The sequence below is a fragment of the Platalea leucorodia genome, assembly GCF_965183815.1.
Source record: "Platalea leucorodia genome assembly, chromosome: 9".
NCBI lineage: Eukaryota > Metazoa > Chordata > Aves > Pelecaniformes > Threskiornithidae > Platalea > Platalea leucorodia.
Window position 1 is genome coordinate 15,380,918 of NC_138831.1, and position 57,543 is coordinate 15,438,460.

General features: G+C 48.6%; 2 protein-coding genes across 2 annotated transcripts; both read right to left on the minus strand.

Moving 5' to 3' along the window:
* Positions 1-1,294: 1,294 nt before the first annotated feature.
* LOC309594840 (protein SSUH2 homolog) lies at positions 1,295-18,067 on the minus strand (the record flags this gene model as incomplete). Its single annotated transcript, XM_082321244.1, has 13 exons — positions 1,295-1,441; positions 3,558-3,665; positions 5,605-5,710; positions 6,832-6,924; positions 8,437-8,522; positions 9,440-9,502; positions 10,151-10,275; positions 10,967-11,027; positions 12,033-12,162; positions 14,468-14,549; positions 15,155-15,250; positions 17,478-17,514; positions 18,008-18,067. The coding sequence occupies 13 exons, from the start codon at positions 18,065-18,067 to the stop codon at positions 1,295-1,297; spliced, it is 1,194 nt and encodes a 397-aa protein (XP_082177370.1).
* Positions 18,068-24,627: 6,560 nt separating this feature from the next.
* LOC309594841 (protein SSUH2 homolog) lies at positions 24,628-33,239 on the minus strand (the record flags this gene model as incomplete). Its single annotated transcript, XM_082321245.1, is given in 12 exon segments — positions 24,628-24,768; positions 25,220-25,321; positions 26,064-26,119; positions 26,122-26,168; positions 27,088-27,180; positions 27,402-27,421; positions 31,104-31,159; positions 31,162-31,218; positions 31,738-31,798; positions 32,355-32,493; positions 33,016-33,076; positions 33,197-33,239. Coding segments are annotated over 12 exon segments (876 nt in total).
* Between the last annotated feature and the right edge of the window lie 24,304 nt (positions 33,240-57,543).

The window sequence follows — 57,543 nt, forward strand, 5'->3', positions numbered from 1 at the left end:
AAAGCAATTTTCAACTCGCTTGTTTAAAATTTGTCGGCTGCTAAATGTTTTTCCCTGGTCATTTTTTCCTTACTCTCAGTCAAGCTGATGTATGGGTCTTTATCTTTTAAAAATTTCCCAGCCCCTCAAGCTGTGTTTCTCCCACGAGGATTCTGCTGTGATAACCTACTAACTGACAGGCAAGAGCGCCAGGCTGCAGGCGAGCACATCCCAATGGATGCAGCAGTCTGTTGGGGGCTGCCAGTACCACCCGAGCAAAACCCCTCCGTTAGGCCCCAAACAGCACCAGAACTATGTCAAAAATCATGGGGGAAGAGAGGAGGGTTGTTTGGTTTGCCTTTAAATATGAGTGCTGGTGTCTTTCTGTTTGCTTGCACATTTCTGAACTTTTAGAGTCTGTTTGCTTCGTCTCCTCAAGCTCTACACTGCAAACACAAGTGTTTGCACTTAAATTAAATTAGCCTTGAACCCAAAGCAACCTGAGGTGCTTCTGCGAGCTTTTCTGAGATAAACGTTGCAAGATTGGTGATAAAAAAGAAAAAGCAAAGGAGGAGCCATGGAGAACTGCCTCCTGCAGGCACTTGAGCCAATACCCCTTGTCTGGACGAGGCCCAGGAGCGGGTGCTGTCCCCAGGGGCAGAGCTCATCCCCCCCAGCCCACAGGCACAGGGGTGACCCCATGTCCTCCCCCCAGCCTCCTGTTCTCCCCATCCCTGCAGCCGCCAAGGGCATCACACGCAGCACATACCACAAAAGCCTTTTATTCTTAGACAATAACTTTCATATTGGTAAAACCACTCCTCAGATGATGTTACCGGCTATTTTAAAATGAAATCCTTTAAAGTTAGATTTGCTAATTGGATAGATTTTGAAATATATCATTATAGATTATGTAGCAACTCAGGAAAACTGACAAATAAAACAGGGAGAGAAAGGCACCAGTCATAAACTGCACAGCTGGACTAAAAATGTCTCTGTCAATATGCATCACTTCAATGATCCAGCCTTGCAACAAGAAAGGAAAACATCCACAGGGGGAAATCTTTACCCAAAGGCCTAACCCTGCGCCCAGCAGGAGGCCTGGGGCTGGCCCCAACTCTGAGATACAAGTGGTTTGGATGAAGGAGTGTCATGGTTTTCTTCCCCTTCTCCATTTTGTTTGCAGTCCTCTGTTGCAGACGCAAGCACGCCTGGTGCGGTGGGAAAGGTCCTGGAGCATCCCCGGGTCCCTGCGGCACAGGGGGCTCACTGGGTAATCGCTGCCATAATTGTGCTTCTCTCCCAGCACTGAGTCTCAGATGATGGTGCAGCCACAGCAGCACTTCTCGGGGTAGTCCAGTGCATACACCTTGTTTTCGAGCCCATAGATGTAGTAGAGGTAAGTCTTCCCTGAATACTGGTAGTGAACTTCTGTGATGGGGATTAGCTCAATTGTTTGACGCTGGGAAAGGAAAAGCTCAAATTAAATATGCAGTTTGGAGCAGAGGCTGTATCGTGCTTTAGACCAACATGTGTAGAGAGGAAAAAGCCCCAACTTTTAGCCACAAGCCTCACAGGTCTGACAGAGCTGCTGCTTTGTGAAGGGGGAAAGAAAATCTGATGGAGACCTACCAGCCCATGACTACAGCCATCAAAAATTCCCCTAGCTGCAGCTAGCATGGAGCTAGCATGTTTTGGCCCCTGCATACTAGACCACTTTTACTGCATTCATAGCTATTTAAGCTAATTCCTTAAATCCTTGAAGCCCTTGCTTCCAGTCCTCTGTGTGTTAGCGTATGCCCCCATCTCATGCATGGTTGAGGTCGGTGTGTGAACGCGGTTCCCTGTCCTTGCCCTGAGAACACAGGGGAGCCACGGGCGTCTGGATGTGCACCAGCAAACGCTGGCGTTGGTGGTGAATCAGCTCCTTTGTGGACACACGTCACCTCTGTCCCTTGGAAGCAGGAAGAGATGTTAGTGATGGGCCGCACTGTGCTGTATTACTGCAGCAGAAATTGCTGCAGATTTAACCCCTGCTGCTCTGCTCCCTTCCCTGTCGGAGGGGGAAGGAAGCTGCTTTCACCTCCACTTATCTGGTAATTGTTACTCATGGCTGAATTACAGGAGATATAGGCTGGTATCAGGGCTGCGGTGGCACCTTATCTCCTCATGGAGGGCCCTGCTTTGCTCCTTCCTTTTCTTTGCAGAACAAGTTTAGCAATTCCTGCCTTTCCCTAACACCAACCAAACCCATGGTTTGGTGAATTTTTCATTTGTGATCAGCCAGGACTGCCACCAGCTCAAACCCAGCAACATACACCAGCCCCTTAGGGCTGCTCAATGGCATGAGAGAGGGAGAGGAGTTGAGCAGTGCCCGGCAGCCGGTCAGGTCTCCTGAGCAGCCGGTGCAGCCCCAGGAGCCACTGAGCAGCAGCAACCCTGTTCGAAGCCGAGGGGCAGGCACCCACCCCGGCTTTCAATTCTGTTGCAATTACATGTGCAAAGTCTCAGTTTTATATAAAGCTCAATAGCCCAGCAAAGTCTGCCAGGCTCCAGCCCCTCTAAACCCAGAGGGTATCTGTGGTCCTGATATTTACCTCCAACACATGGCCAACATCATAAGAAGCCAGAATAGCATCAGCCAAGCAAAGAAGAGATTTCCCCCCCAGCTTTCTCCAAAAGATGCTGATTATTAAGTGGATGAGCTTCAGCCAACGACAAGCGGAGGGGATGAAAATTTCAATGGTGGGGAAAGCGCCAGCAGAAGGCAGCCTGGATCGGCATAAATACCATGTGGTGCCAGGGATTTGGCAGGGCAGGAGGTTTTCAGCACCTGCTTTCCCATACAGCTAGAGGATGCTTTGGATAGTGTGCAGCAATCTAGTGAACAAACTGCCTTTGATGCTGAGAAGTGGAAATTATAGGCTGGAATTAAGTTGGAAGACAGAAATTTGCCAAAGAGCTGGTTTTGACAGACCACATGGAAAATCAAACCGTCTCCCTTTAAGTTTATTTTGGTCTTTCAGTTTACTTGCATTTTTAATGTGAAACCTTTTCTTTCCTGTGAGTGAAAAGACAGTATGTTCTGGCTAAACTTTTGCATTTGCAATCACATTTATAATAGCAGCAACATAGATTACAACACTCTAGCAAGAATCAGATGGAGTGGAATCCTAATGTTTATTCAAAATTAGCTTCTAAGATAAAAATAATGGTAATAAATAATGTTTGCCAGGGCTTTGAAAAGGTAAAAGGAACAATAATAACCACAGTCGCCTGTGGTACGTCTTTCAATACATGTCTGAAAAATTATTTCCCTGGTATTCCCTGGTATTCCCTGGTATTATTTCCCTGGTATTTTGCTTGATAATTAAGAGTTCTTTGATGATTAGACTTTCTTTTTCATTTGCTAAAGATCACCTCTAAATAAAAAATGAAAACGGTTACTATTCTCAGCATCTTATTGTCTCTAGCCAAGCTCACTAATCAGCCATCATTAGCTGATCCCTCGGGCGCAGGGGTGCGCAGCAGACGGGGAGGGGACGCGCAGGCAGCTCCGCTCCAGGCTCCCCGCTTACCTGCCGGAGGATGCGGGAGGACGTGGCAAACGCCGCGCTGTGCTCTGCGATGGCTCGCTGCGAGGCCAGGGAGATCTCAGGTTCCGGAAAGTCGATGATGGGGTACACCTGCAAGAAATGGACCCAGATGCGCAAAAGAGAGACCCTATTTTTCCGGCAGAAACATATTCATTTCAACTGTTACTGGCCCATGCAAGGAAAGACCTGGGTATATAATGGAAATAAACAAAATAAATGCTAAGCTCAAAGTCCCAAAGGCATGTCCATCCCGCCCCAGCAAAATGTAGAAGTGTCCAAAATAGGGACCGTGCCTCTCTAGACAGAGGTTAGGGCTGCCCGTGGAGCAGGACAGCACAGGGAGAGGCTGCTGTTCCCAAGCTGGCAGGTTTGGTTAAAAACCAAACTCGGTTTGGCACCGAGTGTCTCTGTGACTCTATGCCCCAACAGGATTCACTGTCACCTTCTTCCAGCAGTGCAGCACTGTTAAATTTGAAGGGTTTTTTAAAGCCTCTCTCCCCCAGCATGTGGACAATTTACAGAAGAAATACTGGGCTTGTGGGCAAAGCAGAACTAGTCATGAATGCAGCTACTTCTTGCAGAGCCAGGAGTGATAGTCATTTATGTGAGAGGCCCACTGATTTTAATGCTCATAGGACTTCAGATCTAAAGCATTCGTTGGAGAGTGACTCAGATGCTAAAACATCATTCAAATCCCAAAGGGATTCTGCAACACCAGACGCAAAGTCTTCACTACAGATGCATGACACTGAGTAATAGCTCTCTGGGGGAGAGCTGGTCCGTGCTTGGATGTTGCCTATCTCCCCGTCTTGGGACATGACTGAAGTTTCTACAGGTTACTGCAAAACAACTAATAAATAATAAAAAGGCACAGTTAAATCCTTTCTCATTTGCATTTGCATTTAAAAAAAAAATCAAGCTGAGGACTGAGCAGTACAGAAATGGCATTGGCTGTAGGAGAGCACTGTGCTTCAGCCATTTTCGGATTGTTTTGCCCCCGACTTTTGCAGGTATACAGACGCAGATTGCCTCTGGGAGCCCTGTACCACAGAAGCTGGAGGAGAAGAGATGTCCAGCGTTGATGAACATCTTGTTTAAGGGCCCTGCACCTGCAGGTCCCCATGGCAGCCCAGCGAGCAGCCCCAGCCAGCAGCAGCACCTCTGCGCTGGATCCTGGCTCCAAAGCTGGCAGGATCAGCTCCTGCCTGTGGGATGAGCTCCCGGCGGCTCTGCAGGCAGGTGGGTTTGCTGGCTGATGGCAATGCCATGCAGGCGCTCCGGCAAGGGGCCAGAGCCACTGTCCCATGCCCTCACCCTGCAAAGCCTGCAGCTGACAGTGCTGACACTGTGCAGGCAGTGGAAAATGTGCAATATAAAGAACCCCAGGGATGGATGTGCTGCTGGACGCCTCCTGCTATTGCTGGAGAGCCACAGAGAACAACTCTGGGGTGGGATTTCTGCTAGTCTGGCAATGGCCACCAAAAGTAATCTGGATGCTGGCTGCTGCAGCATGGGTTGATCACATTTTGTCAGGCAGAAAACCCAACAACTCTCAATTCCTCAGGGGAAGCCAAGGATGCTCTGCACTACCTAGGGGCAATGGCCCTAAGCCATCTCGTTGCTTTGGTCCTAGTGCCGCACCATCAGACCGCACATGTCACCTGCAGGTAATCCTGCTCCTGCCAAAGCATTTCTGTTCCAGCCTGAGAGCTCCCTGGCCCCAAGGCCCCCGCACGGAGGAGCAAAGTCACCATCTCCCAGTGGCTGCTGATGGAAGAAGACCCACTTTTGCTGGATTTCATAATCCAATTGCTCCCTACATTTCTCCTGACTGTAGAAATGGGAAAAGCTGTGTCCCACAAACAGGAACTCGGCAGCTCCACTGCAGGAGAGGGCACTAGTTATCGCCGTGTCCAGAGCAGCTGCTGGCCACCGCAGCAGAGATGCGCAGCTGGAAGACATTTCACATCCCCCCTTGTTCACAGCCACGCCGGGAGGGATCCCCCCCGGCCCCACGGGTAGCACTCACCACCACATTTTCATCTTTAAATATATTCTCTCCACTGACTTTGCTGAGCAGCTCTCCTGGGATGTTCAGATGATGCTCAGAAACAAATTCAAAGACATTGTTCTTCCTGCAAGAGAGAGAGGAAACAACCGAGTGATCCAAGGCTGGTTGTAGGGCTCTGAGCTATCTCCAGGCTCTTTCTAAATGCCTGAGCAATGCTTGCATGCTCCCCGATTTCTGAGGACAGTAGTCATGCCTGCCTAAACTTTGTGCACTCCCGCATTAGTTTCTTAATAACCTTGTATATGCAACAACCATGGGTGACTCTTGCGTAAATAATCCTGAAATCAGCCGTTCATGGTGATCACCTTGCCCTACGGCTTTCAGAGCATCCCACACCTATTAATTCCTTGCAGCAGGAGAGGTCTTATATTCCCTTTCCAAAGCCACGGCTTTGATTATAGTGAAGCATTGTGCTTTATTACTCATAGGACACGGGCATGGTTAGTGGCTGATGGTGGCCTCCAAAGGAGCTGAAGGTCTCATCTGGCAGAGCTGTGCTGGTCTGGGGTAGTGCAGCCCTGGGGTCCCCGCGCCCCCCAGGAGTCCCACCAGCAACACGCATGGCTGGGGCAATTTCCAGTCTCTCGGGATGGATGGAGATGGTGTTTTGAAAAATGAAGGTCTTCACACAGGGTAATTGAAGGCATTTTGTACAAAAACGGGAAAGTGCTCAGGAAGCACCCAGCAGGGCAGGTAATGGCTTTTAGCTAAACCTCACAAGCTAAGATCTTTTTCAGCCCCATCTGTTGTCTCTGGCACTAGAGTTCCTAAATGGGAAATGCCAGAGCAACACCACAGCCAGCAGCCTTGGGCCATCACTAAAACCCCAGAAAAAGGAGCTCGGCCACTGCCCCCCATTGCTCCTGGCTGGCAGGGACTCTGCGTCTGGGCTGTGCAAGCTCATACCAGGCAGTGGCTCAGCCGCTCCATCTCCATTTCTGACTTTTCGTGTGACCTTGGACAATCTTTTACCTCTGTGAACCCACTTCAGCTCCCACCACACCCCATGGACAAGACTGCCATCATTAAGGACTAAAGCCGCCCCTCTAAGCCCCTGTTTCTGCCTGACCAAAGGCAATAAATACTCTCTCAGTTCCCCCTTAGGGAGCACAGCTGAGCTCCCAAGCCTTGCAGTAAAATAAGGAATAAAAGTAACAGCTCTGAACTTCTACCCATGGTGCTTACCAGGTTATCACCAGCTGCTTGAAATGTTGGAGCTTTTTCTCTCCCTGGCAGGTTGCACAGGTCTTGCTGCCCCGGCCAGAACAGGTATTGCACCTTTGGATGCAGCAGTAAGGATTTTAAACAGGATTTTAAACACTGCCCACTTTCAGAGGCCTGTGGATTTATTTCAGACTGTTTGTGTAGCTCAGCTGGGTCAGCAGTACAGGAGTCAATGATAGCACATGCACCGCACATACATCTTCCCCCAGTCTGTGACTCAAGGGATATAGCATATTTGCTGGGAAAAACAAATGACTAATGCCAGCCTCAAATCTATTTGTAAATGTGGAATTAGTCAAAGAATGTATTTGTACATCTAATTAAGGATAATCACAATTTCCCCATACAACGGTAGGAAGGCAAGTGTCACTTTGAAGATGCTGCCTGTGCTTCTAACAGATGCAGGAGGCATATGCTTATGCATGGAGCATTTTGATTGCATCAATGCAACACAGATTAGCAGCAGTTAACAACTGATTCATTAAGGCTCTTCAAGCCATCATTAGCCCCAGTGGATTCATGCTTTAAAGTGACTGCCATGATTATGCACGATACCATCTCTGTTATTTTAAACTTAATGAAGCCACATAAACAAAACAGTTTTAGAACAGTGCCTTCTTTTTTTGTCACTTAAAGATCATTTTTAGGCCTGTTAAGTTTCATGTTTGGAAAAACCAGAGGGTGGTAATAATTCTCCAGGCTGCACTGGCCGTGAAACCTGCCAAACCCCAACTGGGCGCTGTGGGAACTGGACCTAAGAGCAGCTCTGAAGCTTGCTGCTGCCATCCCGGGCTGGCTCCTTCCAGCCCCATCCCACCACCCGCTCCCTGTGCTCTGAGCCGAGCTGAGCCCACCGAGACCTGGGACGGGAGGTACAGGATGGACCTGGGGAGACTCAAAGCCTCTTTTCTGCTGCAACTCCTGAAGGTCTGAGAAACTCTGCTTTCATTGGAAAACCCACAGTGTTCTCCAGCTTCCCAGAGCTGCTGGGAAATGCAACAGTCTTATAACAGAAAGGTAAAAAATATGGAAGAAAGGAGAGCCAAAAAATTATTATTTGCCAAATGCTTAAGAGCTTATCTCATGAGTTTGGGATAACAGCCTGGTTTTGGAATGCTGAGTGGGCCACACAGAGTGAATAACAGACATTAAAATGAAAGGTCATTTAAAAATCAGGAGCGGAAAAGGCTATTTCTAACCATTTTTCCTGGAGAATAAAGCTACTGCTGTACTGCTTTCTCTGTTAGGTGATCTTCATGGTAGAAAATAAAAAAAGCACACAGGCATGTAGAGCATGCCCCGGCTCTGCACTGTAACCTCTGCCAGCAGCGGGCAAGTGGAGTTCTTTTGGCTCAAACATACTGGGTTAAGGGCTTTTTTTCCCCCTACCAGCTTTCCAGTATTTTCCTCCTACTGGCAGGTCTTCAGCTGATAACCTCCACCAAGCCAGTGGGACTGGGACTGGTTTCCACTAACCATACCGTTGCATGAGTAAACATGGCCTAAGAGAAGCAACACGGTCCGAGCAGAGCCACGCTAACTAACGTGCAGAGGAGCCCATCCTACCTTTTGCGACCTGTACCTGAACAAAGCTGGCATCTCTTTTGCTGCTTTAGCCTCCGTCGGGATCCCTTGCACGTTACACACCTCATCTACAAATATATCAAAGAATTAAAATAGGTGGTGACTGCCAGAATAAAAACATGTCAGGTTTATAAATCAAAAGCTTTTATGTATGTTATCAGAATAATTGCTAACTCAGGCTTGCAGGGAAAGGTATATGCCAAGTACATACATAGCAAATGAAAAGAATGTACAAAATAGCTCATAAATTGTGACTCTGGATTAATTAGATGTTCCAGTCAAACTCACCAGTGATGCAAGCCGGACACACAATCTAGTTTGAAATGTCTTTTCCTCACACATGTTTTTCCACTGTTATTTATTAACGTAGTTAGTAGTAGAATTTTATTTAAGTATTCATATTTAATCAGATTAACGTTAATTAAGTGGCAATTTTAGTGCAGTAACAATATATCTTTTGGCTGTCTTTGGGAATATTTGTGCAAAAGAACAAACAAAGATAGGAGGCCAGATTTGTAGCTGCACTCACACCCCTGGGTTAAGCCTCCTTTTCCCTTTGGAAACCCCGAATACAGAACTGAGCATATCTGAAAGACAGCAACCAGTTTGCTGTATTCCATGCCTAAGATCTGACCTCATCTCAACAGTGCAGAAGCAAATTCTCCTTTTCTTCTCACCATCATAACACGTAGGCTACTGATTGTGGACAGGGTAAGACATCCTTGCTACCTGGGCAGGATTTTGACAACCCCATTCAGCATCTCTGCAGAGGCCCTGGGAACATCAGCTGGGAACTGCACCGAACACGAGTGCGTTTGGGATACAGGGTGGCAAAGGGGGAATAAAACAGAACTTCCGCTCGGACTTCCAACCCTCATATAAAGTGCAGCAGTAAGATAGCACACGACATAATTCACAAATGAAGCCCAAACGTAAAGGAATAGGAACTGCAGGCTGCCTGGCAGAAGGTTTCCCAGCTCCTTACCCGACCTGCCCCATGGCATACCCCACACTTGGACCGGCCGTGACCATGGCATCTGTGACAGTCCTGAAATCAGAAGATTATTCATGCACAGAGCTGCCCAGGGATTACAGATATCCCATATTATGCACATCCACTCTCCCTGCATCAAAATTCAGTGATAAAATTCTGGTCCTAACAGGACAGAATCCAACACCATAAAATTGTGCTGTACAACCATTAAAGGACTCATAAATAATAATTATTTAACAAAGGCAAATGTCTATGTAGTGCTGGCAAAAGAAAGTAATTTTTTTTCTTTATTCATCAGATCACTTAAAAAGTAAAATAAATTGACCAGCTATAGAGCTTGTCAAAAGCTAAATGGGAACTGTCATGCAAACAAATGTTCTGCTAATGTCGAAAAAAAAAGTTAACAAAAGAGGAAAGATTATCCAGTGCTGTTCATTGAAAAGGCTGCAGCAAGGTTTGTCCTCAAACTTCTAGAGGAAGAAAACACCAGGAAGAAGGGATCTCTGACTATTTTCCCTGGCATTTAATGAGGAAAAACCCAAGAAAAGGAGAACCATAGTGAGGTGCCCATCACTGTCCCGAGGAGCTGAGGGTCCCAGGGAAGGGACACTGCCCCAGCTGGGGGCTGCTCCCTGAGCCCCAACGAGCCCATCGGCCGGGGAAGGGGCTCCCAAAAGCAGCTGTCAGTGAGTGAGGACTCACCTTGACCAGTGCTGAGCGGGGCACCCGGCAGCGCCGCGTCTGGCCGTGGAAGAGCGGGGGTGCCCCAACTTCCACATCCCAGGGGTCCAGGGGGGTATCCCCGGGGGGTCTAGCCGCTCCAGGCTCTGCAGGAGGGGATGGCATCTTATCCATCTTGCTGGTGGTGGTGCTCAGATGCTGGCCAGCTCCTGGTGCTGCTGGGGACTGGCCAACATCGCTCCCCATCCCCATGTGGGGGTCGCACCAGGGACCGACCCTATGTGGTCCGTGCCATGGGCACCCTGAGGTGCTGAGCATCCTCCTGCCACCATGGCACAGCCCCTGTCTCCCCCCAGCCCTCCCAGCAGACCCCCCAGGCCAGTGAGGGCACCTGGGATCAGCCATCACCCAAAAACCAGGGGCAGAGGTTCCCCACAGTCCTCAGCAGGTTGGCAAAGAAAGAGCTCCACTGCCTGCAGGTGCCCATCACAAATCAAGCTTTTAGAATACATGGCACTTGGTAGGAAATTACTGCTGCAGAGGAAGGGAAATAAAGACCTCTGCTCCCAGGGCATGCTGCAAAACCTCCCCCAACACAAGCAAAGCAAACTAAGCCTGCAGAGGAAAGCATTTTGCCCCAGCTTCATGGGCCCTGCAGATCCCTGTGACAAACAGCCACAAGGGATCAGATAAACCTAATGCACGTTAAACCAGGCTCAAGTCATCTCCAGGAGCCACGTGAGCCCTGGACAGCGAGCACTGCCACAAACCCCAGCTCCAAAGTGTGGGGCATGTCCCACAAGAGCCATTCCAGCGGGAGACGGGGCAATCACTTACTGGTGAAGGGCTCGAACGCCCACTCGCTTAACCTCGACTCACTGAACGTCTCCAGTCGATACTAAAAGAGAAAAATCACACAGTCACCACAAAGACAACTTGCACAAAGCAGGCATTTAAATTTGAACCGTGACTTGCTAATAACGGGTCTCAGGAGCATTCCCAGACTCTTCCATCTCTGAGTACAACTTGCATAAGAAAAATGAGTTGGCATTTTCACAGCAAAAGTGAGTTTTGCTAGTATTTGGAGAATCCTGTGGCTTATTTTTTAGGAAAGGGCCAGATAATGTTTGTGAGTAATCTGAGTAATCTCAGAAGTAGAACAAACACTAGTGTAAAAGAGTATCTGCCCCACAGTGCCCATCAAAGGGCATTCCCAGCACCCTGCTCCTCAATGCTCCTTCATTATCCCCTCCAAGAAGCCCCAGAAAAGGGAGAGGGGTGGGCAGAGCAGCACTCCCCTGGATGGCTGCCCAGGCAGCACCAGCACCAAACCCTGTCACAGAACCCACCATTTTGGTTTGCTGAGCATCGATTCCCCAAACCTTGACTGACTCAAGATCCAGAGACTAACTGCAGCAAGCACCAAATCCGCAATAACTATCTGCAGTGAGAGGAAAGACAATAGGGAACCAAGTCCACATGTTTTCTGTGGAATTAAACATTACCAGAATAAATTCACACCTGGGAGGATGCGTGGCATTATAGGTCACTCTGTGCTTGCCTGAGCCCAAAATACCAAGCTGCAGAGCAGTTTCCTGCGGTTTAGCTAAGGAAAGGGCTCTTTTGCCACAGCTAGGCTGTAAGAGAAGGCTTCCAGGGGCTTTGCCAAAGTGGTGCTTTACTGTAGAGGAGGATGGACCTTTCAGCTATAAAAAAAAGCCTGTAGTCAGCTCTTAGGTAGACTTCCCTTGGAAAGCACTTGTATGTCTGTGTTTAAAGTAGGATGAAAGCCATTTAATTTAATGAATGAATGGTTCTTGGTGGCCCAATGTCACTATGTAACTGGAAATTATCCCAGCCGCTCAGAAGAGGTGCCCAAGATGCCAGGTCTGGAGGTACTCACTCGGTACGTCCCCCGCTGCCGCAGCCGCTGGATGGCCAGCTCTCCTGCGGCTCTGCTCCCATAGCAGCATCGGGAGGCCACGAAGTGCAGGAGGGCTCGCCTGGCCGCCGCCTCTGACATCGGGGGCACGCTGGGAGGCAACGGGAACAAAACAGGTTTATACTCTTAACTTCTAAAGAATTAGTTGGAAACATTCAGTATATTTAACCTACTGCAAAAAAGTGAAGTAGAGCCCATTTGGGAGCACCCACCTCTTTTACACAATCACTGCTGGCATCCTGCTTAGTACAAAATAAAAAGAGATTTACACTCTAAAAACTATCTTCATGCAATATCCATAAGGTCAGTATTAAAGAGTGGTCTAAAATAAATATGTGCGTGTGTGCAAACCCTCGCCTTCAACAGGCTGGGTAAAGGAGAGCTGGTTCGAAACATTGTTGTGTCTTTGCAAGATACAGATCGACAGCTTCCCTGTCAGCTCACAGGATTAGAAATGGCACTTTTTATTTTTCCAGACCTAGGACCCCTGTTACTCTGAGCTGTTTTCTATTTTCAGTTAATAGAAACAACAGCAGAAAGACTAACTTGTGCATGAAGCAGATCTCGTGCGCCCCTTGGCTCCCTGCAGCAGCTCTGCCCGCGCGTGGCTGGGGCGGCAGGTCCCTGGAGGTGCCACAGGCAGCGCGGGGCACTCCTACCTCCCCTGCCAACGGGGCTAGAGCGGAATGATGAGAATAGGAAAAACTGAGCCTAAAAGCTGGTTCTCAGGGGTGGTTCCTCAAAAATCCTCATCAGTCATCTTTGTAAGTAAGAGAGAAAAACCTACAGTAACTGCCTGAGCCCGAGACGGGTCCATCTGTCCTCACACTGTCCATTACGTATTTTTTCATCTCTCTGATTTGGAAAGCATATTAAAACACCACGAAGTAAATGGTAACAGAGGAGATAATGTCAGCATTTGCTCTGTAGGAATATTCAGCAATTAATCCTTTCCTCAGAGCCCATGACGTCTCCAGCCTCGGTGGCCGAGTGAGCTGGCAAGTGTTTTGTTAGGACCCCAGACAATATTCATTAAGAACCCTCCCTGTCAATACGGTGACAGCTGAGATATTAAGAAAACCCTCTTCAATAAAGAGCAGGAGCCGATCTCACAGCTCGTACAGCTGTTTTGGTCTGGCAGGGATGCTAGCGCAGGGCAGGAGGGGCGGCTTGGCCAGGCAAAAGCCAGCGCTCCCCCGGCTCCATCACCCGGCAGATGCTGCCTGCAGCAGCCCTGACACCACCGCTGCTGGCTGGGCACCCAACTGTTATCCCCGAGCTCACTACTATCCGAAGGAAATTTAACACATGTCTCTTAACAAGTATCCCTGAACCTTCACATTCCCTTTTTCTTTTTTTTTTTTTTAACCAGATGTTTGTTTCTCTAACAAGTGTTCACCAGACATTGATCAAACTCAAAGCTCCCATGTTTATTTACTCACTTTCCTGTCCTAAGACTGTGTTTATGAGATGGTTAGGCAGATCACTGTCCTGCAGTCATCTTTTCCCCTCTCATTAAGGCTGAGAAATGTAATGCCACCAGATATCCAGTCTGAACCCACGTGTAGATGAAGAAAATGAGCAGGAGCAGACTCCCACCATCTTATACTACCTTGGATCAAATGTTGCCTTTTGAGCTGCGCTTCTTTTTTCTTTTTCTATATGTGCAAAGGAAAAAGGTGGGTGGGTGTTTTGTTTTGTTTTATAAATTCAAGGTGAAAATCAGGAGAGAAAAAAGACAATAAGCAATAAAAGCGTAAAAGACAGAATAACTGACCCTGGGAGAAGGACTAGCATAAAACCCATGTGGTACTTACAGTCCCAAGAAAACGTCAAAGTTTGAGCCCCACCTCCAAGGAGTTGCTCTGGTCACACCCAGACAGAGGATATTTTATCAGCCTTGCCGCTGGGGATGCTGGGCTGTGGGGAAGGCAGCCCTGCACCTGGAAATTCAGTTTTTGCCCCTGCCCCGAGGCTCTCCCCCATGCAAGTCAGCACTGCTGCTTCTCGGCACTGCTGGATCCATAAGACACCCGTCCACCTTCTCCCCACCTTCGCTGCCCAGCACAGGGGGACGGGACTGCAGGATGCCTGGTGCAGGGTCGGCGGCAGCAGTTGGCACCGACCTGAGGGCTGGCCACGGTGGCAGGAGGCGGCACAAGGACGATGCCAGAGCTGTCGGTGCCACAGGGGTCTGCGTCTGCCCCCGGGATCAGCCCTGGGCACGCCGCAGGTTGCCGATGCTTGCGGTGAGGGCAGCCTTTCTGCCATCTCGGGGGTCCTGGGACCCCAGCCAGCTCTGGGGGCTGGTGCAAGGGCTCACCTCCCATCCCAGGGCTGCGCTGAGCTGCTTTCAAGAGAAGTGCATAAAACACACTCCCCACAAAGCTGCTTACCTGTGCTGCACGAAGGGAGGCCTGCTCCTCTGCTCCCCAGGCTTGCCTGGTGGGTCCAAAGGTGGTGGCAGGGGCTTTGTTCCTACAGGAAAGGGCAATGGAGGAATTCAAGCCCAATTTAAACCCAAGACAGATTTTGCTCACAACTGCAGGAAGGTTCAGCTGTAGCAGCTAAAGCCACTCCTGGGTCAGCAGTTTGCTTTGCACCAAACACCCCCCACATCCCAGCCAGAAGTTGCTGCCAGTCCGCCTCATCCCAGTGGCATTCCAGCAAAGCACTGGGATGGCTCCCAGGTGAGTCGGGCAGCCATGCCCATGCCTGTGCCCCCAGCACTGACCCTGCTGCTTTGCTCAGGGCAGTGCAGCAGTCCCAGCTCCCCGCTCAGCAGAGTTCTTGATGACTTTCCAAGTAGGGAGAAGCACAGCCAGATGTCAAAGCCAATTGCTTTCCAAAACATATCTGTCTGCAAAAGAAGCAGGCCAGGAACAGCAGCTCAGGAGGTAAAAAGGAGTCTGCGAGCTGGACAGGCACACACCCATTGCAGTAGCTGTAGTGTACAAGAGGGAGGGTTTCATGGGACTGTCCACCCTGCATGGCACCTCCTTGGGTTAGGCAGCTGCTGTTGTTCCCTTACTGTCAGAAGAATAAAGTTACAGTGGTACAGACTGTCAGTGCCATGCACGTACCTCTGCCCTGGACGATCCACTCACAGTCATCCAGCCGTCCTGGGGGTGCAGAAGGCGTCAGGGGATGTCCTGGCTCTGGGTCCAGGTCCAGGTCACCTATAGCCCAGGGAAACAGCAGTGAGTGAGGAAGCCTCGAGGCTGGTCGGTGCACGCACCAAAGGGATGTCACAGGCCAATATGCAGTCAGAGGATCTGCTCTCCTTTCCCACCGTCTTGCTTTCCAGGAGCTCAGTCCCCGTGCTGAAGTGGAACAACACTGACACCCTGTGTAGGTGACAAAGCCCTGCAGGTCCTCAGCTCCCTCCGTGGCCCGGGAGCGCCCTGGAGGCGAGGAGCCCGGCGGGGGAGCCGCAGCCCTGGGCCGGCGGCGCAGGGCAGCGCGGCCCCCGGCTGGGACGGGCGCCCAGCCCGGGCTGGGTTAAGCACACAGGCAGGAGAAAGGCGCCGGGAACTTTCCACAGACACAGAGACATTGCCTGGTAAAGAGGTGAGAAGTTGTAGCTGAAGAGCTCAAAGTTGCACACATTTACATCTTTAAGGGGACATGAATAGAGGTGAAGGTCAGCACCTCTTGGCTGCCTTTGAAATGTCAGTCCTTAGCTTGACCAGCAAAGACTCTGCTCTTTAAGCGACTGCCTTTTTGCCTTTTCTAAAAGTTTCCAACTTATTTTAATTCTGCTTGTGGGACATCAGTTGTTTGCTTCCTTAGGTACCACTCTAAAAATAACCACTGGTAGCAACTGGTCCTCCTGATGCCTAACACAGAAACAATTCTTTTTATTAAGCCATTTATCCAGTGACCTTTCATATCGCAGCAGCTGATTACAAAAATTCAGTCTGTGCGAGAAAAGAGCATGCAGAGGAGCCAGCAGATGCCAGCCTGGCAACAACAGGCAGTCTGACCGGCACAGAGAGGCTGAAGGTAGTCATCCATCAACTTGATTTGCTAGACTTTCCTTCTGAGAGCATCTTCCTTTCTTCCAGGAGGCTAAATTAATCTCTCCATTATTTCTTCCTATGAAAATAAGAAGCTACATGCTTCATTTGAAATGTCACATCGCTCGTGCAGGAGAAGACATGGCTGTCCTTGAGCTGAAGGAGCACAGGTTTCCAAGTAATGGTGAGTGATAAGCCCTACAGAGAAAGGGCTTTTCCTTGTGAAAAATAAATCAGTAAGATGCCTTCAGTGGGATTATCTCGGTCATGTCTAGATCAAACAGAAACATCTTCCTCAAGCAGTAAGTAAAACATCCCAAACAATTTTGGATTCACTGGTCAATTAGTTCACAGACAGTGCCAGTCTGCTGGGGCTTCATAGTAATGACAAAACTCCAGCTTTCTCTTCCGTGCCACGCTGGAGAGGTGCCGTTCCTTCTCCTCTGTTTTAGCATTGCATTCTTGGTTGTTGGTTTTGGTGTTTTGATATGTCTGTGTGCAATTGTATACTCATAAGGAAAAGGAAACACAACTATGACTGAAAATGTTGTGAATTTCCTCATTCAGAAAGTGCAGCTTTTACAAACCTTTAACGACTGAAAGGACTTGCACACCTTTAGCAAGGGCTCCCCTTTCTGCAGCTCACCAAGGCTCGCGCAGCCCCGCTCAGGTGGGCGAGTGCCGTGCTCGGCACGCATGGGAGGAGAAGGGTGGAGGGAGGATGAGTGCCTTCCCTTCGTGTGCTGCAGAGAAATATTCCAGAAACATGAACTCCCAGGTTCTTATTTTAACTCTTACATCACAACAAATCCTTTATTTTCATTCCAATATAATGGATTTCTGTACACATTACCAAGAATGCCTATTTTTAATGTGCAAATGTTAAACAAAAACCTGTTTACAACAAAAGATGGAGATAAGAGTTTAAGTATCAAATTCCAGTCCAATGGAAATGGTTTAAGTGACCAGGTTAAAAATATCCCAAATTTGGAGTAAATAAATCAACTGCACGGTTGTTGCTACGGTGATGTTGGAAATCACAATAGTCTATAAACGTGAACACATAGCTCCATTTTAAAACAACAATAAGTCTGAGATAGACTTTGACCAAAGCCAGGAAATTCAGAGCTTGGGCTGTTACTCATCCGATATTTCAGGTTCTGTTCTGTATCATCAGGATCCAGCTCTAGACACACCAAAATAGCCAGCAAAATTCCCACGGCATGCAGCAGCAGGAGAGCGAGCTCCAGCCTCAGACTCGAAGCTCTGTTTGTCAGACCTGTGCACGACCCATATCACAGCATCCCCTAAAACCCAGCGTGCTGCAAGGTCCTGGGCACCGAGCACACCGCCTGTGTGGCTCCTGCAGCGCAGCCCAGCTTCTCACTGGGTTCATCCGAGCTGGCATCAAAACGTGATTTCACCTTTTGTTGAAAATCAGGTTATAAAATCAGTTTATAAAAGGTTTGGCCCTTTTATGAGCAAATAGGGCAACACTGGATGGTTGTTAAAATATGACCAAACCTCTTGCCCACTGCTGTGTTCCTACCCTTCCTGCACGGGGACACCAACAGCTTTGAGCATCTTCCTCAGAAGGACCCCCTGTCCCCTAACGACTGCCGGGACACTGCCGCCTCTCCCGCTCAGCAGGGCGGGAGAGCGGGGCTGCCGCCGCCTCTTTGTCTGACCAGCTGCAATGTGGGTGTGCGACCACGAGCCGAGTAAAGACCTACATGGGTGGAAACCTCTGTTCGCCTTCCTGAGGTGCCCAAGATCCACGTGGCACATCTGCACTTAACATTTGCGTTCCTCGGATGTCTAAAATGAGGCTTTTATGAATGTACTTAAAACAGCCAGATGTCACCGTCATATGCACTCAGACCCCATTTCTCAACTGGAAAATCCCTCATCTCTCACCCGAGGGTGCTGGGCTGAATGCTCGCAGGCAGTGTCGAGACTCAGTACCACGTGGAGCATGACTGCTGGTTAGCTTTAAAGAACAGCTAAAGGAGGAGAAGTTGGTATGAAGGCACCTCTGTATGGGAAGCAGGGTTGGGTTCCTCCTGCTGGAGCAGTAACCGTATTTTATCTTTTGAGGACATTCCTCTGCAGAGAGTGACAAGTTCGAGGCAGGTATAAACCAAGGCCAAATGCTGCTTTCCCCACACACCCCTCCAGACAGGCCATGGGGACAGCAAATACTGCAGCTGGCAAGAAGTGACTGAGCAAGAGCCCATTGATGTCAGCAGGAAGACCCCCATTTTCAGTGCATTTAGGATTGGAATCCATAGGCAAAAGTTTGGGAGAGTCTCAATCTTGGGCAAACCCTAGCAGTTAACCTGTGGTTCTCGCCCCCATCAGTTACTTCCCCCACTGCTTCACTGTCTGGCTGGTTGAGCTGGATGTCAGCATTCCATGCAGCATCTCCAGGACCACAAACTTTTTTTTTTTCCCCTCTGATTAAACAGAAACTTCCTGTAGCATCATTATTTCTTCTTTAGCTAATCAAAGCTTTTCTCATTCATAAATTAAGGAACGTCAGAACTCAATTACTTTTCAGTAGCATCAGTGACAGTGATATTTCACTGGGGCCCCACACAATTAGAGTTTCTTCAGGCACCATATTAACATCTAATGAAGAAGATATAGTCAAGGGCATAAGATCAAAGCTCCATCATGACGGATATTTTGATTAAGCAGCATTTTGTTAAAAGATAACAAACCCCAGTTTAATCTCTAATCCATGTCAGGCAGTTTATAGTGGGCTCCAAGAATCCCACCTTAAAGACAAAACTAGGAAGCATCCCAGGAGCAGAGATTCAGGGACTAAGTTCACACCTCTAAGGATTAAGTCCCTGTTCCACTGGAATCAGTGGACTTTGCATTGTGCCTAAAGGTACAGCAACACCTTTAGGTCACAGACATGGCACAACCAATGTGCTGACCCTTTCCACTCCTTCCACAAACACCAACTGGACAAGTGCATACGCTGACATTTGGTGGAAGAGAGGTTCAGTTCTGGAAACAGTTATTTTTAATATATTACTTGAAAACACAGTTTATTAATATCTTAATCAAGAAGTACAGCTGCATAAAAATAGTAGACAAACCAGTCAGCATGGCATGCAATGTATTCCTTTTAGTTTTACTTACTGTCTGCTTTCATTTCTTGTTCCATTTTCAAAGGCTAGGAGCAGAGATGTTCCCATCCCAGCAAGCTCCTCTGGAATACCTTGTTTTCTGCAAATTCTGTGCTCACAGCAATGAAACCCAGCCCCCATGAGCCACTCCCCTCTGCCAAACAATGCAGATGTTGGGAATTAATGAATCAATGTCAAAGCTGGACAAAGCAGAAGCTTGCCAGGAAGGAAAGTGCCAGACAGCCCATGCACACCATGCTGGCTTCCCAAAGGAAGCCCCACCGGAGAGGAAGATGGTCAGAAATCATGGAGGATGCACATGGGACCAAATTACAACTAGAGGGATGTAAAGAGACTATAAGATCCTTCAGACCCCTTCACAGTATGGTTGAAATCCTGGAGTGTGAGGCACACTGTCTATTCATCACGTGCTCAGCTGGTGAGCAGGGGCTCAAGGCACCGTTCACTGTGTAGAGAGGCAGTTGCCTGTGTGCATGCATGCAGCCAGGTGCCTCTGGGGCATCACATGAATATTCCACGAATTCAAAGTTCTCGGTGTCAGCTTTTTTCCAGTATCTAGTATAATTATTAAATACCTGCTAACTTAAGTGCAGATACTAGAGAAGACATTAGCAATGCTTCATTCAGTGCCTTTCTTTTGCCATGCTGGGTGTGCATACCCATGCAAGCCCCGTACATCACCGAAGCCGAGTGCCCAGGGAACACAATAGCTGTGCAATGAGCTAGTGACTGCGTGGCAGCCAAGTTACCCTCAGCTTTCCTACCTTCCTCTTGGGTATCTCACATTTGTTCTTTTTCCACTCGCTCTCCCCAAGCCATCGGCAGCCCATGAACATGGAGAGGGAGCAGTGTGATGCTGTGAAGCTGATGAGCTGGTGACTGTGGCCTCAGAAACCAGCTAACAAGAGGCTCTAGCCAGTTAGTCGATGATCATAAATTATGACAAGAGCCTGTTTTTAAAAGCTGTCCCTACTCACCAGACCCTAGGAGCCTCCCATAGCTGTTCTTGTAGTCAAAAGGCTGCTGTCCACTTGAGGAATCAGAAGAGAAGGTTTTCTGCACCAATATACCGAGGTGCCACACAAGTATCTGTGAGAATATAGGTGATTTCCTTAGAGTTTGCTGCATTTTTCATCAAAAGAACCAACTTCTGACCCAACATCATGGTCTGCAAGAGCCTGAGCTTTCAGTCCAAAGTATTTCTGTGCATGGGCTCTAATAGGGGGAGAAGGATTTTCTTCTCTGCAGAGATTTGTCCACCCCAATTGCTGTCCTAATAACTCAGTTAATGCTGCAGGGGTGTGATTGTGTCACTAGCAGCACACCGGGGTCCTGTGAGCTGGGGAGTGGTGCCTTTTTAGTCCAGTATTTAGCTCAAAACATAAACACAACTGAAAGCACTAAGCACTGCAGGGCACTAATGGAAAGCACTGAGTAAATGGTGGAGAGCTCTGTTTTGGCAAGGGCTGAGCTAACAAGGCCAAGCCAAGCACCGCCACGGCCGTCGATTCCTAGAGGCAGCTGTGGCTGCCACGGCCTCACCAGATGCAGCTGTTGATCCAGCATGGCAGCAGCTGGAGGACCTGCCATGCCTTTGGGTCCTTCCAAATCAAATTGTGCAGCTATTGACAATAGCATTTCTTTTTTTTGTTTTTTAGAGCTTAAATAATGGCTTAAGCATCCTAAATACATTCAAGGCTCCAATTACACCATGCTACTTGCAAGCTTAGATCCTTGTTGCAGCCACTGGGGCTTCAGAGCCTGCCGGGGGAGCGAGCAGAGTCCAGAAGTGAAGTTTTGCAGCGTGCCCACTCGCTGCGGCTCCCCCAGCCCCGCCAGCCCCTGTGCTGGCAGGGGCAGCAGAAGGGGCAGGACCTGGCCGTGGTTATTAACACCAGATTATCCTTTCCCCATACAAGTCTAAACCTGTCTCAGTAAATGACTAATTGGATTTCATGTTAATAAAGCCTATTAGCTGCGTGTGTCTGGAGGGGCTCTGCTCTTTCCTGCCGTGTCCGTGCGCTATCACAGGCAGCGTTAATCACGTTAGCAGGGTGCTGCCGAGGGCTGCTGCAGTCCCGCGCTGGAGCCAGGGGCTGGCAGGCGAGCCAGTTTCTTAAAAATACGAAGAAGTGTGATAGGGGCAGGCAGGGAAGAGCTGCCCTCCAGAGCAGCTCCAGAGACCCACACAAAACCACCTCCCCCACGGCACCAGGGCTTCCCAGGGAGTTAACCAGGGGAGTTAACCACCTCAGTCCTCCAAAGGGCAGCTGGACTCTGACAAGAACCTCAATCCCTGAGTGTTGAAGCCTTTTCTAACTACAGCCGGGCAAGATTTGTTTTCATTCTCTGTGGCATGATGCAAACTTGGCCAGAGGAAACGGGCAGCTTCGTTTGGGGATATAATTAATGTAGCTAAGACTACCAACACTGCAAACACAAGCTGGTTTTAATTATGTTCGGGCAGTCTATGCAATGACAGCCTCCAACACAGCTAGTGCTTAGTAGTGTGAACCACACCGGAGAACAGAAATTTCTCATTCAGCTTAACAGGGCTCCAGCTAGGTGAGTCAAGACATGGGTGTTCCCATTCCCCAGATCAGCACCCATCCCATCCATTACCCACAGCACAGCCCCTCAACACAGCTGTCACAGGGTGAACAGCGGGACAGATAGAAAACCAAATTCCCTTTAGCAAGGAAACGTGCACAGCTAATGCTGGTACAGACAGTACTGTCGTCTTCCCTGAGCTGACCGGCATCACTGGGCTCTGCTGCCTTCCAAGAGCTCGACATCCCGGCACGAACTTACAACCACACAGCCCCATCGTACAGTGTATACCACTGCATGTTGGCTATATCACAGCTATGTACATACACAGTGCAGTCCCTATCCAGTCAAATGCCTGGAGAACGTTTGACAAGCATCCTTATAACTGCTGCACTGCCTGTGTAGCTATAAAGCATTATTTAGGGATGTGCTAGGTGCTTACTGTTGGCCTTCATGCTTTGCTGGAGAGACACTTTTGGAAAGTGCTTCTTTTCTATTTTTGCATATTGTATCAGAGACTCTGAAATATGTCAACAGTTAAAAACTACACAGAATAATTCTAAAGAGCTCAAAAACGTAACTGCTTAGGAGTGTTCACACCCTTAAATGCATGTGAATAGTACGACACAAATGAAAACAAAGCTGTACGAAACGTCTGTTGGATCATGATAACATTGTTCCTGAATTGTCCCCTTTAACTGGAAAAAACAAACAAAACAAAAAAAAAAAGGCAAAGGAAAATCTTGATTCTGTGAAATAGGATAACAGGTTATGCTTAACAGCATTAAACAATGGGATTTGGGGATTATCATACGCAATTAGAAATGTGACGTGGCTGTAGCTCTCTATGAACGAGCTGCCGTCTCTCCCAGCAGTTACAACCAAGGATCAGAGCACAGGGTAGGTACCAGTGCTGTTTCTGAAAGGCAGGTGAGCATCGCTTACAGGTTACAGTAAATTTTAAATGAGTTGTTAAAGCTCAGCAGGAACAAATACAGAGAGCCTCCTCAGCCCACCATGCACCAGAAAACCCTTTTATTTGGTTTCCAAACGGGCTGACTTTGACCTGAGCAGCCGTGCTCTCTGCGCTCCAGCAGGTAACCCCAGCTATCTTGCTCTCCTATGCCATTAAGGACCTGATAATGGCACAGTGAGTGACAGGCAGGAGTGACAGGGGTGCAGGCAGCCGTGCCCAGCATCCCTGTTTGCAGCAGACCCCCCGCCACGCAGCCGATACACCTCCCACCCAGGGGGCTGCGGTCTGCCCACAGCCCTGCTGTGAAATGCATTTCCAATGCCCATGGTTGCAAAGGGGGCACAGGGAATCACGGGGGGAATTTTGCCAGTTTTTTAACACCAGGCTGGGGGAGCTGGGGCTGGCGCTGGGTGGGTGGGATCCCAGTCAGAGAAGCAGCAGGATGGGATGGGCTGTGCTGGGTGGATCATGGCCACCCATCACTCCTCAGCACTGCAGGGTGGCTTGGGTTTGTGTCTCCGGTGATAGCAGCAGAACTGATGCTTCCTGAGCCACAGACTGAATTAATTCAGAGTCCCTGCCCGTTTCAAGCAGACAGCTGACAAAAAGCTCATGGGTAGGTGGGAAGGTGCCTTCAGCCCCGAGGGCAGCCCAGAGAGGGTCTTTTCAAGCAGCCTCAGCACCTGGCAACAGTGGCTGGGTCTGTCTGGCAGTTTGCATCCAGGTCCTACAAAGAGAAAACGCACACAACACTATGGTGTCAGAAATCCTTCTTTTTCATCTCAAAGCAAGAGCAGATTTGGGGGTATTACTGCATCAGCCCCGAAGGGATGAAGACCCTGCTCTTCCTGTGCAAGATGCACATCATCATGTGCTGTCCCCAGGATGCCCAGCTCCCCCAAATCTGCCTCATCCCCCACTTGCTTTTGGGGTGATTTCTCACAAGATGGAAGAGGCAGGTCCTGGGAAACATCTGCAAGTGAGTGCATTTGGAAATTATAGGGTACAATCCTCTGCTTCCTCATATCCTGTGAAATTACACGATGAAGCCAACAGTCCCAGCAGTTTAGCCTATGCTTCTCACTTGGGATTTTCAGAACCATTTAGTGAACTAAATACAATATTTCAATGCAAAACCTTAAGGGAGAAATAGAGGGTTTAACGTTTTTATCCATCCTCCAGTGTCAACTCCAAGTAGCTTTGCACTAAGCCATTTCTTCCTTCTCCACAGAATTAATACAAGTAGAGAAGAATGGCCTAAAGAAATGCTTCTCAATTTGCTGTTGCACTGATAAAAGCAGAGCATTTATGCTGTACTGGTAGGTGACAGTTACTGTATGTACTACAGGAAAATTGGGAAAAGAATATGTGGTTAATCTAAAGAGAATGAATAATTATTGATCTGTTACACTGCTCAACAATAAAGTTGAAGATCTGCATAGAAATGAATTTCCCATAATGCCTTTGCTGCTTCTATTAAACAACTAAGAAAGAAAAATCAGTTTAAGTTTCACCAAAAGCAAATTTTTCCAACCAAAAACTTGCTCAAGGTCACCCCCCAAAAAATTTTGCTCAATCTCAAAGCAAACATTGCATTTTCTAAACAGTTTTATCCCTTTGGAAATCATTCCCCTTTCTGTTTTAAATCTAGGTGCTTTTTTTAACAGAAAAAAAAAAAAAATTTTCAATGAAAAATCTGACTTCTGCTCTCATCTTTTAGTTTGAAATTGCTCTTCAGGGGTGACTAAAGTTCTCTTCCTCCAGGTCCTTCCTTCCCTCACCACTCCGGGAGTTTATCATTCAGCAGGAAAGTTTACCTGGCTCCAGCTCTTGACAGGACTGACCCACAGTCACAGGACGGTACAGCAGCATTTTCCCAGGTAATCCTCTGCATAGACTTGCTTTTCATTACCAAAGATATAGAAGGAATACGCCTTCCCTTTCCATTCATATTCAGTCCTATTGAGGAGAATTAGCTCAACACCACGTTTCTGCAAAAAGAAGGGGAAAAAAAAAAAGAAAAAGGGTATTTCTTTAATTACCTCTGATTGCAATTCAAGGCACATTGGTGTATGAGATGCATTTTGAGGTCTGTTTTATTTAATAGTGAAACTGGACAGGTTGGGGTCACATGTGTCGGGGAAGGACAGGAAAAGCAGCTGCAACAGGGCAAGCAAAACCAAACATCAGCTGATTTTCCGAGAGCAGAAGTTTTGGTGCAGGCTCACGTTTTGGGCTGGGAGGGTTTTAACCCCAAAGCAAAGTCCTCCTGGATTAGAGGGAACTGACTTATGGCCCGTGTTTCTTTGCTGCATTGTGTGATCACTGGACATGTCTGTTTTACACATGGATTTGGGGAGAAGAGGTCCCCACCTGCCACCCGGTATTTGATGCCCCTTGCAGCCCCTCTGCATGAAGCTCAATCCCCAGGGGCATCCCTACCTGTCCCAGTATCCGCGTCTCTTCCGACACTTGCATTTGATGTAGGGCAAGGCAGGACTCTGCGCCCCGCACGATGGGCTGGGGGAAGTTCTGCAGAGTCACCTGGCAGGTGAGAGGCAGAGGATGCACTTACAGCACCCAAGAGAAGCTGCAATAGGCATGCCTTAATTTCTGCCCATCACAAAAGACAAATGTTGACAGTCTATGTCCTCCTTAGCATATACTTTTACAGACTTTTTGGTTTGTTTTGTTTTAAAAAACAACTTTGCTCTAAAGACAACTATTTCACTCCTTTTAATTACAGTGGTTCATCTGCAGGACTGCGCACAGCAATATCTCAGAGCACTAGCACCCCTTGGCCCAGGAGGAAAAGCAGGAGAGCAGCACCCAAGGATGGTCCCAGATGGGGGCTCAACCCTCAACTGCTCCCACCATCACCAATGGCTCATCAACACCATCTCCTCTGGCCCAAGCTGCAGAGCCACATCTTCCTAAATCCCTATGGGTTGAGATTCATAATTCTGGTTTGCAGCTCAGGTTTGTCCCTCTTAATGACCATCCTGTGTACTTGTAGGTATTTCTAACATCTAGGCAGGCTCTAAGTGCCCACAAGGATCCAGTGAGTCCTAGGAACAGCCCCATGTTATACAGCCACTGGAAAACTGCTGTTATGTTTTTCCACTACCAAATAGTGAAACCCTCCTATATAAATTATATCATTTATATCTACTTGATTTCTGCATCTGAAAATTACTTCATGGTTAGATGGAAGTTCATAACTACGTCAGTGTGTTCTGTAGTTTCCGGACAAGTGACGGAGCTGCTGTGTTAATGCACATATTACCAAGTGGTGTTCATCACCGAAGAGCTGCTTCCCCATGACCTCCTGAAGAGGAACGGAGGAAACCCCTGGTTCTTGTTGACAACGTATTCAGTGACACTGTTCTTCCTGGCGGAAAGAGGGAGAAAGCTCTCAGCTGCCCTCGGCTGCTCTGCACCCTCTTGCTCACAAGCTGCAGCTGGGCTGCAGCGGGGGCACGCAGAGGATGGCTGCTTCACTCTCCCCTTCACCCTCTGTTACCCAGAATCTGGCTGCACTTTGATATTTCTCTTTGGTGTTTAGCCCCTCCTTCCCCATGAAGCCTGCTGCCAGGCACAAGGACGAGGACATCTTCCCACGCACAGGGGAGACGAGGACCGCTGGCCGCCACCCGGCCGGGGCAGGGCAGCCCTCCCTCCGCGTGCGGGCACCCGCGCGACTTGCACCGAGGAAGAAAAAGCAGCCGCAAGACGTGGGCGGTGAAGCACAGCCCAGCAGCACCTGAATGCCCATCAGGACATACAGACATGCCTTCTGAGGACAGCACTGAAGTGACCTAGTTTAGCATCCTGGGTTATTTTTATTACACACGAGTGCTCAAGACCTGAGCACTTTTTCTCTGTCTAATTCTACCAGCTTTGCACCTTCCCCCTCTCTGAATGTTTTGAAGGCATGTACTACAAACACTGTCATTTCACATTGCATAGCTAAGCGTAGCTATGCTCAGCTCCTAGCCAGGCAGCCTGGCTTACAATGCACTTTGTTTTCCTCTAAATTATAAAAGCTCCGCCTTTTCCTTGAACATCAACACTACCAGCAGCAGCACGAGTAGCCTGCTTGATCCCCAGAGTGTGGCATCATCTGGTGCAAGGCAGCACCGCACCCCAGGAGCCACCACCGCACCCCAGGAGCCAGCACAGCCCCCGCCTGCTCTAGCTGAAGGTGTGACACTGAGCCTGTCGCAGTAATGGCACCACGTTACAGGCTCCAGTCCCCGTGTGACAGCACAGCCAACCACCAGGCTCAGCTCCGTTTGGCTCCCGCTTACCAGGTTATGGTCGGCTCCCAGTGGCAGAGCAAGAGGCCCTTTGTGCCGCACCAGGCACAAGGCATCCAGCCCTTCCCATGGCAGGAGAAACGCCTGTGCAAGGAAAACCATGTGAATTCAGATGCTTGGTGTGAGTGGCCTTAAAGCACAGCAGAAAAGCCGGGAAAGCATGCCCAGTCTGCAGCCCTGCATCCCACTGCAGCTCACTGGTGCCAAGGGGCGATGGGTGAGAGGAGAGGAGAGGAGAGCTGAGCAAACAAGAGAGCTGGCAGCTAAGCACTCAGTTAACTCTAAAGGGGGAAAAAAATCCCTACATCTTGCCCACTGAATGTCTCTGCAGAGGAAAGAATAGATTTACAGATTACTTTTGACTGGGGAAACCAGGCATTAAAGTGGCATAATCCATTAATAACAATCTCCACAGCATGGGTGTAAAGCTAGCTGTCATGAAGGACCCTGCGTGTTACCAAGCCACCATGTCCTGGGGCTTCATCCATAGCTGTAAAGCAGATTGCAAGCTCTGCACGCATGCTATAATTTTCTGTTAGAAACAGGCCTTTTGACCCACTGCATGCTGCTGTGTACTCTTCATTTAGCTGGGTTTGCAGATAGCATCTATTTGTTCATTTCCACTGTCACAGAAATAATGAGATCCTAGTAACCAAGCTGCCACTTGGACTGGTATTTGAGTTTTTCTTACCTCATCCATCCTGTACCTTTACAATGTGAGCAATCACTATAAATGCCATTATTGAGAGTGTATCTGTCGCTTCCTCCGCAGAAAATACAGGTACTCTATACACAGAAAGAAAACAAAGAATACAAAATATTACTAAAAATTTTTCTCATTTCTAATTGCTGAAATCGATTTTCTGAAGACTGCTCGTTTACAGAGGCCCAGAGAGCGGTAGCTGCGTGCGCGGTCACACACGGACAAGCCGAAGCCGGCAGGGGCTGTTATTTAGCCTTGTGCAGGAAGCACACGCATATCTGCTTCAGGACTTACTTACATTGAGTAGTTCAGGAGCTTCCCCTGCCAGCCCTCTGCCCCACATGAATTTCATGCCTCAATTTCACCTTCACAATAAGCCTCCTATATTCAGTCAAGCACTTAATTGCTGAAAGTGGAGAGCTGCATGCAGCTTGCCTTCGGCAACATAGCTCCAAATGCCATTGACATTGCTCTGCAGGAGGTTCATAAACTCCATTAGCAGAAAGAGACCATTTATAAACAGGTATCCTCTGCAGCCAGTTTCCCCGTGCTGGGTGCTCCCTGCCGTCCCCTATTTACTCGTGCCGCAGCCAGCCGCACAGCTTGGCCCACCTCTGCCTGCTCGGCTGCCTGGTTTGCTGCTTGGACACTGGAGTCCAGCAGTGCAAGAGCTTCTCCTCCGTGAGCTGGTGCTCTGCAGGGCTCCTGGGACCTGCTGAGCACCCTGCTAGCCCTCGTCACCAGCAAGGGCAATTTCTCATGTATAATTTGACCCAGAGAACCAGATCTCACCTGCACATGCTGCCCCGAGGCTGTATTTGGGCAAGCTCAGACAGCTCTCCAGGAGGAGCAAGACCAAGCCCATCCTGTCACAAGGGTGACTGATCACCCATCATATCACAGTGCTTGTTCAGGCACACTTTGCTTAAAACCAGCTAGCCCAGTGAGCATTTTGGCGTTACTGATCCCATGGATCAATTATTCAGGTAGCTCTCCCAGGAAGAAGCCCGGCAGGGAACCATGCCCCCAGCCAGGACGAGGTGCTGTGACCACCTCCCCTACCCATTTGCCCCAGAGACAAGCCATCCCTTACCATCAGACGTCACCTCCTCACTCACACTGACATCTACCCCTCCAAACAGCTGAAAAACAGCTTCTCATGCAAACCCAGCACCAAAAACCAGAGATGACCTTTCTGGGTGCTTATTTGTACTAGAAAACGAAAACCTGAGCTGGCTACAGATGGACAGTTAACTAAAATAATATTTACAGATTACTTTCAGTGGGAAACTGGTTTATATTAGTCCTTATCAACACCTCAGCATCACACTCACGTGACGGACCTTCAGGCACGTCCTGACATGCTCTATTCCAGCCATCAGCACTAAAACCTCGCTATTGACGTTGCTGCTTTATCTTTCCATCTCAGTGAAACCCATACGAAGGGACACTGGCACAGCAATCTGTCTCTGTCCAAAACCCCCAAGAAAGCCTAACTGCATTTCTAACTTTATTTAGGTGCCTTTATTTGATGTTTCCTAATGCTCTTTGTTTCCTTGAGTAGCCATGTGAAATGTTTTTACTACATGACCAGGTTTTCAATTTTGGGTGTTAGTAGTTTTGACCCAATTCATTATAAATTGGATCTTGTTTTTCTCAAAGAAGATGGGGCCCGATTTAACTCCAGCTGACTAAATTTTCCAGAGATTTATAGGTTTTGAATCAGCCCCATAATCTTCAGTTCTTAAACTGCTGTACAGTGATTTATGTCTCTTCCCTCACAGTTTCCTCTTCGTTCTGAGAAACCTATCAGAGATGTACAGTAGCTTTCTCCACTCAGAAAGCAGAGGAAACTTGTTTCATCATCCCATATTAAACTCCCAATTTTGTATATCTTCCCCTGCCTGGGAGAACGATTGCAAAGACAATGCCCAAGAGACCTGGAGGAGACATCCTGCCTTGTTGTCTTCACACAAGAAAGTTCTTTGCTCATCTCACAGCTCAAAAAAGAAAGGGGATGACAATGGAGGTTAGCTGGTGTCTTATTTTTTCAAAGTATTTTTAAAATACGTGTGCTTTGTTCTCTCTCACAGTGGAGACAACATCTGGAGCAATTCTGCGAGGATCCCAGGCCAGCGTATCATTCCAGGTCCTCTGCACCTGCCGCATGGGGCACGACCGGCTCCGGAGCAGCTGGGACAGCACTGGAAGCCAAGCAGATGGAGCAGGGCAGAGCACCCTGTGCTCACCGGGAGACGTGCAGGACTCCCGCTGCCACTGCTCATTGGTAAACACCTTTAAACCCAGCTCACTGTAACCTCGAAGAGCAGGAGGCTCAAACCACCCGGCAGAGAGGCTAAGGGCTGCCGTGTAACACACAGGCCCCACACGTGCTCAGATCTAGTGCAGGCACTGGAAGGAGCAGGACTAAATCCAGCTAGAAAAGTCTCTTCTGTACAGGCATCTGCTGGAATACCTGCCCAAGGATGCTCTGGCCCATGGTAAACCAGCATTGAATGAGAAGATGAGTTGCTGGCCAGGTGTTCTCTCCAGACTAGCTGTGCTCACCCAAACGCCAGTTAGGATATGGTTTTCTGCCCGATTTTGTTTGTTTTATCCCAGGAGTAAAAATAGTTGGGCTTTGTTCTTTTGGGTGGGTACCAGTAATTTTTAATGGCAACTTGCCCATTCAAAATGCACACTTCAGACTATTTCAAGCAGTAAAAGCAGTTCTTTGCCAAAACCAAGTGCTAATCCTTTATCTGAAGCTATTAAAATACTACCATTAGTTCAAGCAGAAAAACAACGCTTCCTGCCAGAACCAGAGTTATCTTTTCTTATCATTAAGTCATGAAGGAAAGAAGCAATAAATATAACGGTACGCCAAAAAATGGTTGTTCTAATGAGTAAAAATAAAACTGTCAAAATAGGTACATGTAGCAGATACTTGTCCAAAAATACAGAACTGAATATAATAGTCCAGTGGGTTTAAAATGAATGCATGCTCTGGCATTTGCAGCTGGAATACCAGGATGCTGCTGGACTCTGGTCCCACAGAGGGCTCAGCGGGGCCATGGGCTGCAGCGAGTGCAGGCTGAGGCCACGAAAGCTTGGAGCTCCTCGCTGATGCACTGAGCATAGCCCAGACCCCAGGTGCAGCCCCTTGCAGGGCAATTTTCCAGGCAGATCAGGGACACCACACTAGTGTCTTCACCCACCACAGCCCTGTGGCACTGCCGGCCCATGTGGCAGAGCACCCTGTGCCATGATGAACACAGCAGAAAAGACACCATGGGGACCTCACATAGACCCTGTAGGTGTGAGGCACTGGCAGATGCATCTCGCAGTCAGCAGAGGGGCGTCCACGGCCATGTCCCAGAACCCTGGGGGCACCGCCATCTCCAGGGAGTCCACAAACCCTCTTGAGGTGGGGGAACAAGGCAAGAAGAGATACAGGGTGGTAGGGACATGGGGAACCGGCCTGGATGCCCCTTGGCACCCAGGGCCGCCTCTGCTGTCAATGGGGACAGCCACTGCCACTTCCATCACCCACAAAAGGAGAGCCCAAACCATGCCAGCTGCCTGGTGCTCCCCTCACCTGTATTTTGGCTGGAGCTCTTTCCTAAGAAGCTAAGCCCGGTCCCCCAGCTACCACCAGCTGCAGAGACTGGACACATGCAGGGGACCTGACACCACCAAATTCAGCAGACCCAGCAGGAGGAAGCACCCGTCACCCCTTGCTGCCCAGGCACAGGCTGGGTGCAGGGACAGAAGAGCTTGCTGGCTCATGCAATCCCCATGCACAACATCTTTGACTTTTTCTTTGGAGAAAGCCTTGCTGAGTCACCCAAAGTGCAGGGAGAGGGGCAGTTTTGCCCTGTCCTGCATGGCCCCAGGAAAGTCAGCTGCCTGCTGCCTGAGGATGTCGATCCGCTTACCCTCGTAGGGCTCACTGGCTGGAAGAGTGCTCCTGCTCTCAGTGAATGTTTGCAGCTGGTACTGGCAAAACCAAATCAGAATTAACAGTGACAGAGAGCCTGCTGGAAGGGGACAGAACTGCAGGCTGACCCCCGCTCCCCACCGACACCAGCATGCACCAAGCTTCACAGGACTGGAACCAGTTCCTGTGTTGCAACCACCAACTGCCTGCTGCAAGAGCAGCAGCTGGGAAAGAACAGAAATCAAAACTGGCTCTTGTTTTGCTGAAAGGCTGCCTCCGTGCAGGCCAGCGCATGGCTGTCCCTGTCCCACAGCGGGGTGGCAGCAAGTGTCCTCTGTCCCCTGCCCCATGGGCTCCTGGCACGTGTGTTCAGTCCCGTGATAAACGCCAGAGTCCTGTGCCACGAACCACAGCCTGTGCTGACCTCTGCAGAGTCTCCTTACACTTACTGAAGAAAGCAATGTGCAATTTTTTTTTTTTTTTTATATTGGAAGCATAACACAAGCTGAAAGTTCACGAACTTTTCATTTTATATTACACATCTTAAAAACATATCTGAAGTAATTTCTTAGTGCAGTGGGCTGAGGCATAAATCTGTCACACAGTTGTGCGTACTAACATCACCTCCTTACTCAATATGTGTTCAACACAGTCAGGCTCCATGTGTTTTGGTGGGGCAGTCCTGTAGCAGCATTTGCTGGCTGCAAATTGTATGAAGGCATCTTTGGCTTCATCCTCAGAAATATGTAAGATGGGGGGGGGGGGCGGGCCACGGGGATAAAAAACAGGTAGTTTGCAAATGCATAGTTGATATGATCTCCTGGAAGATTTTTAATCACAAGAGAAAAAAACATTAAAAGATCAGTCAAAATTCATTAGCAATTTCCATGCTTCATTTAAGGTTGTCCATGCAGAGATTTTTTTTTATAGGCTAAATAGTTGTGATTTTCCCTAAGAGCAAAGCCCCCAGCCTCAGCAAAGAGCTGGTTTAAAGGTCTGTCACTAAGCAACCAAAATTCAGTGCACTTGAGCGCCCATTTGCTTGTCATCACCCATTACGGCCCTTTGCATAAGCAGGGCTAATCTCACCCTTTGGTTTTAACGAGAAAGCAGGCAATGTCAGAGGAAGTCGCTCAGCATCTCCCGCGCAGGGGCACTGCCACGGCACTGGCACCGCCACGGCTCTACGGCCACCATTTCACTTTCCATAGGAGGCAAAAAACGCCGTCTCATATCTTTGCAAATATTTCCACAAGAGATGAAAAAGATGCTTTACCTCTCTTCTGCTTGAAATGCCACAGTTTTTGGAAGGGATAGAGTGGGAAAGTGTTCACATCCTGGAAGGAAACAGGAAGGCAGGATCGCTGTTGGCATTTACTGACTTGCAGCACTACTGTTTAATGTCATGACAATGAGCCAAGTTCCCTCTTCTAGAGAGGGTGATTTGCATCCCTTACTCTTCCCTCGCCTTCCCCCTGCCCTTTCACTCTCGCTCGCCATTGCCCTCGGCCCTCACAAGCTGTGTTGTCCCCATGCGATGCTGCACTCACAGCAGGTACCTGCACGACTGCCATCTGTGCCTGGCCCTGCGTCCACCAGCTCCTAGGGGGATGCGGAGGCCTCCACACCAGGATGGGGACAGGGAGCCGCAGAGACACCTGTGTGAAAGAGGGGCTCAACAGAGGTGACATCTAGAAACACTCCCAAAGCGCAGTTACAAATTGCCACTGATTTGCAAGGAAGAAGGGTCCCCAGGAACACTGCGAGTAGCGTGTGCGGTATCTGACACGGCATTTAACACTCCAGATGATGAGGTCTTCTGCAGTGCTTCTGCACAGAGGGTCTGCAGTGCTTCAGGCTTGTGGGCAGGATCAAACGAAGGGGAAGGCAGGTGGCTGGAAAGCAGCACGCAGCCACAGCAGAGAACAAAGGCAAGTCCCAGGCTGCCTGCCTTCCCAGCTTTGTCATCTCATCCGCTGCTTTGAAATATTGCATAGATGAGAAAAAGAAATGGATCTGAAAATGATCTTCCAGGGGAATTTGTTCAGGTGGATTTGTCCAGCTCACTGCTCTTTTATCAAAATCAGTTGCCAAACTAAGTTATTTTGGTGGCGAACAATCTCCTCCCTGATTTCAAACTCACTCAGAAAAGAGCCTGCTGTGAATCAGCCCACTCCTTCTAATCATCTGGAATAATGTCACTGCTATATCTCGGACCTGCTTTGCCTCCCAGCTCACTCTGAGCTGCAGCATCCAGTGCCAACAGCACATGCCCGTGCTGGCGGGAAACACCAGCTCTAAAAACTCCTGCTTTTAGAAGAAACTTGCTGTTTACACAATGTCTGCAGCACCCATCCAGCAAACTCTGTGTTTCGCTCCGCTGTGGATCATGTTGTCAGACTTTTCCCAGTTCCCGGTGTTGCACCCTCTGTCCCTTCCCGCCTGGACACCGGCCCAGCCCTTGACCTTCCTGAGCTGTTCTGAGCTGCTGCCAGGGTACGGCTACTGCCGGGACCGTGGGGGCACAGGCAGCTGGGCGCAGCCCCCCCTCCCCAGCAAGCCCTGACACCCGGCCCTTGGGCAACCAGACCACGGAAGAGGGGATGCTCTGATGTTTGCTCCTGTTGTAAAACCAGAATTTCACAATGTCACCTTCCAGTACACAGTGGCAGTGGCACCGGCCAACCAGCACTCTATAGCCCTTACTGGCAGATCAGCGCTCTGTACCCCGTCCATAGCTCAAGCTGAGAACAGGCGCAGCAGGACCGTCCGGGGCAGCCGCTCTGCAGAACGATGCTTCGGCATCAGCCCCATCACCCACGGAGCTGCCGGTGCTGCCCATACCTGGCTTGTCGGAGGGAGGAGAAGGGGAGTCTGGGCTCCCACAGCTCACCAGACCCACATTCCTGCTCAGAAAAATGCATACATAAACCATCACAAATTAAATCTGTTCTGGAGGGAGGCAGGCTGGGTGGGGAAGCTTTAGATCCATCTCTTCTCTCCTTCAGAGTGGCAGCACCAGTGAGGGGATAATGGATCTCAGCAAAGGAAATTGGGAGAAAGTGATCTGTTCTGTGATGGAAGGGAAATGAAGGAAAGCAAATGCATCGCCATGAGCAGCCCATATCCCTAGCTGCCCATTCTTTTTCATTTGGGAAAACATCCTTATTATTCTGTTTTCTACTAATCCATTAAGCCTACCTGAGCTACAGTGACATGATCAAGTATTACCAGAGGGGACACACAAAACCAGTGACTACATAAAACCTCCTCCTTGGCATGTGCTGGGTGCCGGATCCCCAGCAGAGCAGGGAGCAAGGCTGGGGAGCAGGCAGGACCCCCACGCTGGGAGGGACAAGAACCAAATTCTCCTCTCCCATGCCAAAGTCAGGGCGGCTGCCCAGGAATCAGCAAGAAGAGATGATCTGCTGCTGCTGAATTGACAACGTGAGTGGTAAAATGTTTACTCAGATTGCTAAAAATGCCATGCGGGGATTCTCCAGTATTTTGGGTGCTTCGTGCTCCCAGCCAGGCTAACAGCGTTGCGGAAGGGTTTCTGGCCAAGCAAGGAAAACACAAGCGTGCAAAGACCAAGAGATAACTGGGGATGAAGTTTTGATTTACATTTCATTCTGATTAACTAGGAGAAAACTTTTGCAAAACAGATCAAAAAGACTGTTTAAGAGACAAGAAGCATTAATCTGGATTAAGATCAAGTCAACACAGGCTTCAATTGAGATCCACTGATTTACATCATTTCACAGACTAACCACCTGAGTCGCAGAAAGTCTGAAATGCTTTTAGAACTAGTACAATGGGGCATTAAATAAACATTAAATCGACTCTACATGTGCAAATGTACTAATTCTGCCTACAGAAGAAATTCAAAACTATTTTATTAAGCAAAAGTATTTGAAGTGTTTAAAGGTTAAGATGAATTATTTTATCCAATATGCAGACACATGTGCTCATATTGTGTTTAAGCATCCCTCAAGAAGAAATGCAATGCTCTTCCATAAGAAGGGTGGACAGCACTGTAGGAACATTGTTCTTAGGTGCAGCTTTTATATGAACTATGTTTTATAATTTTTTTTTAATGAAATTGGGTGCCATATAACGGACACAATCACAATTTATTCTTCAAAAACACATTCTTTCATGGGTTCATAATGGAAAATTAGGGCAACGCTTTCATTCAAGTGAAAATATAACCTCCCCCAAAAGTGGGTGTTTTACAGGCAACACCTTCAACAACCATATTTGAAATTATGGCTATCACTTTACAGAGCTACTTTTTTCTCAAGCCTCAAAAAAAATAAATCTGTCATATTTAATCCAAAATGGATTTTATTTTCCCAAGCAATAAAATCCATGAAAATAGGAGGTCTTGGTGAAAACACCTTGTAACTAACTCACACGCACACAACATGGAATGAAAGCATCTTTAAATGCCACATGAAGAAGAGCAACATTAATAATGTTCCCAGTTAACATCCACTCCACCTGGCTTTTCAAAAAGGAAGGGAACAGTATTTTCTCCATTTTTAGCCCCAATATGAAATATTAACAAATGTTCCCCGAGTTGTTTGTTGAAATAAACCTCCTGGTTGCCCTCTAACACAGCCTCCCTCCCTGCCTGCCTGCGCTCTGAGTTGAAGCCGCATCGTTCTCTCCCTGGTATTTTCAGCTGTGCACTTTTCCCAAAAAATAGTATCTTTCATCTTAAAGTCTCACCTGATCAACGCTTCTTTCTCCATCGCTGTTAAAGGACACAGCTGTCATTGGCTTGAGAAATGAACGCCTCGTGTTGGTGCTTGGGGCTGGAAACCCCACGCCAGCGGAGGAGGCTGCATTAGCAAGTGCCTCCAGGCTCCGACGGGGCCCTGCTGTGCTGCTGGGATTTGGGGTCCATAAAACGTACGTACTTACACCCTGCTTGCGGAGGGTGAGGGAACCAAAAGGAGAATTTGCCGCTCTGCAAACAGGGCGTTGCCAGGATGCTGGGCCCTCTAAAAGGACCGTCCTCACCAAAGTCAGAGGTAAACTCTCCTCTGCTTCAACAGAGCAGCTCAGGCTCTAGCGCTCGTGTCCACTGCGCCAGCATGCAAACACACCTGCAGAAGGCCCAGTTTGAAGACTGAAATTATTGCAGTTCAGAGAATCGCTTGCTTCTCTTTTACTGCCTGCACACCTACACATCCAGCCCTATTTCTGCCAAAGACAGACGCAGCACATTCCCCCGGTGCCGCTGTCGGCCTCTCTCCGTCCCCTCCTAGTGAGCCCAAAGCATCTGGCCAGCTGCTCCCGCTGCCCAAGCAGGCAGAAGCCGGGATGCTCCGCTGCCTGCTCTCAGGAGAACCTGTCCGTGCCAGGCGTGCGGAAACCCTGGCAAAGTTTGGCTGCTTTTTCCAGGCGGCAAATCCACCAGAGCCGACTTTCCCCCGGGAAAAGCGGAGCGGGGCCGGGGTGCTGGGGGCGGCCCCTCACAAGATGGCGCTGTCGCTCCGGGAACGGCCGCCGCCGCCCCGCGCTCGCTGCTGGAAGGCGGGATCACCCTCGTCCTCCTTCGCCGCTGCGCTTGCTATGGTAAACTAAATACACTCCTCTTTTTTCTTTTTTTTTCCTCCCCCCACCTCGTAGCTCTGCGGAGCGATTTTTTTCCCCTACAGTGTAATCACGACGCCCTGAAATAATCATGGAAAAAGTAACTAAGAGCATAAATCAAAGAATGATATTGAAACGCTCCTTGTTTTAAAAGCTTTGCAGCGCTTGCCCATAAATGCATCTGAGCCCGGAGCTATTCGCTGCAGCGGTTTGGGTAGCGCCGACAGCGTTGCCCAGGGACAGTGAAGTGACAGGCAGAGGATGCGAAGCCCTCCTGGCCTCTGCAGTCAGTCGGGACCTTGAGTCCTCATCTCCATTTTGAAAAACATGATGAAAGATTTAAAAGTTTGACTTCTTTCTGAACCAAAACAACCTCTAGATTCCAGAAAAAATGTCAGTCAAATATTTAGGCTTTTCACTTTGTGTTACTTGTTATGTAAAGTACAAAATTCTGTGCTTTGAAGTGGAAAAATAAGTTCCAAATCAAAGTTTGAGATATTTTGATAGCATCCAAATCCCCCATGCCCAGCTCCTACGGTCTCCCATACTTTATTGATCCAAAACAAAATTCTAGTTAAATAATTCCAGTTTGATAAAATATTTAAGGCTGGCATATCTATTACCAACATTTATTTTTTTGTTCAAAGCTCCTAGGAGTACATCTGTTCTTCAGTCACCTTTATGAAATATTCCTTTCACCTACTTTAAAAAGTCTATACAAACACTTATGAAATACTCTTTATTTTTAAAAAGAGTTCTGCACAGGAGAAAATTTAAACTCTCAGTCCTTACTTTGCACACACTCAAAGAGATTTTCTAGAGCTCTTGCACCAACCACCATTGCATTTAAACCGTCCAAAATAAAGTCAGGAGTGCTTACAGATGTTTCCCCCATCCCCCCTGTTATTTTCTGTTTTCTAAACCAAATAGAAAATGCCCAATCATTAGTTTTAGGAGGTATACAATGCTGCGGTTGGCATCAGTTCATTTGTAATGTCATAGTTCATTAATGACATTTTTAAAGAAAGAAGAGCTGTAGCCATGTCCACGTAGCAGTCACAAGGAAGGCGAAATATGCTGCAAACACTGGACTCCCTGCAACAGCAGCACAGCAAGTGCGGTCACATTGGAAATCTGGGCTTAAGGATTGCTGAAATCAATGGATGTGTCCCACCAAGCTGGGTGGGTTTCACAACTAGGACTCTAGGCTTACTTCATCCTCTCCCCCCTACTTCTTTAGCTTTATAATAAAGCTTTTTCTTTTTTAAAAAAAGGTTTGAACACTACCTTCATCTAAGCCAGAGCTGAGGTTACCGATGACTGTCAGCAAGTCAGACAGGGCAGCCGCGTTGCTCTCCGCATACCATTTGCGGAGCAGTAGCGAGAAACCTGCCTATAATCTATTTTGAAAGATCAAGGCAAGAACTAATGCATGATGCCATTTTATTATCGAGACTGGCAGGGTACAAAGCTACAAAAGGAAATTTGTAGTCATCTTTACTGGACTGCAGCCACAGCCTCAGTGGAGCTGCTTTTGATCCACTGTGACTATCTTAAACCCAGAGCTTTCATTTCCAGTGATCCAACCCTACTGGATCTAACCCTACTGGGACAAGGCCAGGACCATTTTAGCTCATGAAATCACATATTTTTTGCTATGGGAAGACAGTTTTAGGACCTGTCTCCTCATCTTCCTTCACTCATAAATGCTGAAGAAATGAAGATAAGGCTCACTCCCATACAGAAGAGTTTTCTGTTGCAGCAGCGGTTGTGGAAAAAAGTTAAACACCTTACTTCGGGGTCAAATTTGCTTTTTCACTAGTGATGAAGCTGCGACAAAGAGCCAGCGAATCCCCCAGAGGCAGGCAGTGGTTTGTGACCTGTGCTCAAGCCCCAGCTCTGAAATCTAGCCTTGGGGTGAGGCACCTGCCGAGTTCCCTCTTCTCTCCTGGCTGCACTGCATGTCGACTCGCCCAGGGCAGCGAACCTGACCCATGGCTCAGCCCAGAGCACCGTGCTGTGGGGTCGTGGTGGAGAGCAGCCCGTGGTGCTCTGAGGAAGGATCCTCTGTCATGGGATGGAGCAACCACACCTCAGGGGAACTTTCTGTCATATGCCATATTTTCATCTCCATGCACATGACAGACAGTTTCCCTTTCCGCAGGTACTTCTCCTTTGTAGGAGGAATTTGCTTCGTGATTTGTCTCTGAGACTGCAAGAATAACAAACCCAGCGTAGGCAGCAGACCTACAGGCACCTGCAGCAGACCTCTAAAGCAATGTGTACAGGGCTTTGTGTGCCCTCCCCACCCCTCTGAGGAACGTATTTTTCCTCATTTGTGCACAAACCATGACTGTGAGATACGCCATTTCCCTGGGAAATGAGGGAGGTGGGTGCAGGGCAGCACCCTCCCCGCAGGCTGCGATACCCAGCCTGAAGCTCCTGGTGTCTGGCCGGGGTTGACATGCCGCTGCCCAGCGAGGTCCGCCAGCTCAGGCGCGTGCCGCATGTCCCCTCCATCTGCCCGCACAGGCATGGAGCGGCGGGCTGCACCAGCACAGGAGCTGCCACTGCCAACCAGGAGCTGCCTGGCCAGAACCATCTCACCCTGCTCACTCATTCTCTCTTTTGGCTCATTACTGGTTATCTTTGCTTTGCAGATTAAAGTTTTAAGTCTGTTTGCTCTTGACAAGTAGCAATCTCCCCTTACACATCAATAGTCACAAAGCAGCTGTTGCTCAAAACCCTTTTCTCCGCTGCCTGGGAGGCTGTTTGAAGCACTCCAGCAGGGAAGGACAAGGAGGGCAATGCAGGCACGGTGTCTTTCCCTGTGCTACAGTCTGTGCACCCCCCGAGCTGAGCCATGCTCGCCTGCCCCAGCACACCAGACCTGGGTGCAAGCTGAGAGCCGGTGCTGCGCAACAGCATTTGGGGAAGCTCAACACAGAACAGGGTTTGGGAAATTGATCAGTGGATAAATCTGGAGAAAACAAAGACCTTTTGGATGCTCAAGGGTATCATCTGCTTGTGGCAGGAGAAGATTTGAGCACACCTGCCAGGGAAGGAGGGCTGGGGATCAATGATGCTGAGGATGCCTGAGGTCTTCCCTGGAAGGCAGAGGTGATGCAGCCCAGCTCTGAAAGCTGCAAACCATTATCACTTCTCCTGCCTCTGGTCAAGATTTGATAGCTCAGCAGCTCTGGAAACCATGCCAACAACATAGATTGACAAAAAAAAAAAAAGCAGCATTTGGCCCCGAGTCCCTCCAATATTTGTTTTTACTATAAAAGGAGAATCGGACTGTAGATGACACATGGGTTAGCTGATTTAGTTACACAAGTAACTGGGAAAGCAGAGTGTTATGTTTTCAAATGCCCTTTTCTGCTTTTGACAGTTCAAATTCTTTTAAAACTTCACCTCAGGCTACACGAGTTGTTCTGTCTCCAGACCTGTAGCTATGCTATTTTAAGCACTAATAAGCACAGTCTCAGTATCAGGCGCTGCTCATCTCAAAGCATCTCCATCCAACAACCACCTTGAAGAGCTTGTCAGTAAACACAGCTCTTTGGTCTTCTGCATATTCAAAAATATTATTCTTCTTAAAGGAACAAAGCCATACTTGTGGCCACCTAGGTTTGGAAAGGAAACCCAGTAGGGTCCGACTGAGGATTTCCTTCATTGTTCTCCTGCTGCGAGCACACCACCAACCCAGCAGCCCAGGTTACCGCCTTTCTCCTCCTCCTCTCTGCATTTCCCAGGGTAGACACTTTGCCATCATAAGTTTCTGCTTCCTAATGACAACCTGGAGGCAAGCAGTGCTTGAGAGCAAACCAGGACCTAGTGCAGCAGATTTCAGCTCTGCTTCCAGCAGGTATTAGGCTCAAAGCCTCAGAGGGTTACTGTTATTATTTTTATTTTACAGCTATTTTACAAAGACTACCAAATGATAAAAAAATACAGCCTCAAAAGCAACAACAGTAAAAGAAGGGTGGCTGAGAGTTCAATCCAGAGCAGCGCAATCTAGGAACTTTGCCTCAGCTCCAGCTACTTTATGAACTGGAAATTGGAGCCAAACTGCAAAACGTGTGATGTGGATTCCCAAACCAGAAACCTGAAGCTGCCCAGAGCTGCAAGGGTTGTTTGAGACCATCTCTAATGGAAGGGTAACAAATACCTATTTCTAAAATAAAGCATGGGAAGTTTTCAGGCGATTCCCCCTCAGCAGCCACACAGCCCTGTCCCCAGCACAGAGCTCTCCTCAAGCTGCCCACAAGCTACAGCAAGCCTTGGAAATGTGAATCTGCCATCGCGTGCCTGAGTAGCCCAGCTCTATGATAGCACTTTTAAAAACCTCACCCAGTCCCTTAAGGGACACCAATATCTCCTGCTCCTCCTCTACTCGCTGGGGTATTTGACAGCATATTTACCATAAAAAGGAAGGATTTTCTGCCCATGTAAGACCCACCTGAGATTTAACATTTGTTGTCAGCCTTGCCTTCGTACTTGCAGGTTGATGCAACTCAGCAGCCCCCTCATCCTTCACAGGTGTAGCAGACATTGCTCCCTTATCTGAAACAGGAGCTGCATCTGTTGTCAAAGAAAAATAACTTCAGCATACAATGAGAAAGCCTCAGGAGCGCGATTTCAGATGCATGTTGTGTACCTGCATTTCACCTCACTCAGCATTACAAGAAGGCTCCGATTCAGCTGTACAGAGTGTGCCATCCACCTCCATCACCATTCAGCCACACAAGTTAAACCCATAACAGGGAGGACTGTCACCACCCTCCATCCTCACCACCAGATGCGGTCCTCCTAACACCCAACTCTTCCTCAGTGCATTTAAGCCCATTATGTTCTGCCCTGCTCACAGACATGCAAAGTGATCCCTTTCTCCATGTACCAGTCCTCCAAGCATTTGCACAATAGCATTGAAAAAAAACTGAGCTGAAAATGTCAAAATGGGATTTTTTTATTGCTTTGCCTAGGTAGAAGGACATTTCCAACCAAGAACATGGCAAAACAGACACGAGCACACAAAATATTCACATGTGTATTTATATTTGTCTGGGAAAAAAACTGTTGGAAAATGTTGCCCTTCTGCTTGTAACCACTGTGTCCTGAGGATGGATAATTTTGGCTTTTTCCAAGCAAGGGCTCCAAATCAGCAATAACAGCAGGGCTTCAGGCTACTTCTTATCACCAAGGGACAGGGTTGGTTGATCTTGCCCTTTACTCCTGCTGACTCTTCTTCAAGAAGGGTAGGTCAGCCATGGATGCAACTGTGCACACCCCTGGACTTCTCAGCTCTGCACCTCCACTGTCAAGATCCAGCAGTTGAATCCCAACTCACTGAGTTGACCTTCACTAGAACAGAGACCCACCTGCCCCCTCTCCACAAGAGGACATAGCATCATCTCCCCGTAGCACAGATGGACTGAGGCACAGGAGCCCTGGCTCAGAAGTCTGAGCTGCCTTTGCAGGCTCTCCATCAGATGCATCGTGGCACTTCGGAGGCTCTGGCATGCTTTACCTGTTTTCTTCAGGGATGTGCACCTTTCCCCTTTCCCTTCTCCATATCTAAGTAGTAGGGCTTAAATGATGGAAGATGTCAATCTTTAAAGTGATAAAACTTTCTCACCAAATACTTTTTCCTATTATAAAAACAAGGGAAAGAATAACATTTATTCAATCACATGGCTATTAAGCTATCTATTTTTCTGGACTCTGGCACTGCTTTCTCCAAAGACAGCATTTTCTTCATGAAATACCAGCGAGTCTTGGGCATGACTTTAGAGAGCACCAGAAATACTGTGTGGAAGGAGACAAGCAGTATTGCTTTCTTCCACATATGGATACCAGTTCCAATGTGGGATTTACACACACAAATATAATCCCTTTTCATTCTGACATACCTGGGAACTTGTTAGACCTTCTACTTTTTCTTCTATCTGTACCATTGTCTATTCATTTGCTTGTGCTCTCTATTTTTGGCCATCTTTTGCCTCAATTTCAGTGTGGCTCAATCACAGCTTCTCCTTCAGCTCCCACAAGCACCCCCATTTGCTCCTTCCTCACCTGGTGAGAGGCACTGCCTCCACTCCAGATCTGCAGCCCAAGAACAAGGTGGATGTGTCTCCATATCCCTGCCACCTGGACATATCCAGGTGTTGCAGCTCCTCTTGGACATCCCCATGAAGCAATGGCTCTTCCACTTTGGGCTTGGACCTGCTGAATGTGCACTCCTGTCCTGCTCACACCCACCCTGAGCACTACAATAAAGGCAATTATACCACCCTTTGCTTTCACTGCTGCCAGCCTTCTCATTGAACCCTTTGTCACTTCAAAGGTGGTCAGTCGTGTCACAGCTCAGACAGGGTCTTGGTGGCGATTTCCACCCACCCCACTGTTCTCAGTAGGGCCATGCCACCATGGTGGGCTGGCTGCAGTGCCAGCATACGCTTGTACAGTTTTCTAATATGTATATTCATGTCACTTCCCATAATGTCCTTCAGATTTGAAATCAATCTGCAAAAACACCTTGTGATGCTTGGAAAGCTGCTCAGATCCAGGTCTGGATCCAATAGCCCAGAAGTCTCTTGCCCGTTGATACAACCCTATAGCCCAGTTGCCACCATAGCTCAAGGAATGAAGGGTCATCTTAATTTCCAAGGTGTGCACTGAGGGCTGCATCACTCTGCGACCAGCACAGACTTCCTCTTGCACTGCCGAAGGGAACAGCAAAGCTCCCACTTGTCCCAGAAGGGCAGAGGTCTTTCAAGAAAACTTAAATTTGTGCACAAAGACTGTCCAGCTACATCTAAGCAACTGCCATGCTGTGGTTTGAACAAGGGCATACTGTCACAACCATTCATGATTTATATTGTATAGTCAGGGGAAGTCTATAGATATTAATTCATTTAATTCTGCTGTCATAAATAGCTCTAGTCAGCCAACACCCATAAAAATACAAATAGCCCAATGTTAACTCTTGGAAAACTCCAGCATAAAACTGGAACAGGCTCACAGATCACCAGCATGGGCCAAACCCCAGCTGGGGTTACTGACTGCAAGCAGCTTTAACCATGGTAGATATACCAGCATCTCACAGGATGCATACTTAAAGGCAAAGAAAAAAAACTATTAATTTTTCCAGCCTTCACCATCTTGTCTTGCAGCTAAAGTGTTTATTTTAATAGAGCACAGCTTGCTGTGTAGAGCAGCTATCCGTCTTGGCAACCTAGGAAAGTGTCCCAGGCTCTGAAGCAAAATTAAAACTTAGACACAGGAAAATAAGCCATAGAAGCTTCAGTAGCTACAAACCCATCAGGTACCTAACCATGTTCAGTAGCCACACTTTAGACCACAAGGTTCCCCGTATCAGGCCTGGGTACACCAAACGCTCTGTGCCCCAATCCCACCGAGGTGGGTGGCTGCGCAGGAGAGGGCTCCCTGGAGAGTCATGCCCAGCCAAGTGTCTTACATGAAACCAGTGGGACAAGGGGAAGATGCCCTGCCCTGCACTGTCAACATACCAGGAGGGATGACGCTCCAGCTGCAGCCTCCCCTCCAAACTGCCTGTAGGCAACTCAGAGGCACACACCTCTGCAGGTTTGGTTCTAGGGATGTGGACAGTCCAAGCTGAAATCCCAAAAAGCTCTCTGTAAGATAAAGACAAAGGAACAAAATAAAGAGTATTTCTTCTGTTTTTCCCTTTTATCCTGAGCATAGTAATAAATAATTTTATGGACTGAAATGTTTATCTTAAATGGAGTTTCCTTTCTCCATTTAAAGATCTGATATGCACTTTCCACTTTTCAGCTCTTCTTAGACACTGGTGAAATCACCTGGTTCCTATAACATGTTACAAATGGTCTTGGATGCCCTGTTTACATTAAAACACCACAAATTAGGTACTAGGTACTGGCTATACTCCAGTGGACGTGAGAGTATCCGCATTCCTACAGAGTTACAATGCTTCCTCCAAAGATTGAATTTATATCCACATCCAAGCTAAATAAATCATGTACCATGGTCCCTAAAACAACTCACTTATCATGCCTAGTGTGAATAATGAAATGTCATAATATTTGTCCAAGACACATGGTTTATTTTGCTTTCAATAACTAAGGTCTTGCAGCAAAAAAAAAAAATGGAGGTGATGTTTCCTCTCAGCATTATTCAGTACCTCCTAGTGGAAAGAGACCTTGTATTGACGGGGGCTGAAGGGGAGGAAGGTACCTGGGACTTCCCCAGAGCAGAATCCAGCTTGGCCCTGTAAGACACCATCTTCTGCTCAGCAGACCTGGGCTTGGTACAGCTCTCAGGCAATGCTGCAGAATTAAAGCCAAGCAAAGCCCTGGAACAGGCAGCCCAGGAGCAGCACCCTGTGCTCAGACCAGCTGAGGAGTCCACAACTCTCATCAGCCAGAACTGGTGGTCACAGTTCGGAGGCAGCCCTGGGAATTACCTGCAGGGACATGTTCTGGAGCCCAAGTCCTTTTTTCCATGCCGTCTGAACACATCCTTGGCTGTGCCTTCTGGAGCAGCATCCCACTGCCAGCAACAGCCCAGGGGAAAGATAAAAGTGCCGGCAGGTTTTAGACAGTCTTCAAAGCTGGAGGAGGGTAGCACCAGAGACATCCGTGCTTTCCCCATCGGAAAACAACTCACCATGAGGTGCTCACCCACAGAGGCTTTGTCCACTTGCCTTACAACCCCAGCAACACCCCACAAAGCCCAGCTCCCACAGAGCATCTCCAGCCCTGGGGACAGAGTGAAAGCCCTGCCCAGCCCAACAGGGTCCTGACCTGTCCCCTGCTCCACCTGCACCACACGGCAATCTTCTTAGCCTCCAAACACGCTGCCACAGGAATACTGGAATAGATTAATTCCTCAATTATCATTATTTTTGGCACAAAAGCCTCTCTGAGCACCCGCCCTGCACAGCTCCCACGCTAGACCATTGCCATGGCGCAGGGAAGAGCAGAGCCATCAGCACAGCCAAGGGCAGCAGCAAACATGGACTTGCTGCTCCCACAGGGAGAGACAGAGCGCCAAACACACCTGGAGCAGTAACCACCTCTGCCAAAACCACCCCTGCCCTCCTGCTGTGCACAGGAGCTCCCCGCCTGCTCCCCCCATGTACCTGCCTCTGCTCTGCCACACCAACCGTGCTCAGCGGAGGAAGGATTCAGCAAATCAGCCATTATTGTTTCAATTGCAAGACCGTGGGCAGGCTGCAAGGACATACGCCACATTTAGACTGATGGATGAAATGGCAAATTCAGAAGAAAATACCTATAATGCTATCATTTATCAGGGGCAAAAATTAGAACAAAACTGACATGAAGTTGTAGCAATAACCACCAAGCTTTCATTTCCTCTCTGAAACCCATCTTCCCAAGCCATAAATCAGACTGAAAATCATGAACTATATTGAAGCTCTGAAAACTCTGGCTCTCAGTGGCATAAGGTATATGTTTGGATCTTTTGCCACAGAGTTCTTACCTTGGCAGCACAGCAGGAGATGCTCAGGTCTAAAATGTAGGTGGCAACAGCAACTTAAACCACATAGGAACAACTCCGCTAGATTTGGACCCGGAGCCTGCAGCAGTCAGTAATGGGCAAGGAGCAGCCGGAGGGGCTCAGCGCTGGGCAAGCCACCTGCTGCTTTCCGTGGCAATATTTGTCCCAGTGGTCAGGGCCCCTGGAGAGCAGCATACCAGCTCGAGATGTCCACGTGAGGTATCTATACGGAAGAAAACCCAACATCTGTATTACCCTGCTAAAGGCCAGGAGGGAACAGCAAAGTGACTTGGACCGGAGAACAATCAAACAGCAATCTGTTCCTGACAGTCTGATCTTTAACGGAATAGAAAGTCTCTTTCATGTTTAACAAAGACTTTAAAGGTTGAGAGATCACTCTGGTTTTACAGAACTGGGCCACGGTTTTTATATATACACTTTATCAGAGCAGACAGTATTTTTCCAGTTCCACATTGCCATGTGCAATACTATTGCTAAAACATTCACCCAGAAGAGAGGGAGATGGGAAACTCTCTTTTCATGGTACTATATTTGCCAGCCTCTTTAGCACTGTTTTTAGCAGCTGTCATTGTACTAAGCTGGGATATTAGGTGCTCAGAAGCTTGTCATCTTTTCTTCTGGCTTAAAGTAACCCCACAGCCACTTTAGGACCTACCCTACCTGCAGGGACCCCCCAGGCCCTGCCAGCCAGCCCACCAGTGCCACAGGAACACCACCTGGCCGTAGGCCTTAGTTCTAAAATTGCTGTTTTGGGAGGAATTGTCACCAGTTCCATTGGAGCCTCAGTCCACCCAGTATTTAGCTTTTAGACAGCCACTGCCAGGCAGAGGAGTACCACAATAGGTCAGAACAGAACAGGGAGGAGCAGCTGAAACCTTTCACGTGCAAATCTCCCAGTGCTAGAAATAGGCATCTACATTCTGCACTGGGTTATTAAGAGACTAAGTCCCCTTCCAGGGCTTGAAAGGATTTTATATGAAGGTATTAGGAGCCTCCTGGACGTGCCACAGCCAAGCAATATCGATCAACACTGCAAAAATCCCTCTGCACATCTTTCCCATGACATCATCCAAAGAGCAGCATCTTTTTTTATTTATGAGTGGTAACAGGCATTGCTTTCTGCACTTCAGCTTTGGCTGCCTCGCACAAACTTCATGTAGTGTTTTATTCAGACAAAGCCCAACTCAGCCTAGTTCCTTTCAGAGAAGGACTGGGCTTCTGAACCTTGGTCTTTAAACCATGTTACCTCTCTGCTGCACTAGAGTATATAATGAGAGCACTGTAAAACCTTCCTGGTGGGGAAGCAAAGGGCTTTCCAGATGCTAGAGCAACCCCGCTAGATGCCCAGGTCAGACATCTAGCAATCCCACTCACGTGCCCTGCTCGCATCATTGCACCAGGGTGAATTTTCCTCTGATCTCCCTTGGACCTCAAAGTAAAATGCTTGCTCTCCTTCCTCTCAGATCTGTTCTGTTGTCAAAAAACACCAGTTTGGAGGGGTAAAGCGGTGTCCTGAAATCATCAGTAAGACCTTCCTTTTAACAGCAACAAGTTTGCTGCACCCAGGAGCAGGCTACAAGGAGACATGCTCTAGTTCTGTTCTCTCAGCCTCCTCCATCAAGCCCAAGACAGTCAGTGTGGTCCTTCTGCTACAGCATGGCACATGCTCTGCTCATGAAGGAGCGGAACCAAAACTGTATTTATAGTCTGTCCTTACAGCACAACAGGGGCTCCTCTGCACTGCAGCAGCTCAGGGCTGCAGCATGAGAAATGGCCTCAGGGCCACCCAGGACAGGAGCCAGCCACCACAGCCAGCCTCCGCTGTCACACCAAGGCTGACAAGCCGAGTGGTATCAACCCCAACTCTCCTACATAGGCACCAGCTGAACGCTCTTCCCACTTCAACTGATGGAGCTGGACACCCAAGTTTGACTTGGCCTTGCCATCCCTGAGCACTGCTTTACACCAGCAGTCAGCCAGCTCCTGCCGAAACAGAAGGATTTGTTTATTTTTACAACTGCAGCTCTTGTTGAGCTCTGCATAATTTTGGCAATAGGTGCTGCACAGCAAAGCTAAACAATACAGGGAATCCAGACAGCAAAATTAGCCATTGCTAAAAATATAGCAATAAAGTAGTAGGGCATCACATGCTGTCATCTGCTCCCAGCCTCACCTCTGCTACCGCAGCCACCTGGGAGCAGCAGCCCCATCCCACCGACCTGGGTCCCCGTGGGATTGCTGGGTGGCAGAAAGACAAAGGTGCTGACGGAGAGGGGTGCTGGTCCCTGTGCCCCCCAGGACAGGCTTCCTGGGAGAGGCTGTGGTCAGGAGAGCAGAACAATGTAATTGGGGTAAAACCCATCCTGCCATCCCTGTGCCTCCCAGGGCTCCCTGCGCTCCTGCTCCCGCAAGAGAGCTGTGTCCAGCTTTCTGGGCTGGCTCCCGAAACCACCCACATCCCAGCAGATTTGCAAACTGCAAATCCCCATGCTTAGCATTGCTGCAGGGATGTTTGTTCCCAAGAAGGGAGTTTGGTGCTCAGGCTGAGCCCATCTGATCTCCCAGCACAGGCCAGGATTGCAGCTAACCCCACTCTTAACGCACTCGGCAAGGAGCCCTCCCCAGAGCCCAAGCCCAGGCGCTGCAGGACATGGCTGCAGCGTTGTTACACCAGCTCAATGTGAGCGAGGGCCCGAGGGGCAGCACAGCTGCGCCTGGGGGTCTGCCCTCCACACAGGCATGCCTCACTCCTCTTAGGGCATACACAAACACATCCACTTTCTTCTTACCTTAAACCTGTGTTGCAAAGCCCCTCTTTGGGGTCATTTTCTTGCCAGCAAGACAGTTTTAACTGTCTTGTTTCCCATTGCATTCGCTGTAGCTTGATGCAAAATGCTCCTTTGAGCTATGACTGCAATCTTCTGGATGCTGGCAGTGCCTTCCCTCATTACCTGGCTCCTGATCCTGCAGCATGGAGCAGTGTTTCTCTTTGCTGAAAGGAAAAGCATTATTCTACTGCTGCATGTTTTTTGATTAAAGAAAACTAATAACACCAGGATAAATAATAACCAAAGGCAAGTTTGGACCCTGGTTCTAATCAGCAGCACACCAACTAGTTAAATCTGATTATCAGACTACCCAACTGGTTATGTCACAAGCGATAAATCAAGAAAAGACTCTCACTTGATAAGGAAAAGCCAGGCGAGGCTATTTTAAAATGAAAATCCAAAGGAATTCAGAGTGCTGGTGTGAGAGAAAAGAGCTGAGATTAAGAGGAGATATAAACACAAGCTGAAAGGGGGCAGCTCCAAAACTGTCCTCCAGTGCCTTCAGTGGAGGAGGAACAACATCCCATCAGTTACTTGACACGGGTTTTTCTGTGAGCAGGCTTGACATCATCCAGCAGCAGCAGGGACTGGCAAGACCATTTGGGTGCAGCCCCCGCCAGGGCCGCAGGAGCCCCTGGCCAGCGCTGCTCAGCCTCGGTGGCACCACCAATCCACCAGCCAGGGCTTGCAGCGCTGCGGCCCCACTGCAGCTGGGGAAGGGCAGCAGCACCATGTCAGGGCATCACGTCTCCGAGACAGGCAGGCTGGGCAGCCTGCGAGAGCATGCAAAGTCATTGCAGAGGGGTGTCTGCTCCACTGAAGCATCCTAGCTACTCCAGCACCTAACACATTCCCCCCCGCCCTCTGATACAGGACAGTCATTTGCTCAACATTTAAAATGTAGTTTTGCTCACAGCCATAAGAATGTGATTAAGAGGCGATTAGGAAATAGCTAGCAGTTACTTACAAGCTCAATTAGTGTCTGACGAGCTGCGTAACAAGAAATGCAGTTGTAGATGTTTCACGTGATAGCCAGTGCGCTGGTATTGTTAAACACAGCATTAAAAGCAGAAACTCTTCAGTACCTGGGGTATACTAATGCGATACCATCGCCTCAGTTGTCCCATTGATCTGCTACATCCGTGGTGGAGGGCAGCCCCATCTCCCTCAGCCATCGGGGACTGCTGCATCACGCCACCAACAGCGCAGACCCCACAGCTCTGACCGCAGCTGGTCACCCTCAGCATCTGGGCATCCCAGAGATTCTGGACAAATATGTCCAAAGCAAAAAGCAGCTCATAACTCAAAGAGAAACAAAAGAAAGAATTGTTGATTGTAGACCATAGGATGAAATGCAACTTTACATGTGTTGTGTCACAGCTGAGCTCTCCCTCCCTACTCTACATTGAGGGGCTCCACTACAAATAAAGGAAAGGATTTCCACCAGGACAGTCCAGCTTCTGCCCTGTGTGACCCTAAACCTGTCCCCTCCTGCTCACATCTGCAGAAGTGGCAGCACCTGCCTGCCCTAAGCACTCGCTCTGCAGCCTGGCAGAGAACCCACAGCCCACTGCATCTTGCTGGGAAGAAGGTCTCAAGCTCCTATCCCAGCATTTACAATGCAAAAAGATTAGGTGGTTGTGTATCCACAGGGGCATGAATTTGATATTCATAGACTTTCTCTCTTTTAAAGGGCAAAACACTTTGAATTGAAACAAACTAAGATGACAACTTGAATGATAAATGAATGTTTTTCTGTACTTCCTCAGTGAAATTTAATTTTAATTGATATTAAACATGACAGAGCTTCTACTCAAACTTTTATTTGCCAGCCACCTATTTCAGAGGAGACCCAGGCAGGAAAGGGCACTTGTGATCAAGGAGAGTTCTGGCTTGCAGTCCCTGTGAGAGAGGGAGAGACCAGGAACAGAGAGAGGTAATTTGAGGCAGATGGAGAAGACCCATCCCATTCACTTGGAAGCACACATAATTCCCTCAGGTGTTCTCAAGTTGACCAACAAAAGTGTGCATTAAACAGTTTTCTTACTGGGGCTTTTGCTCCCCCTGTGCATTTCAGTCCAACTTGTTTGCTTTAATAAGTGATTTCTGTACATGAAACTCAAGGTGCTGCATAGTGCAAACCTCAGATGCCACAAAATCATTGCCTACAGTTCATCTTGGTGCTCTTTCAAGCCAGCAAAGGAAGACAAGGAGAGGGTCAAGTGTTTGCAGATCCATTGGCCAGGTTTGCAGATTTGTACCCAAAACAACAGAAACTAATCCCCAGCGCTACCAAGCCTGCGCACGCCTTCCTCTGCCACCAGAGGAGACCCAGCCTCTAGCTTCTGACTTACAGCATCACGGTGATAATATGCAAGAGAAACCAAAGACAGGATCACACAACACTACCACTTGCAGGCTCCCATTTTCAGGGATAAGTAACACTCGGGAATGAATCATTAAAACTGAGCTTTAACCTGCAACAGATAGTCAGAAGAGCTAAAAGATGCTCATGGGAAGGAGACATGAAAGGCAGTTTAGTTTTGCTTTTTTAAAAAAAAGATAAAAGGAGAGCTCTGCTCCAAGCACTGAAGGCAGAGCTGATCCCTTACCCTCACTCCCATCTGGCAGCACCTTCCACTCGCTTGAATACTCATTCATTTGCTTTTCTTGTTGCACACACTAAACTGAGCTGAAGGATTAAAAGCCCCTGAGGTCAGGATTTATGCACCAAGTCATTCCTCCTGCTTTCACCTAAGACTTAATTTACCAGCATCACTTTGTACCTGGCTCTCCTCTCTCCCACAGCATACGGCATGCTCTCAGAGGACTCAACAGCAAAAGCTCCCAATTTCTTCTCTTTTACTACTCCTTCACTGCAATTCTAGTCTATTTACATAGGAGCTTTGATTTCTGCAAGCTTTATTTCTGCTTTATTCTTCTCTGCTCAAGAGAAATATATTTTACTTGCTAGGACCAAGCAGCAGGTTATTTATCTGACCTCTAGAAGGCTTCTAAGTTCATAGCACCAGTCCTTCCAGCCCACAGCCAGCCCAGGTTTTGATAATCTATTTACCAAAAGCAATACTCGCCTTGAGATCACATATAAGGCTGGTCAAGGATGGGGGGAGAGCAACAGCAACTATGTTTCTGCAGGGGGAAACTTGTCACAAGGTTTCCTAACAGATGTTCTCAAAATGAAAGATTTGCATTTCGGTGCAGCTGGGCTTTGACTCCCACAGGTGCCCACAGACACCCGGCTCTAACACCTGGGATATGCAGAGGAGCAGTGAAGGGAACAGCACCCTGCTCCAAGCATCAGGGGCAAAGCAAGCATTTCATGGCATCCATTTTGCAGAAGATCTGTCCAGCAGAGAACAAGAAGTGACCTGAGCAGCACAGAGCAGGCACATCTGCGCTTCCACTGTTGAGCCCTGCCCTGCTCCTGATGGATCACCTCTCCTGGGAGAAAAGCAGCCTTCAAAGACTTGACATACAGGGAGTGTAGGAAAAACACTCCAAGCTAAACACAAGCAGTGGAGTCTCCTTCATGTCCTAAGCAATGCCTGACAGTTTGGGAAGGTTTCAGGATGAGGACCAAGCCGTGTGCCCAAGCCCTGCTTCTTCAGTAAGCTCCAGACCAAAATGGTGACCCCAGCAGCAGCCAAGGTGCACCTCCTCCTCTGTCAGTGCTGCAGCACAAATCTTTGAGAGGAGCTGCTCATAGAACAGGACAGAGAGCATGACAGCAGCAAAGAGCTGAACGAAAGAGGCTTCTCAGTGCAGTAGCCACCAGCAATACCATATTTACAGGGTAGGAGCTATCCTCTGGTAATGGGCAGACCCCAGATTCTCGCACCCGGGTGGGGAGCTGGGTTTTAAAACACCCAAGTGTGCTCCATGCGTGCAGGAACACTTGATCTGCTCAGTCTTTTGCATAAGCCTGAATTCCCTTCCTCCATGCTCAGAGCTGGACAGACATATGGGCAGGGGCTGGCTGAGGGTGGCTGCACTCAGCAGACAAGAGGACTAGCTGAAGCTTAGGACTTGCCTGGAACCTGGGCAGGCTGGTGCAAGAAAAACTCCACAAGGAGAAGTCCCTGATTTGGAAGGAGGCATGCATTTGATACACAAAAGCTGGACTTTATATTGAAAGGCACAATGACTTTATTGCCATGCAGTTGAAGCGTGAGCTGGTACTAGTGAAGGGCACTGCCAAGAAATTAAAGGCTGAGTCTCTTGCATGGCCAGGTTGGGAGACAGTATCCACAAGACAAGCCATGGCCAGCAAATTCTTTCAATGCATACCTATCCATCCTCAGGGAAGCATTAATATTTGCTAAAACTGCTATTGTTTTACTATCTATACTTAGCAATTAAACTTCTCGTTGTCATTAGTTACTAAAACTAATATTACTATTAGTCCACTGTAGCCTCTGCACACCAGAAGCTTTTACGTGGTGTCCCATTCAGTCTTAAAGTACTCAGAAATAGATTTATTTATAGCATCTAGAGTGCAAAAGAATATTCCTTCTCTCTCTCATTGCTACTTGAGACACTAACTGCAGGTTAACCACTACGCGGGTTCACATTTTCCTACTCCCACGCCTGGGACACCAAAGCCATGTGCCTGGGTGCAGACAGCAAGGACCGGACCAGCCCAGCCCAAGCCTAAAGACAGCAAGTGACTCACGCTGTTAGAAATCCCATACAAGAGGTGGGGCAGGGCCCAGCAAAGCAAGGGTGAGCACATGTTGTGCCCCACAGCCATGCTGCCATCCCCCGCACAACCCTGGGGCTCAGGGCAGCCAGCTGAGATCCCCCAGACCACAGGGAGGGCAAGTCACCAAACCCCTGCCTTCCCAGTGTAAAGCCTTCCACATGGGATGGATCGAGGAAAATGCAGCAGAGCAAATACCTTGTGTCACACTCCTCCGTCTGTCAGAGGACAGCACTGCCAGGAGCAGCTGTGCCTCCTAAATTCAGCGCTGGTTCCCAGCCAAGCGAGCATTGCTCTTCCATCAGACGGTGGTTACACACACCACCTCCGCTCACAGCCCCGCTCACACCAGCAATGTGTTCCTTCAGCTCAGAGTAAGGGAAAAACAGCTTATTTTGCAAAAACACTCTTCACAATCTATCTTGAAGTGCTCAGCCATCACAGCAGTGGTGCTACAAAACTTTGTTAGAGAGGAATTCAGCCATGACAGAGCAGGTCTGACCTTATAGCTGGAGCCCAAAGCTTTGGAGCATGGACGATTTTTAGTTGCAAAGCCAGCCCATGCTGGGTTTGGGCTCTTCCAGCTGCTGCTGCTGAGGAGGAGCCAGTACTGGCACCGCAGGCAAAGGGCCAGGTCACCGACCAAGCACTGGTCCAAAAGCCCCACCGAAGGGCAGAGACCAGCAGGCAGCTTGTCTCAAGCCAGGCTCTGGTACTCCCACACCCGACCGGCTCTGGGCTCATTTTACCACAGGCAGTAGCTCACTGCCTCCCGCATGTGTTTTAATGCTGCAGCTGTGCCTGCTGCTGTGCTGCTCCACTAACCCTGCAGCAAGGCCGCCCCACCAGCGAGAGATCCAGGGACATGGAACTAGTGCTACTGAAGGATTTTCCAGTGTCCTTTCACCCAGAGGAACGCAGCCAGGACAGGGCTGCTGATGGTGCTCCTCTCCAGAAGCAACCTGCCAAGATTTAAACCCACAACCCCACACTCAAACCTTTACAGAATTTGTCCCTTCTCCATAAGTGCCTCCTTTACTTTTGCAAAACCCCATGGTTTTCCATGGTTACTTTCCACCCCCAGTTTGGCCCTTTCTGTCCCTACAGGAGGAGTCAGGGAGGTCTCTGACAAACTGCAGTCATCACAGTTTTAGCCAGGGATGTGTCACACGCCAGGGCATCACATCTGCTTTCCCTAGAGTAGAAATCCCAAGAAAAACAGTTTCCAGACTAAGGTACCACCCTGACTCCAGAAAAAATACTGAAAAAACACCACAGGCAGCAGAAGGTGTTAGAGGAGTCTGGCAGCCTTCAACCTGCAGTAACACTCAGCCAGGCCCTCACCATCACAACTTCTCTGGAGAAATTAATACACCTGAGAGACCTGCTATGCCTCAGCCAAATAAAAGAACACAATCCAATTTTGCACTGTATTATATCAACTCAAAGGGCTGGAACAAAAGCATTGCAGCACTGAAAGCTCCAGGCACCAAGCCACGTGGGTTTGATAAAGACAGCACTGCACAGGCACTGATGTTTTTGGAAGGCAGCAGCCTTTTGCAGTTAAAATACCTTCCCCTCCCATGCCAGCTGAGTGCAATAGCTCTGAAGTGGCCACTTCCATGCCCAGCAGCTGTGCAGACACCACCGGGGCACTGATCCCTCCTCCTTAATGAGCCACGCATCCTTCCCTCTCTACCCCTTCTCATTTTTGCTGCATTGTATCAGCACAAAAGGGGTGCAGATGGGCTGCCTGCATGAAGGAAGGGAAAAGCACGCACCCACAGCACCACCAGATTGGATGCTGCCCATGGGCCATCAGCAAGGCTCATTCTGGTGGTCCTGCCTGCTCCGCTCCAGGCAGAGGGGAGCATCCCTGCCTGCACCTCTCCCGCAAAGTGATGCAGGCATCACTGCCAGCCTTTGCCAGAGGCAATGTCTCATCTCAACAACAAAACCCAAAGCCCTTCCTGGCTAGAGGTACCACACCTCTTTGCCATTTCGCATGTGAAAGAAGATCGAGAAACAGCGCTCAAGAACCACTGAGACATGCATCTCATGAAGACTTAACATTAATGGGGGTTCATATGCAGTCGCTCCCTCAAGAGGCTTTGCCTCCACATGCTGCAGTGTGCAGTACTGGCACACGGGGCTCACTGGGGGTAAATCACAACCACAGTCACCCTCACAGCACAGCCAGTTGTCATCAAGGGCATCCGCAGCACTGCATGGAGAGACTTTAGGGCAGCTGTAAGGTAGGCTTTACCAAAGGGACACACGATGGGAGAACAGAGGTCGATTATCCCAATACTGCTTCAAATGAAAGTGTCTATAAACAACTGATTTGACAGAAGCTTTGGGTGGGTGGGTGGTTTGTTTGGTTGTTGGGGTTTTTTTTCTGCACAAAACCATTAGTTTTAAACAAATCTTCAGTTCACGAAAATCAAGAGAGCACTGAAGAGATTGATGAGGATTATCAAAATAGTGCACAAGTTAAATAAATCTTCATTAATACGCTAAATGTCACTGTGCCCAGTGTTCATGGAGGAGATATCCCAATCATTATAGATCTGTGGGTTGGTCTGTTGGATTTCCTTGAGTTTCTCTGTATGAAGAAGCTGGAATCAAAGGAATCAAAGCTGATACTGTGAGCCGCCTTCTGGGCTCCCAGAGGGACCCCAAGGCTCACTGGCTGTCCCAGGACAATGTGGCTTCTCTGGGTGATATTTATAGACACGATTCCTGTCTCCCCTGAGCCACTTCGTTTACAGATTCATAAACAACAATTTTCCTTGTAAACAACTATTTCTCTCACGCTTTTGAGGACTTTTGCCCCAGTTTGGGCATTGTTTCTCCCACACTGCCTCCCCATGCAAGGAGCAAATCCCACCTGCACAGCTGGGCTGAGGGGCTACTCACCCACCCCCTCTGCTACCCTTACCCCAGCTCAAGGGCCACCAGCCACCCACATGTGCCACCCCCCCCAGAGGTGACACCACAGGGGCTGTCCCCAGCAAAGCCCCTTTAAGGGACACTTCAGGGCGGCCACGGGAGGCACAACATTAATTTTAGCCTGGAGCATTGCCAGGGTCGCAGGGCTGCA